Below are 70,415 nucleotides of genomic sequence, written 5' to 3' on the forward strand. Positions count from 1 at the left end.
AGCCCTGAGCAGGGGGTTGTTACGTCCCCTCCCTTCGGGTCCTCAGCCCTGGCCTGAGCTTCCTGCCCCACAAGCCAGCCTCCACCTGCCCCGCCCTACAAAACGAGGCTCAACCGTGCCCAGAGCCCAGAGACGCTGGTTCTCCCTTTCTTCCCCAAGGCCGGCCTTCTGGGGATTCTTGCCGTGCAAGAACCCAGGTCCTGCTGCTTGCCCAGGGCCCGTCTCTGGCCCGTCTCTGTCCAGGCTGAGGCAGTGAATGCCCCTGGGCCTTTTCAGGGTCTGGGGTCTTGGCTGAGCCCCCGGCCAGGCCTCAGCCTCCTGCCTGCCCAGTCTCGGGAAGGAATTTCTTGCGATCCATCTTGCCATGGTCTCCATGAATTTTAAATAATAGCGGCTTTGCTCTTTCTCGCTCGCTCCCTGGGTGCGTCAGACTGCAGCTTTTACAAGATCATATTTCTTCACATTTTCATACAATTATTTTAAATGGACAAGATAATGTTGAAATTCTTATTTAAAATGTATGCAGGTAGAGAATGAGCCTTCCTGCTTTTTATATTTAACACCAGATGGAGCAATAGAAGGGAATTTTAACAACAGAATTGAAGTGGAAGTGTCCTAGGCGTTCAGGATGGATTATGGTTTTAAGCAGCTGGTTTTCTTTGATGAATAAATAATTGCACCCAAAATAGAGAGTTTGGCCGTTATTAATCTCCTTTTAGACTGTGCACATTTTATTGATTCTTAAGTACAAGAATCTTGCAATTTTCACCAAAGAGTGACTTTCTTAATTAAAATGTAAGTTAAAGAAAAAAAAAGTTTCAGCAGCCTTGTCAGAGTTGGGGGGCAGAGGGCCTGATTCCTTCTAGAAAGAATCCTTTCCAGACTAATGACCTCAGAGATACTTCACGCAGCTAGCACATCTCCAGAGGAGCTGATGAGACTAGCAGAGGCCCAGCCGAAATGGGGCAGCAAGACAGCACGGCCCAGAGAGCCTGGGCGCCCAGCACCTCCTATTTGGTTTCTGTCTCTGTGACCCCGGAGAGATGTTTGCCCTCCCCAATTCTCTAGTCCCTCCTCTTGTGTGGGCATCTCTTGCACAAACGTTGAGGCAATTATGTTTTATTTTGTGAAATACTTACTAGGATTTTATAAATAGAGGACATTATAAAGAAGAAAATTCAATAGTCTTATTGAATAGATATTACATATTGAGCTCTTTAAAATAAAGGGGGTAGGTATACTCAGAAAGTTCAGGAAGAAGAGAGAAGTAGCTAATACTTATAGAGCACTCGTGTGGTTCTCAGTATACAAAAATTGTGCTAGGCAGACACGGCCATTATCCCTGCTTGTGGATGAGGAAATGGACACTCAGGGAACGTGAGCATTGTGGCCAAGGTTCCCCGGGTACCGAGGGGCAGCCCTGGGTTTTGAAGACAACAGCCCATCTCTAGCGCCCTTTAGTGTAACGTTATGTTCTACTGCCTCTTAAATGAAAAGGTATTAAAAAGAGAGCAAAAGCTACCGCTCCCCCAGCCCCTCCCACAAAAGGAATCACTGTCAACAGTTTCTAGTAATTTCTTCCAGAAAAAAATTAAATGTTTGCAATTGCACCATATTCTGCTTAAAAATGTCGGAAATGTGAAGCCGCAGGCACATTTTCTCGTTGGTAAAATGGTGGGTTTGTGTGAACCGCACCACCCCCCAGCTTCCGGGGGCAGCTCCCCTCCTGTCTGTTTCATCTGCTGTGGGTCTGTGTTTGCCTTTATGAGACGGAGCCTCATGGCTGAGGGAAGCAGCACGGTGATCATGTGCGAGGGCCCTTCCAGCTCCAAAGCTCACCTTCCAAGAACATACGCCACCCCAGTACGGACAGGTCCCTAGCCTTCCCCTGGAGGAGATGGGGGTGTCCTGTGGTCACTGGGGTGTGGGGGGGCTGTAGACAGAGGCTGGATTTGGATTGTGCCTCCGAATTAGTGGGAGAGCCAGCAGCCCTTCCAGGCAGAGGAGCGAAGGCAGAAATCCAAAATGAGTGTGGTGTCAAGTGACAAAATCACTCTGGAAAGTTCTTTATTTTTTTTTTCTTTTAAAAACTACTTTTATTTTATTATTATTTTTAACATCTTTATTGGAGTATAATTGCTTTACAATGGTGTGTTAGTTTCTGCTGTATAACAAAGTGAATCAGCTATATGCATACATATATCCCAATATCCCCTCCCTCTTGCGTCTCCCTCCCACCCTCCCTATCCCACCCCTCTAGGTGGTCGCAAAGCACCGAGCTGATCTCCCCGTGCAATGTAGCTGCTTCCCACTAGCTATCTGTTTTACATTTGGTAGTGTATATATGTCCATGCTACTCTCTCACTTCATCCCAGTTTACCTTTTCCCCTCCCCATGTCCTCAAGTCCATTCTTTACCTCTGTGTCTTTACTCCTGTCCTGCTCCTAGGTTGGAAAGTTCTTTAAATCAGCCTTAAGTGTAGTATCCATGCCATGTTATCTGCCACTTGGGAGACTGACATGTCATCTCCCAGCAAGCCCAGCTTGGGCACAAGGGTCTTCCTGGGGCTTGGGGCAGAGCGCCATCATGAAACAGTAGGTTGGCATTGGGGGGGCCGGGGGTATAAAGAAGACAAAACTTGAAATCCTAGAGTCACACTCGACTTTGCTCTGATTGTCACTTGGAGAGGAGAATAGCAACAAGACTTTGGAAGCAAGAACAGGGTCAGGTCTTGGATCCCACACTCCGCCCCGGCACGAGCTCAGGCAGAATCAATCTCTCTCACTCTCCAGTTATTGGGGAATATACTTAGATTGCATATATATACATGATGCAATTCACAGGTCAATTGGGAAGCCAGTCAGCCCTCCTCGGGGTCATCTACCCGGAACAATTCAACTATTAAAAATTCTTATGGGTCCCGGATTTACCCTTACAATAAATGGTGACAATTCTTCGGTTTTCCAAATGTCAAATTTATTTCACCTAACTTATTTCCTATACTGAAAGCCAATGATAAAAGGGGCACATATTCCAAATTTTACTTGACAGATTACCTACCTAGAAGGGGTCAGGGGGTTTTCTTAGTTCTATAGCCATTTCTACTTAAGGTGCTGTCTCCAATGTCTGAGATTTACAACTAATTCTGATAAAATTTCAGTGGAATCGGGATGGTTATGGCTGTTTTTCTTTGATGGAGAATCAAACATGTGACTTGAGTGAATACTTGCCTTTTATTACCCATCCCTGTCTGTAAAATATCTGGTTTGTGTGCCAGGAAAAGTATAAACATATGGCACAGTATCGGTTTTTCAGTAACTTGGTTTAAGCCAGAGGGGGAAAAAAAATCCCATCCTGACACTATTTATGAAACAATTAATGTTGTCAACAGCCTTCCCACCTGCTGAGTTACGCACAGCCATCTAGACTATGATGACTCCAAGAAGTGTCAACAATTCTAATATGAACTATTGAAGCAAATCCATTTGAAAGGACTTATTTCTACAACTTATAAAATGTGATGATAGATTGCTCTCCAACTGTAGGGTACAAAAGATACCTTATTCTCCAGTAAAAGCCCTCATCATAAAGCTAATGTCAAGATTACAAGCAACCATGATGTGCCAGGAATTTCCACAAATAGTATCTCACTGAATCCTAACAACTAGGTGAGGTGGATATTATTACTGTTAGCCATGTTATAGCTGAAGAAGCTAATTCTCATTGAGGTAAAGTAACTTGTTCAAGGTCACATTTAGAGGCTGAATGAGGATTTTTGTTGTAGTCAGATTGGGCTGCTTTAACAAAAGCCCATGCACTGAGTGGCTGAAACAACAGAAATTTATTTCTCACACTTCTGAAGGCTTGAAGTCCCAGATCAAGGTGAGGGCATGGTTGGGTTCCGGTGAGAGCCCCCTTCCTGGCTTGTAGACAGCTGCCTTCTCAGCCATATCTCCACATGTGGGAGAAGGAGAGAGAGAAAGAAGAGGGTTCTGGTCTCCTCCTCTCCATACAAGGGCACTAATCCCATCACTGGGATGGGATTTGAACTTACCCAAACCTGATTATCTCCCAAAGGCCCCACCCCTTAATACCACCACATTGAAGGTTAGGGCTTCAACATACGGATTTAACGGGGAACACAAACATTCAGTCCATAGCAGATTTCAAACCTGATCTTTGGGATCTAAGGGACTATGTGTCTCACAGCAGGTCACCCTGAGGGGCATAAGTTGAACCTCATCTAAATAAATCAGGTATTTCAAAATTACCTTGTTTAAAAATCAGAGTTTCAAAACCAGTTTTTAAAAAGGCAAAATACCATGGAACACTTCTAAAAACTGTTTGGCACTTCCATATAAACTTAAACATAATCCTACCCTGTGGACCCAGCAACTCCACTCCTGAGCACTTACTCAAGAAAAATGAACACATATGTCCACACAGACTTACACAAAAATATTCATAGTGGCCCTAACCTGGGAGCAACCCAAATATGAATCAACAGGTGAATAGATAAAGAGTGGGGTACTAGTCAGCAAGAAAAACAAATGAGCTACTGATACCGGCAACAATTTGAATCAACGTCCAAAACATTCTGCTGAGCCAAAGAAGCCAGACACAAAAGAATAGATAACGCATGAGTCCATTTATATGAAATCCTAGAACGGGCAAACTAATCCATAGTGACAGAAAGAAGGTCAGTGGTGGCCTGAGGCTGGGGCAGGGAGGGCAATTGCAGAGAAGCAGCAGGGAGCTCTCTGGGCAAATGGAAATGCTCTCTCTTGACATGGTGGGGCTTACACGGGTGTATGCATTTGACAGAAGTTATCGAACTGTACGCTTTGCTACATTTTGATGGTATGCAAATTGTACCTCAATAATGTTGACTTTTCAAAAGGCAAGATAGAATGGTACATTGAAGAGAACGTAGTTCTCCAGGTGGGAGGACCTGACTTCATCAGCCCTGGGATTTCATGGCATCCGAATGTGTTGCTTCATCCCTCCGTGCCCCAGCTTCCCATCCATCAAACAGAGAGGAAGATGGTAAGGCTGTGCTGGGGAGGATTTGGCTGCACAGAAAGAAACCTTATGCAGATTTCCTGACATGCTTACGACACTTCTGCCTAGACCTGTTTGGCTAAAATCCGATTGCATGGAAACTCCTAGCTGCAAGGAAGTCCTTTAGTCCAGGCAGCAAAGTGCCCTCTAAAAACTGGGGTCTGTTACCAGGAGGAGGGGAGAAGATGCTGGGAGAGGCCTCCAGCAGCCTCTGCCCCAAATACAATCTGAGGATCTTCCTGAACAACCTGAGGATCCAAAGACATCCAGGCAAGCTGTTCTGTGGAGCTCAGAGCACATGGTTACCAATATTGGTTACTGATGAGATCTTTATTGAGCAGATATTGTTGATTATTCCTCCTTCTGAATGGAATGTTTTCTATGCAAAAGCTGTCACTTTAGAATTCCACTAAATAGCACTACTGCCTTTGCACAAAACTTGCATTACTCTCCCAGGAGTCAGAGTTCCTGGGAGGTTCATCAGTTGGTCAAGTCTAGGTCTCATGTTTAATAATTATTAAAATAATAATAAATAGGGAATTCCCCAGTGGTCCAGTGGTTAGGACTCGGCACTTTCCCTGCTGGTGCCCAGGTTCAATCCCTAGTCGGGAAACTAAGATCCCACGGCCAAAAACAACAACAACAATAATAATAAATATTATAATAATGATCATAGCACACATTAATGAGCCCATACTGTGTTCCAGGCTTTGTGCCAAGGTCTTCATACTCATTTTCTCAGTTAATCCTCTCCACACCACCTCAAGGTTGTGTAGTGGACGTTTGCTGTGTCTTGGCCACAGAGCGTGGGAACACCAGCCTCATACAGGGAACTCCCACCATTGCACAGATCTTGGAGGTGGAGACAGAAGCTCGCTTCTGCTCAGAAGCTACCGAGGTGGGGCAAACCTATCTCCCCACCCCTGGCAGCACGAACGTGGCTTGTGACCTGGGCTTGACCAATCTGATGCTCCTGCCAGGACTGTGCATCTTGGGAGGAAGCAGGACAGTTAACTGGGTGTTCCCAGCAGAGGCTGGTGGCCATGCTGGTGAGGTCTTATGCTGGTTGCTTCGGCAGCAGCCAGCTCCAGCTAGAAAGTTCTGGCAGGACTTTGTGTTTGCCATGTCTAGACTCCTTTGGCTGCTGCTCTTTTCTGAGTCAGATCTCCAGCCTTCCCAACTCTTCTTGAATAGCCCCATGTCCTTGCAAAGAAGTTCTTTCTGCCAAATCCCACCACCACATGTATTGGGGTCCACCCTGAGCCAGTGCTTGGGGGTGCTGGCTGTCCCCTCTGTGATGAGGCACAAGACTGGCTTCCCTCCCCGTGCCTGAGCCCAGGGTCTCTCAAATTCTCTGTGAAAACAGCTGCCTCACTTTATGTTCCCAGTCTCTCTCCTTATCAGGGCCCCAAATCAGTCACCAGACAAATGTCTCTTGTCTCATCGTTCTTTCAAGGTAAGTAAAACGGAATTCTTGCTCATCCTTCTGCCAAAAAACAAAAAAACCAAAAAAATTCCAACTCCATCTACATAAACTTAGTAAAAGAGAGACCACCGGGGTCACTAGTTTTAAAATGAGCCAAATCCTAAATCCCATTGTACATTTATCTGGGAGCTACCATGCTACGAAAATAGTAAATACTCTGCACACAGATGAACCCGCTCAGGTGAGTCTGAGCCTCAGACAGACTCTGCAGGGGGTAGACTCACGCACTGCTGGACTAAGCTGGCTGGTCTTGTCAGAGCACAGCCAGTTAATTTATTCTCAGCCATCAGCTTCACCATTCAGTGAATTTCCAATCTACTATTATTTGTTCAAATAAACTTACTTGAATTTACTTGACAGTCATTTTGTCCTTAGATTTCAAAGCAAATTGATGCGTAATAGAAACCCACACTAACTCTTTTGTGTTCATTTTGTGATTTGTTCCAAATAGCATAAATACTTTATGCTCAGAATACTTTCCTTTAAATGTTTCATTTCACATGCACTTTGCTGTCTAAAAAAAAATTTTTTTCTGATTGCAAAAATTATATTTGCTTAATGTAGAGAATTTGAAAATTATGCAAAAGTACAAAGTCTAAAATAAAATTACCCTTTATCTCATCATTAAAAAAAGAACTGTGAAAGTTTTATTATATTTTTAGTTTCTTTTCCTACACACACACACACACACACACACACACACACACACACACACACAGTGTTTTTTGAAAATTGTGTCCATATTGTGCTTTGTAACATAATATTTTTGATTAAGATTATATCATAAGAACTTTTCCTTGTCATTAAGTAGACTTCAAAAACACTATTTTTTTTCTTTCTTTTTTGGGGGGCCGTGCTGCGCAGCTTGTGGGATCTTAGTTCCCCGACTAGGGATCGAACCCAGGCCCTCGGCAGCAAAAGCGCAGAGTCCTAACCACTGGACCTCCAGGGAATTCCCCCAAAACACCATTTTTGATGGCTTATGTGACATTCCATCACATATAGGTATGTTTGCCTGTACCCAACTTATTTAAGCATTTGCTTTTTTAGATCATATTGTATTACAAATAACAGTAGAATGTATATCTCTGTGTGTGTGTGTGTGTGTGTGTGTGTGTTTAAGCTTATAATGATTTCTTTAGGATAAATTCTAAAGGGAACCTATTGGCACAAGTTCAAACTTTTTAAAAGATCTTAATCATACTGACAAATTATTTTCTGGAAAACTTATACTGATTTATGTCCCAACTGTGATATGTAAGAATAATTCTCTTCATCCTCGCCAGCACTAAATATTCTCTTCCTCTTAGTTTTGTTAATTTAATAATAATAAAGTATTTCATTGCTGTTTTAATTTACATTTATTTGTTTGATAGAGAGTGTAACCCCTAATCAGTTCATTATGTCTGAGACTTGTTGATTACATTCTTTGCCTAGATCTCTGTACTGGTTAAATATTTTTGTAATGATGCATAAATACTTTTTACACATTAAGAATATTAACTATCATATTTACAGCAAAGAATTTTTCTGATTGCTTTTTTGTATTCATAGGCATCTTTTAGTTGCATAATGAGGCCATATATCTTTTGAAAAGGCCTAAACTTCTCATCTGATAACAAAAATAAATGCAAAATAAAATAAATATAAATGACTTGATATACAGACATCCCATTTACAGAATCTGTCTCTTTCATGAAGCATGTAGAGGCTTAACTGTACAGGTACAGAACTAACTTCTAAACTACAGGCCATCTTTACGAAAGGCACGTAACTCAGCTAGATGTCCACAGTGGCCTTTTTTCAGAACTTTCCCTGTGCTTCCTTGTGGTTCCAGTTTCCTTCCTCTCCACGCCTTTCTGATGGCCTTTGATCCACATAAACTCCTTCCTCCCTCACCTTTCCCCTGCATTCAGGAAAACTTTCTGCTTCTCACCTGTTAAGTAACTTCTGACAGACAGGAAAGAGAGGACACTTGGTCAGGTTGACCGGGGTTCAAATCCTGGATTTGCTGCGTATCTGCTGTGTGACCTTTGGCCAGGTCTCCAAGCCTCAGTCTCCTTGCCTGTAAAGCAGGGTTACTTTGAGGGTTAGGATCAAGGTCAGGTTCAGCCTGGCACCCAGGAGCTCAGTAAGCAGCCCCTACTATGATTCTGGCTTCCTGAGCTACATGTCCATCTCTTTTCAAGATCAGGGAAAAGAGGTTTCCCTCTTTTCGTTTCTCATTCTACTTCCCTGGTTCCCCTGCCCCATACCTATTATTAATTAGCGGGTAACTCAACAGAAGAGTTACTGGTACGATTCTTCTACTATGTTATTAGAAGTGAAGTTTTCTTGTATTATTTAATAATGATACTTTTTTGCTATTTTTAAATAATGGAAAATGTGTGAACTGTGCCTCTCCTTACTGCCAGGTGCTCCATAACTGTAAATTGTAAAATAACATTTTAGTGAGTAATATTCCTTCTTCAGACCATACATCAAATATATGTCATCTTCATTGTTTAATCGACACTTTATTCCCCCTATTAAGATACAAGCAGAAATAAATTTCACTTCCTCCCCTGTAGATGCAATTTCATTTCAATCACACGTGTCAGTGGGAGCAATAAAGCATCAATTAAGCAATGAATTCCTGACAAATACATGGCATTTGATGCGTAATTGCCCCCCTCCAATCTCATTTTCCCCAAGGCCAAGGCTTCCTGGACCATTTATGTTCCAAGTTTCACCCTCTAAGATCCAGCAGGAGCTTCCCGCCCCTCTCCCCCCAGGATGGGCATCTTGGATACAGTTCACCCAGAGGCAGCTGGGCTGGTGGGGCTCTTGTAATCGCGAATTAATGGCCTTGTTATTCAAATCAGGAAACCAGGTCTCAGGGAGGCAATAGCCTTGCATGACCCCTTCAGGGTCTCCCCCTCACCTCTGGGAAACCGAGCTGAGCCTGGAACTCAGGTCAGCTCGCTTTCCACCATACTAATTCTTGACTGTAGAGGCAGGGTGATTCCCTATGCAGAGGGAAGGAAGAAAGGAAGGAAGGGACGGAGGGAGGAAGCAAGGAAGGAAGGAGGAAAGGAAGGAACTAGAGAAAGCCCGGGATGCCTGGTGTTGTATCTCAGAGAAGGGGGACTCCCTGGGAGATCCAGGGGTGGTGGGCACCTGGCTGAGAAGACTGTGCAGAGAGACACCCCTCTCTACGCCAAGTCCCCTGAGTCTGGGTGACATTCTGCAAACACATTTGAGGGTCCCCTAGGTGCCAGGCTCCATACAGGCCCTGGAGACTGGATGACCCAGGGGAGTTCCAGCTCTCAGGCATCCTGGGGACAGCCGTGGGCCCTTGCTCAGTGCCAAAAGATAAATAAACCCAGTGTGTTGAGAGCCTGGGGGTGTCAGGGAGGGAGGGACCGACACAATAACACACAGTGGACACTCAATAAACAGAGTTAAACGAATTTTTAAAATTTGAAGCAGTGATTGCTTCACCACCAGAAGAGCTCGCCGACTGCCTTGTCTGGAAAACTGCCGCGGTGAAACTGCTACCTGGCCCTTGGGCTGGGTGGGCGGGCGACAGGCTGGATGGCCACTGCTGATGATCCCAAGAATGTTAAATGTTTGGGGGCCTCTGCCATGTCCTGGAACCTGACGGTGGCTCCTTTTTCAGGAAAGGCCGTCACAAGCGGACTGCGGTGTCTGGTGCTGAGGGTGGGAGCGGGGTGAATGGGCCATGCCTGAAGTGTCATTTAAGGGGATGTTTAACTTCCACTCCCTGTTTCTGAAGAGCAATTTTCTGCAGAGACATGAAGAATAATAGGACAAACTTGGCTCATTTGGCTCAGATTGCTCCAATTTTCCCACAATCTCGGCCCCCCTGTATCACCTGCCCCTACCTGCCTGTTTGGGCCACTTAATGCTCTGCCTTCGGACCTAATAGAGGCTGTTTGTTTGGCCTGGGCCCAAAGGCTAGACTTGTTTTCAGGACAGAAGCTGGAAGAAAAACCAATCTGGACATCTAAATCACAGCCAGGACTCATTACATAAATGATATATTTACACAATTGATCCCTTTTCTACTGGGTAATTAATTTGGCATTGAAACTCTTAACGACTTAATTGTCATACGTTTAAACTGAAATGGTTGCTACAAATTTCCCAAGACAAAAAGCAGATTGAGGAGAGGGCCTTCTTTTGTCCTCCAAGTGGGGATGGCCTCCCTTGTTTCAGCGTTCCCACCAAAGCAGGGCAGCAGCTGATAGCCCCGCTAGGGCACACGTGGGAGGAACGTGTCTATCTGGATTAGGTCCTTTAAGGGATGGAGGGGCCTGGTGAGGAGTGAACTTAAATCCAGAGCCATAGATTGGGATCCTGCTTTCACGCACTGAGTAGGATGGTGCTGGTACTCCAGCCGGACCCCCAGATCCTGCACACACACAGCCCGCCTTGCGCCGCCCCTGCACTGCTTTGGGTGCTTCTGCTTCCAACTGCAAGCACGTGACTCTTTTTCAGAGGACTGCATTGAGGCTCCCGGAGCCACTTTACCCAAATGGCCAGATTTCTGGAAAAGCCTAGGAGTTTGTGTCCCCTGCATGGCGGCCTTGGCCAGATTGCCTGGAGGTGCAGGAACATGACAGGCTCAGCAAGCATCCTTGCCGCTGACAAGGACACTCTGAGGCATAACTGTCACTTGGGAGTTGCCCCCACTAGGGATCGGAACTTGGCCTGGCATTGCACCTGGCTAGGCTTCCTTCCCTTCCGCTTCTGCTTTCTCTTCCCAGGTCCCCTGGGAACACCGCTTTACTCAAGAAATCCTTACCTGAGGGTCCGCTTTGGGGGAACCCATCCAAGGATAACTGCTGTCTAGCTGAGTGACCTTGGCAAGCCTCTTGACTTCTCTGGCCCCAGAGCCATCACCTACAAAGTAGACAAAATAGTAGCAGCGATCCCAATTGTCGCCAGCTGCTGGCGTTTATGGAGTGAGTGTCTGGAAACTCCTGTGCAGGCACTTTCCACACACTGTCTCGTTTGATCCTCTCAGCAGCTCTAGGAGGAAGATACTCATATTATCCCCATTTTACAGATGGGGATATTAAAGCACAGAGCCGTTAAGCACTTTGTCCACATTCACATGGCTGGTAAGTGGCAGGGACAGGATTCAAACCCAGGCAATCTGGTGGCAGAGCACGCCACCTTCGCCCCTCCCTCATGCACTGGACAGCCCATCCAGCAGAGCTATGGTGCAGATGAAGGAGAAGGTTATGAAGCAGTGGGTGAAGCAGAGGGCCTGGGGTCATCTCAAGACAAAGGATGCTCGCCCTAGCATTTTGTGTCACCTTAGTCCCCAGGGAAGAGAGGGGAGATCGTCCAGGTCATGGGCGCTGCCACATTGCTCCTACCTCTGTGCAGACCTCACGGTCTTGCAGGGAGATGCAGCGGGACGCCTGCTCCAGCCAAATCCTGCAGCTTCTCCCACCTCAAGAGGCTCCTGCGTGGCTGGTGAACACCCCTCGCCAACACACACATAGCTTCCTGGAGTAGTCATGCTGGCCTGCTCCCTTTGTAGATTAAAAACACCTGTGCATTAAGGGCATAGCGGCTACATCTTAATGCCACAACCAAGATTTGCTGAGAGAGAAAACAGTCATGAGGTATCTGTACAACCTCAGGCCTCTCAGCTGGGTTAACAGAGAAGGCGATGGTGGGGATTTGATGGGCCAGGGAGCTCTTTGCTGGTTCCATCTGCGCAGATTCTCCCTGAGCCTCCAAACCCAGGCTACCTATGAGGTATGACATCCCAAGCTTATAGCTTTATACTTCTAAGTATCCTCTATCAGCGACATGGTATAGTAAAAATTTAAGGGCGTGGGCTGAAAGCCAGGTAAAGCACATGAAACATAGCATCGTGACTGGCTCCTAGTCTTTCAATACACATGCTACAAATATTTTAGTGAGTTCTTTTTTGAATGCACTTCAGAAAGAATCAGTCAAACTCTTTCCAAATTGACAGATAAGTGAGAATGAGTTTTCAAGCTAGCCTAAGCAGAGAAGGGAAATTTAGTATAAGGATACACAGAGCCCAAGACAGAAATGCAGCCAGGCCTCAGGAGGTGAGTGTGACTAGGGATAAGAAAGTCACCAGGGGTCAGGCCATCTCCTCTCTACTGGGCTTCTCTTTCTCCAGACCTACTTCCTCCACTTCATCGTGCATGTGGCTAGTAAAACATGTCCAAACACTTCCAATCAGTGGGCATTGTCATGTGCTACAAACATGGCTCCTGGGAATGGAGGATGGGGAGGGAGAGGGAGAGGGAAGGACAATTCCCAGCAAGTAGGTATCTCAATAAATTGAGGTCCATTTCCTGCTCGGAGTGAGAGCATAAGGCTGTGGGCATAAGGGAAGGCAGCAGTGGCTTATGAAAAGAAGGCTCTACAGTCGTCCCTCAGTATCCATGGGGGATTGGTTCCAGGACCCCCCTCGGATACCAAAATTTAAGGATGCTCAAGTCCTTTATATAAAATGGCATAGTATTTGCATATAACTTATGCACATTCTCTGTATACTTTAAATCATCTCTAGATTACTTATAACACATAGTACAATGTAAATGCTATATAAATAGCCGTAAATACAACGTAAATGTTATGTAAATAGTTACAGGAGAACGGCAACTTCAAACTTTGCTTTTTGGAACTTTCTGGAAATTTTTTTTCTGAATATTTTCTATCCAAGATTGGTTGAGCTGCAGAAACCCACAGATGCAGAGGGCTGACTGTACTCAGAGGTCGTATCTCAGAGTCTCACCCCTTCTGGCTTTGGGTCCTTGGGCAGGTTGGTCAACCTCTGCTTTCTCAAGTGTGGTGTTGCAGAAATGTAAGAAGATTCATTCAACACATGCCTAGTACAGCACCTGCCGTAGAGTAGGCACCCAGGACATTTTAATGAAAGGATGACGAGAAAAATGTCAGTCTTTCAATAAAGGCTTGCCCTGATCACTAGGCTTAATCTCTAGGTTTGGTAATCTGGGAATTAAACCTACAGTTGAAGTGTATAGTCACCCACTTCAAGCTGAGTGTCGAGCAGGACTTGGCTTCGCATCAGGGGTTGGGCCCAGGTCTGTTTAGTCTGGGCCCCAAGATGAAAGGACAGCAGTTACCCCAGGGGAATTCTCTCCATCTCTATGGTATAAAAGGGCTAGGTCCACTGTACGAGCGCATTTCAAGCCTCTACTTGCAATATGCCTGCTACCATCCCACTGGCCTAGGCAAATCAGATAGCCAAGCCTGACAAGGGACGGCCAAGTACAATCATCAGCCTAAGGCCAAAAGCAAGTCTGGGGACAAGCTCCATATCAGTGGGGTAGGAAGTGAAATCTGCGCATGGATGGCTGACTTATTTTGAACAGCAATTTAATCTGTTACATCCTCAAACCAGGTTTTCCTCTTATGTTCTCCCAATTATTGTATTTCCTCGATCTAAGGTATGTATGCTTTTATATTTAACTTCTCTGAAATTGGGATATGAATGACAATTAGTTTGTACGTTTAATGTAGTGATTTCTTACTTTTTTTTTTTTTGCCTAAAAACTGTTATTAAATTGATGGTGCATTTCAAGATTGATACTGTCTTAGAATGGTGGAAATTCAGCAATATATGATCATCTGCCAGGATATTGGAATCTCAAGCATGTTCAACTCTTCTCTCTCCCTGACTCCTGCGTCGAATTAGTTACCAGGTCCTGTGGCTCTGCCTTCTCAGTGAATCTCAAATCCAGCCCCTCTCTTCCATTCTCATGGCCATTTTCCTGGTTCAGACCTCATAACCTCTCCCCTAAACTGTAGCCATAACCTCCTGCCTGGTCTCCCAGGCACCAGACTCTCCCTGCTCCCATCCTGCCTCACTCAGATGGCAGATTTATCTTCATGAACTGCAGCTCTGATCCTACAGTGCTTTTGCTCCAAAACCTTCTCTGGCTTCCCACTGCCACAAGAATATCCCAACTCCCTAGCCTGACATTAGGAGTCTCATGACTTGGACCCAACCCACCTTTACAGCTAACTCTCACTCCCACTGCCCCCCTCCTCACACACAAACTATGCTCCATGCACAGCAAATGCGTCAGCCCCATCCTGCACGTGCAAGTCTCTGGGTCTTCGCACATGCTGTTCCCTCTACCTGGAATGCCTTCTCCTCCCCTCCCATCTGTGCTTGTTGAAATCATCTCCATCTTAAAGACCTGGATTCAATGTCACCTGCCTCTCCTCCCCCAACCATGAGACTTTCCAAGACAGCTGCTCCCCTTCCCCCCCATGCCCTCTCTTCAGAATTCACCTCCACTTTCTCAGATCTCACCTGGTGCTTTCTATCTCTGTGCTAGCACTCATCCTGTTCCAACTTGACTTTAAGCTATTTGTGGCCTTTGTCTGACTCCTGCCCTAGCCAGTAAAGTTCCCAAGGAGAGAGACCACATCTCAATCAAGCTTGTGCCCCTTTATGGGGGGTTTGACACATGGTAGTTGCTCCATACATGTTTGCCAAATTGAATTCAGCTGTTCAGCATTTTAGTCACCCCATGTTGCAGAAAAACAGCATACACACAGGGAGTGTCAGCGTGCAAACCACACAGATCACAGGGTCCTGCATACTTCAGGTAATCAGTTTATCTGATCAATCATTATAGCCCTTTCAGAGTTTTAGAAAATGCTTACATCTTTCAGAGAGAAATCTTCAGAGATATCGTTGCTTTTGGACCGCCTATTTAGGAAGAAAACTGGGGCACTCATGTCCTGGGATGACTTCCTTCTGGCTGGCGTTCCTGAGAGAACCAGCCTCATGGAAGGTCATTTATGAACTGCAAGTGTGAGAATGCGCCCCTCTTTCAATTCTATCTAATCTATAGGAGTTTTTCAGGGAGGTGAGAAAAGGGCACGACAAAATCACAGCACTTTTGAGCTAGATCTGTCTAGCGCAACCCTTCACTTTATGGATGAGGAAACAAGGACAATTGAGCTCTAGAGAGGTGACATGACTCAGACAAGCCACAAAGGTGCCAGTGACAGCCAGGATTGACTCAAATCCAGGCTTCAAGCACTTTTCCTGGGTTATGGAGTGAATGTTTGTGTCCCCCCTCCACTCAAACTTCATATGTCAAAGCCCTAACCCCAGATGTGATGGAACTAGGAAGTGGGGCCCTTGGGAGGTGAGTAGGTCATGATGGTGGAGCCCTCCTGAATGGAAGTAGTGCCCTTATAAGAGACACAGATAGTTTCTCCTTCTGCCAAGTGAGGATAGAGTGAGAAGGTGGCCATCATAAAGCAGGAAGAGGGTCTTGCTAGAACCCTGATCTCAGACTTCCAGCCTCCGGAAATGTGAGCTATTAAGGCAGCAGACTATGGTATTTTTGTTAGGATAGCCTGAACTAAGACACCCTGTCACCTCCCTCCTGCCCTCTGTCCGCCCCGTAACCTCTGATCAGCTACCACTTACTGAGCGTGGACTAGGCAGATATACCATGCTGAGCACTCCTCACACAGGACCTCATCTCGGCCTCACAACTGCCCTGAGAAGTGGGCAGGATCATCACTGTGGTTCAGATGAGGAGACCAAGACTTAGGGGTAAATACTTGCCAGAATTCACACAGCCCACGAGCAGCCAATTTGGGATCTAAAGCAAGGTCTGTCTGATTCTAAACCTATTATTCTATGCTTCAACTGAATTCCCATTCCCTCTCAAGCCCATTATAACCTACAACAAGAGGAGAGAGTTTTCTTTCATGACCTCTCAGAAGAAATCTGAGCCCTGTGTAAAGACCTCAACTCAATCTAGCCCGACTCAGCATTTGAGGGCCTCGTACTAATTTCTAATAAATGGATTTGAGCCGAGTTTTCAGGGAAGGTAAAGACTTGGCAGACTGGATGAGGAAGAGGAAGGCAAGTTGCTCAATTTTTTTGAGACTTCATATTTTTGTTTATTTTCTGAAAAGGAATAATAAATATTCCTTTTTTTTAAAAAAAGATTTTTCTGATGTGGACCATTTTTAAAGTCTTTATTGAATTTGTTACAATATTGCTTCTCTTTTATGCTTTGGTTTTTTTTGGCCGTGAGGCATGTGGGATCTTAGCTCCTCCACAAGAGATCAAACCCGTACCCCCTGCATTGGAAGGCGAAGTCGTAACTACTGGATCGCCAGGGAAGTCCCTAAATATTCCTGATCATAGCCTCATTAGGAAGGTGTGGGAGGGTAGGTGTGAAAGTGCTTTCCAAAGTGCAGCACATATTTAAGGCCTGGTTGGGATGACCTGGGCAGTTCTGGGTGCACAGGATCTCCTGTGGGACCCTCAGCTCTGACCCTATCCGGATCCTCACTTCCTTATTGCTATGGACTGAATTGTGTCCTCCTGACCCCACCAAATTCATATGTTGAAGCCCAATTCCCAAAGCAATCGTATTTCAAGATGGGGCTTTGGGGAGGTACTTAGGTCCTGAGAGTGGAGCCCGCAAGAAGGGATTAGTGCCCTTATAAGACGAGACATGAGACCTCTCTCTGCCACATGAGGATACATACAGCAAGGAGGCGACTGTCTGCAAACCAGGAAGAGGGCCCTCATCAGACACCAAATCTGCCAGTACCTTGATATTGGACTTTCCAGCTTTCTATCCCTCCCTTCTCTGACAAATCCTTCAACTTATTCAAGTGACCTTTCCAGAAATTAAATCTGATCAGATCCTCTTGCTTCCTGTTGAAAATCCTTCCACTGATTTCGATGGTAATGACTGTGCCACCTTCATGTGGCAGAAGAGAATTGATGGTTCAGGGAGAATGGGTCATTCCTCAGGCACTGAAACAAGGAGCACAGACTCAAAGAACATCGGAGCTCGAAGGGAGGCATCCAGGGCAACAACCCTATGTGGACCACGGGGATGGTCAAGGGGCTCAGCTCAGATGACTCCACTGAGGGCCGAGAGGGAAAAGCTCCCCCCTCTGGTGTGGAGAGAGAGTTGCTCACACACAGGAGACTGAGCCTGTGGTTCCTGTGTCCCTCGCTCCCTGCCTTCACCAGCAGAAACAGGAACTGAGTGGGAAGAGGTGAGGCAGCCCCAAGTGGGTCACTGGGCCAGCTCCATGGGGCTCACAAGACAAGAGGCTTTGGAAAGACTGTACCTGTACCTGGTTGCTGGGAGGTGGATTTTTAAATAACAACTTGATTGAGATACCATTTATGGATCACACAATCTACCCATTTAAACCATACACTTCAACGGGATTTAGTATAGTCACAGAATTGGGCAACCATCATCACAATCAATTTTAGGCCATTTTCATCATGCCCCAAAGAGACCTGGTACCCACTAGTGGTCACTCCCCATTCGCCCTCAATCCCCCAGCCCTAGGCAACCACTTTTTCACTTGTTGTCTCTATGAAGTTGCCTATTGTGGCAAAATTTCATATAAATGTAACCATACGATATGTGTTCCTTTTATGTCTGGCTTCTTTCACTTAGCATAATGCTTTCAAAGGTTCACCCATATTGTAGCATATATCACTATTTCGTTTCATTGTGGAGTAATATTCCATTGTATGGATATACCTCCATTTTCTCTATTCATTCCTGGGATGTGGATTTTTCAGGATAAGAATCCCTCTGGAACTTGACAAATCCAAAAATGATTGGATTTTCCTCTCAGGGTAGGGCTAGACATGCAGCCACTCTAAGGACATTGTATACCATTTAATATGATTGAGGACAGCATGGCTATGGCCCATCTCCGAGGGCTGTGCATTTTCTCAGGGTCACAGTCATTGGCCTAAGGGAAGGGTCTTTGGCGGAATTCCTGGCAGCACTGGAACCAGATGGGAGAGAACTTTCCAGGAAAGAGGGCCAGAGCACATGCAGCCTGGGGCAGTTTCCTCAGGACCACAACTGCAGGCTTTTGTCCCTTCTGCCTACAGGACCCGTAGGTCAGGAGAGCTGTCACCCTCAGGACCAATGCAAACCCTGGCTATGTTAATTGTGGGGAGCCTCCATGCCTGGGGGCTTTGTAGTCTTGGCTAGAAGCCTAAACAGTCCTTCCCATTCCACAGATAAGCAGGTGGACTAGCCCAGGAAGCTGTTTGAAGAAGAAGGACCCTATGGAAGGAAGCAGAAGTTTTTAGAGAATATGGAAATACACCCTCCCCAGGAGCTCATACTTGCTGACATGTATGTGTGCATGTGTATACATGTGCTGTGCATGTGTGGTGGGGATGAGAAGGCAGGTGCCATCCTAAGCACCCTTTGTCAGACCTCATTCTTTTGGGTAAAAGTCGGGTGTTAGTCACTAGCGTCTCCAGGCCCCCTCTGCCCTCTTAGCTGCTTGTTCTCTCTGCACAGTGCTGCAGAGGCCCTGCTCTGCCCAGCCCACCTGCCTTGGAGCAGCCTGCGAGGGGGCCCTCCAGGGGTCCTGCTGCTGGGGCTCCTTTAGGTTTTGTAAAATGCGTCACCAAAGACCTCAAGTTCTCATTAAACCTTTTAAAAACTGCTTTTGGGTATGAACAGGCTATCTGAAGGACCCTAATCAGCTAGGCAAATCCTCTGCAATGGAAACTGAGTCCGTTCATTCATTCACTCCTTCATTCACTCAGGCATTAACAAGCGGTTACTGAGCACCAGTGGTTGGCCAACTGTGCTCTGAGTCCTGGGAAGAGGAATGAGACAGGCCCACCGCCCTTCCAGCAGCTCACATCTAGCCTGCAGTCAGGGTGGGAACCTAAGGGATCAGTTACAAGCGGGAACATAAAATGTACCCTAAAACAGGGTCAGGAAAGGAGGGAGGGAGGGTGAGAGACAGGACCATTTCCTACGGTGGCCAGGTAAAGATCAGCAGAGATCTGCAGGTGTTTCACTCTGTTTCTCCCGGAATCCAGAGAAAACGTGCTTTTGTTCTCAAGCCAACGCCGGGAAGGGTAAGACCGCCGGGGTTTTAAATGCTTTGTGCCTGGACGGTGGTTTCTCCCGCGCAGCCAACAGGTTTGGTTTAGAGGATGTCCCATAGAGGGCGCTGTTTGCCTGACTTTGAAAGCAGTTGCGGGCGCAAGTAAACCGAGGCAACACCACTCGCCAGAGGGCGAGTGAAGGGCTGTGTTCGCGCCTGGGGCCTTATGTCCACGAGCTTTCTGGAAGTGGGAGGGGAAAAAAGATTTAATCTGCGTTTCTGGCTGTTCAAACCCAGCATCCCTGAAGCTTAGGGGACGGGCTGGGGGTGCTGATACCTGAGCATCTCCTCTCTCCCTGGTCAAAACGCACACACAAAAGCCAGCGTACCTGTGCGCCCTGGGAGGGAAGACACCGGGAGAACTTGGGTCAAGAGAGAGTGAGGCTCCGGTAGCGGCGCCGCAGGTGCAGGGACTACTGTCCCAGAGGACTCTTCTCCCGCTAGCCTGCACCCCTCCCCATCTGGGTCTAGTCCCCAGTTGCAATCAGCCAAGAGACCACTTCCTCAGTCAGAACTTTTCGGCGACGTCTGCTGAACGCTTCTTTTTCCTGGGAGGCCAGCAGCTTTTCCGCTTGTTTCAGCTTAAAGGCAGCTCCATGCGTCAGAACTTTGGCCAAGTTTGCACGCCTCTGCCTCGAACGGGAGAGCTCCCAAAACGCAAGCGCGCACACACAGACACGCAGGGGCCTCTTCGTCACACCCTCTGCCGCTTGGCCGGAGGGTGTGGGCGCTGCCCACCGAACGGGTTTGGACATAGGCCCCTCGAGCTATTTCTGCAGTTGGAGAGAAAATGACTTCTGGGTGTCCAGCACCCAGTGTTGGGTGACCTTGGCCTGGTCTCCTCCTCTCTGGGAGCCTGTTTCTATCTATAAAACCTGAGTGTGAGATCCACCCTGTTCGAATCTCAGGGCTGTAACTGGCTCCAATCAGATTTTTGGATGGAATAGCATTTTATATTCCAGTAAAGCCCTGGACAAACTCAAGGGAGTAATGAGAATGAAAATAATAATTGTTTATGGAAGTACCATTTACAATGCTTCCAGGTTCCCAAAGCAAATCAATATAGGGCTCACTACTGTAGGTGAATGTTTGGTGAAAGAAGCGTTAAATGTGCCCTTCGAGATTTGGTGGGGGAGGGTCTGAAGTCCCAGATCGGAAAATAAAACATACCCACTTCTCAACTGGGTAACCAAAGCGGTCGCGCCTGCCAATGCAGGGCAGCTTTGAGTTAGCTGAGGGCTTGATCTAACAAAAAAAGGCGATGGTAAAGGAAGGGGCCACAAAAAGACCTCGGGTGTATGGAAGCTCACAACGGGTGGAGGGGAGTGACGGCCACTTTTCCACCTTTCTCTGACCAGGGAGCTGTCTCTTGGGAAGGGACCCCACAAGTAATTCTGGTTTATTTGATGCTTAAGCTTAGAGTCTTAGATGCCTGTCTTCCGGCTTTCTTGTGCAATTTGGAGAGTCGTTTTTAAAGTCCATGGAGTAGAGTAACCGTCCGCGCAGCTCACAGGTCCAGCAGGGTTCTCTAGGGACTTGACGGCAGGCGGGACGTGCTGCGGTGTCGCTGCCAAAGCCGCCACAGAGGAAGGTACGCCATTGTGCCTTCGGTTCGCACTGCTCCTCTTAAAGCTTTAGGCAGCTCCAAAGGCTGACGAGAGAGACTTCCCGGGAGAAAGTGCAGTCTTCGGGGCAGCAGGCTCAGAGTTGATCGTCAAGGTTTGGGTCCCGTCGACCAGAGGAAAAGAATGCCCTGCAGAGCGTAGCCGTCGGTGCCGAGATGCCGCTGCCCCACCGCCCCACCAAGTGACGCGCGGGCGTCAGCCTGTTCTGCGCGCACACCTGGGTGCGCAGAGACGCACAACCACTCCCGCTCTCCGGGGAAGGCTCACCCTTCGGTTTCCCAAGGCCAAAGGCCAAGGCCACGCGGATTTCTGAGACGGCTGACGCAGTGCAAGGACTTACACCCCGATTCCCTTCCTATCGACTAGATGGTGGGTGGGGAACCCAAATCCCCCTCTTCCTGGCCGCGCCTTTAGCAAGCTTTAGGGGAAATGCTGAGGTCGCTGGACCCCCAAAGGGTAGGAAAGTGCTGAGTTCACCGCGGGCCGGAGGCCGAGTCCTGCCTCCTGGGCCGGCGCTGCGTGGCTCTCCAGCTGAGTGGGGGCGGAGGGCCGCTGCCAAACCCCTGGGGGCGGGGAAGAGGCAGCTGCGAGCGCGGATAACCCCGAGGTGACCCGGGCGGGCCTGGACCGCCCCTTCCCCCTCCCGCAGGCCAGGCGGCTGGAAGCGGGTCCCCGAGCTGCAGGGGGGAGAGGGAGGCGCGGGCTCCAGGAGCCGCGGCTGTCAGTGCGCTCCGGCCGGGGGCGCCGCCGGCTCAGCGTCCCTAGTTCGCCTCCTGCGCTCGCCGGAGCGCTCCGAGTGCCTCTTTAGCAGGAGCCAATATCCTTTTGTGCTAATAGGCTTGTCCTCATTTGCTGCCTAATTGGACTATATAAAGCCAATAATAGGCGGGCTCTTATAGCCCGAAGCCAAAGCGCCAAAATCCGAGGGAAGGCGAGGAGGGGGCAGTGGCGGAGGCGGCTGCGGGACCCGGGCTCGGCTGCGCCTTCGCCTGCCTAATCCCATTTGCCATTGTACGCGCCCAATCGCCGTATACTCCCCGCATTTAACTTGGATGACATTTTGATTTCATCATTAGCATCCGGCGCCGGATTGACGCAGCCCCAAGCCGGGGACTGCTCTAGCCGCCTCCTCCCCGGGAGCTGCAGCCGCCGCCTAGCCGCCTCGCTCCCTCGGTGCCGCTACGGGGCCGCTCCCCGCCCCTCAGCACCCCTCCCCCATGCGAGCCAGCCCCGGCCGGGTCCTCACCCCGCCCTCCTGCCGTTGGATTTGCGCCCGGGGCGGCCCCCGACTTTGCGCCCCGTAGTTGAGTTCCGTTTATGGTCTGATTTCCGGCGCCCGTCTGCTCGCCCGGCCGCCTGCCTGTCCCGTTCCCTCCCTCCCGGGGACCCGGAGGAGAGGGGACAATGCCGGAGCCCGGGCCGGACGCCCCCGGCACCGCTAGCGCGCAGCCCCCGCCGCCGCCGCCCCCGCCTCCCGCGCCCAAGGAGTCCCCATTCTCCATCAAGAACCTGCTCAACGGAGACCACCACCGGCAGCCCCCTAAGCCGCAGCCGCCCCCACGGACGCTCTTCGCTCCGGCCTCGGCCGCCGCCGCCGCCGCCGCCGCCGCCGCCGCTGCGGCCAAGGGGGCCCTGGAGGGCGCCGCGGGCTTCGCGCTCTCGCAGGTGGGCGACCTGGCTTTCCCCCGCTTTGAGATCCCGGCGCAGAGGTTTGCCCTGCCCGCGCACTACCTGGAGCGCTCCCCGGCCTGGTGGTACCCCTACACCCTGACCCCCGCTGGCGGCCACCTCCCACGACCTGAAGGTACCGACCTCTCTTTGAACTTTCGTTGTCCTCCCTGCGCGCCTGTCCCAGCCCGGTCCGCGCTGCCTTGCACCGCAGCCCTGGGACCCCCGCACCCTCAAACGCGCCGTTTGGCCGGCTTCCTCCGTCCCCTGGCTTGCAACTCCTGCCCGCGCGCTCTGTTGCGCTGCTAGGGAATCCAATCCCACTTGGTGAGAAAACAAATGGAGTTGGAGTCCGGGGCGCGGCGCTTCCCGGGAAGGTGGCCTCGGGCATGAATGGGGAGGCTTTAGGTGGCTGGGACTGGGGACCTGGCCTGGATGGAGGGAGTGACCCCGGCGGGCCCAAGCTGGAGGCAAATCTCCGCGGGCCCCCGGCGAGGGAACTGAGGGAAAGAAAGGAACCGGCCGTGCTGCCCACTCCGGGTCTCCCTAGCCTCTCCTCGGAAGAAGGTTGGATGCCAGGATGTGGCGCCCCTCTTCTGGCCCAGCCGGGAAGGAGGAGGCCCGCGGGAATGGTGAGGCCTCGCGGCCTGGGGCCCAGAGGCCGGCGCGGGTTGAGCCTGCCGCTCCCAGGCGCCAGGCCTCGCTGAAGGCTGTGTCCGTGTGCGTGTGTGTGCGTCCGTCTGTCTGTCTCTCTCCAGCCTCGGAGAAGGCCCTGCTACGAGACTCCTCCCCCGCATCGGGCACCGACCGCGACTCCCCGGAGCCGCTGCTTAAAGCCGACCCGGACCACAAGGAGCTGGACTCCAAGAGCCCGGACGAGATCATTCTGGAGGAGAGCGACTCGGAGGAAGGCAAGAAGGAGGGCGAGGCAGCGTCGGGCGCGGCCGGGGCGAGCGTGGGAGCGGCGGCGGCGACGCCGGGCGCCGAGGACTGGAAGAAGGGCGCAGAGAGCCCGGAGAAGAAGCCCGCGTGCCGCAAGAAGAAGACGCGCACGGTCTTCTCGCGCAGCCAGGTCTTCCAGCTCGAGTCCACCTTCGACATGAAGCGCTACCTGAGCAGCTCGGAGCGCGCCGGCCTGGCCGCGTCGCTGCACCTCACCGAGACGCAGGTCAAGATCTGGTTCCAGAACCGCCGCAACAAGTGGAAGCGGCAGCTGGCAGCCGAGCTGGAGGCGGCCAACCTGAGCCACGCCGCGGCGCAGCGCATCGTACGGGTGCCCATCCTCTATCACGAGAACTCGGCGGCCGAGGGCGCGGCGGCCGCGGCCGCGGGGGCCCCGGTGCCAGTCAGCCAGCCGCTGCTCACCTTCCCGCACCCCGTGTATTACTCTCACCCAGTGGTCTCGTCCGTGCCGCTGCTCCGGCCCGTCTGAGGCCCGAGAGGGGAGGATGAGGGAGCGCCCGGCCCCCTTCCCAGACCCCAGAGGAGACTGGGCCGGGCCGGGGGCACAGAGACCTCCAGCGGCCTTCGGGAACCGGGGCTTCGGCGCGCGGCTCCGGCCTCCCCTCCCCTAATCGGTAGCGTTTTGTAAGTATTTGCAATGCATTTTCGTGCAATTCACCCCTAATGGATTTGAGGCGCTTCCCCTCTTACTTTTGGTTTTGGTTTATATTAAGAGAAAGCAGGAAAAAGACAAAATTCCCAGGTCAAATATTTCGGCTGAAAGCTTTTGCAAGATGTGCCACCCTCCCCCACCCCCGCCCCCGCCCCCAGTTTGCATTGCGCTGTGGCTTTTTGGTTTTATTTTTATGGAAGGAAAGTAAGCGCAAATCCTGAACCCCTCTGATTGATTCATCTTCTATAGAACTATTTTCAGAAGTCGAGAGAGAGAGAGAGAGAAAGAGAGAGAGAAATTCACGTTGTAGTACTTTTATTTCTGGATTTCTGGGTGTGGTTCTTCCTCTCCACTCCCAATCAGATATTCCCCAGTTTTCAGAACCTGAGCAGCCTCTCATAAGAACCCCGACTCAGGCCACTTTTCTCTCCCCTGCAGAGGTCTGTCACAATTGACCTCTTCATCTGTCCTTTTTGGGACCGATGAATTCTCTAAGTGTTTAAAGGGAAAAGACGAGGCAGCCCCAAATCAGACTTCTGATTATTGAAACAACTACACATCTGGCCTGGTGTGGATGGTCTTATTTATTAGCAGCCTATATTGGGGGAATTTCATTTGTTGGTAAATTATTATTAATATTACCATTATTACTTTGTTCCCTATTTTGAGAGAATATTTCAATATTAAAAAAAAACCTTATCTTTTATCCTCTCCACCTCCCGTTTTGTTCTGCAGTAACTGTTGTACTTTTGACCTGTGCAATACTGAACAAAATTTCCTGAGATCCTGCTTCTTCCTCCACGGAGAGAAGCAGACGTCTTCAATGTATAATCCCGGTCATTCGTTTATGAGGAAGAAATTAAGAAGGGGAAAGGGGGAAGGAAGGAAACAAGGATAGGTAGCGATTCTCAAAGGAGTAAGATAGGCATACTGGAGCGCTTTAAGTGAAGGACAATCAATTTAGGAGAATTTTAACTTATTTGATAAATGTACAGATTTCTTGTAAAGTTCACCCTCAACTCCTCAGGGCTCCTTGCTCTGCCACCCAATCTGTTTTCTTTCTGTCGGCTACACCTGTTGTTCTGCGATAGTTTGTCCCTCCCACCCATCTCCCTCACCTCTGCCCGGATTCAGTCGCTTTTTAAGAAAAAAGAGGGAAAAAAAATCACAAAATATTGTTACACTTAATGTTGTCGTGAAATGGAATTAATTAAAAAGAAAAGAAAAGCGAGGCATTTCCTGTTGCCAGAGTGTGTAACTTTGGACGATTTTCCCCAGAGCAGGTGTCTGCGAACTCTCTTCCGCCTCGCTCTCTGGCTGCCTCTGCAATGGCCGAGTCCGACCTGGACGCACATCCCTATAATCCAGGAGGCGGCGGAGACAGAGGCGGCTTTGTTCGCGACCAGATCCGCTCTCTCCCCAGTACCGTACGCCTCCTGAAACGCCCTGTGAGCAAGGGAAGAATGCGGGGCGGAACGGGTGAGGACCCGGGCTTATCTAGTTCGCGGAATTGAGCGCAGCGACAGCCGCGAGCTCAGAGACCGCTGGTATTTCCGATCGCAGGGCAGCAGCCTCGCATTCCGTTCCCAGACCGTGGGGTCCTTTGGGAGCTGCGGGCTTTTGGGCAGAACATCCCTGAGCACTCACTGGGCCTGAGCGGGGTCGGCTCCGGCTGCCTCCAGGGTGGGGGGAGGGAAGAAGGGAGTGAACTTGGAGTTTAGCTGCGGCCGAGGCAGATCGCGATGTCCAGCTGGGAGAGGCCAGGCTGCGAGCGGGCGACCCCAGGGAGGCCAACCAGCCCTAGGGACGGCGGCTCCCAGCTCCGGGACAGGGAGGCCTCCGTAAGCCTGGAGCAACTGTGGCTCCCGGGGCGGCTCGGGTGTGGGTGCGGTCATGGTGTGTCCAGTGCCGGGGAGCAGAGAACACCCGACTGCGGTGGCGACAACCGAGAGGACTTTGCCTCCTCCCGGCCAGATCCTTTTCTGTGCACCGCGCCCAAAGCCTCACGGGCGCAGGGTTTCTCTGGGCCCTGTACCCCGATCCCGGCAGACGCCGGGAAGTGCAGCGCTAGCGGTTCCCAAGCTCCTGCCGGGCGCCCGGCCTCCGCGCACCGGGTGGGCGGCCTGCCGAGCGCGGCGCTCCCGGAGCTGCTCGCGAGCGCGGGCCCGGAGGGCGGAGCAGGTGCTTGGGCGCCCCTTGCCAACGCGGCGCGACTGCCTGCCCTAGGGCGTGGGGTCTGCACGCCCAGCTCCTGGCAGGGCGCGTTTGAAGCTGGGGAGCCGAGAAAGGGGAGACGGTGAAGATCCCTGTGATCACACCGCGGGCGCGTCCGCTGGGGAGCGCCTGCACGCGCTCCCATTCCCTCTCCCCGAGCTTTACAGTTGCAGTTGCTCAAACCCAATCCACACGATTGATTCTTCTGCGGCTGAAACGTCAAGTATCGTTACCTATGGATGGGAAACTGCCTCCAAATAAACTGGCATGTGTAGTTATGGCAAAATTTTAGCCTGGACCTCAGTGAAGATGGATCTCCTTTTATTTTCCTCTGGTTTGGGATAAAAACGAGGGCATGTGTCACAAATGAAAAATAAACAGAAATTCGGGGTCCAAATATGTTGTTCCTTGTGTTACCTGCAAACACAGTGATGCCTTTTACTGTTGGCAATACTAACTGCAGGACAGGCCAATAACAGCTCATTAAAAATAATGTTGCAATAGCAAACACGTTCTTAGATTTTACAGCCAGAACACGATGTTATCAAACGCCAAGAAAATACTTCTTTATTTGTGTTTGGATTCTAGAAAATGGTTCTTGACTGACCTGGTCTTTACAAAGTCGAGAAATAACTGGTTCTCCACACGCACAGTTTGTTCTTTGTCCTGCTCCTGCAGCCTCCCTTTCCCTCCCTTTGAGGACCCCGTTGCCCTAGGCCGGTGAGTGCCTCCCAGGAGCCAAGGTGAAGCCCTGGGGGAGGAATGTGGTTCGGCCGTTGCCTGGGACTGGCGGTGACATGAACCTAGAAGCCTGCCCAGGCGGGAAACTTCTGCTTCGCTCCCGTCGGCGGGGGGTCGTGGTATTTCTCACAATGCAAGAGACAGGGAGCACGGAAGCTTCTCCCCGAGCACGAAGCATCCTAGGCTCTACTGCAAGCGTTCGTGTCAGGAGAGGCCAAGACAGCACTTTGATGGAACTGTCACATCCCGAGAGCTAGCCTGGGGCCGTCTTCCCCCCACACAGAATGCTTCTCTAGGCGATGCCTCTGCAGGGATTGCCAGGAGCTTCTGGAACTGCTCAGCAGAAGGGGCTATGTGGCGGAGTGAGCGTACCTCCACTCAACTCCTCCAAGAAATCCCTAGGACACTGAGCCAACATCCCCGGTTTTATCCTTTCATCTTCCCTCCCTTCAGATTGTGGAACCCAGCCTTCTCTCCTAGCCTAACTTCAGATCCTTCCCTATTGGCACCCCCAATTAATCAAGCCAGTGCAATGGCAGCGGCTTCCTGGCTTAATCCTCTCCGCATCATCCAGACACACATGCAAACAACATACAGGATACGCTCACCCTCAAGGATGATATGAAACGCTCACTGGCCCCCCCCCCCACACTTCTGTTAGACCTCCTAACAGACACCATATCCAGGGGCTCCCAGGGCCCAACCTGTATATGTGTTTAGCATCACATATACATAGTGATCACATAGCAGCACAGACACAGAGAGGCACACTTTGTTCTGGGTGACCCTGGGCAGCTGGTTTTCTCTGATGGTCCCAGGCTAAGGCAAGCTGGGAAGAACCTTGTGGAAAGGATTGGGCAGGGAGCGAGGTGGTGCTCCTACTTCTGGGGCATGAAGCTTGAAATCCTCTGGGCAGAGATGCCTCATGTTCCCTCGTCACAAGCCACCTGGGACAAACTATGGGAGCCGCCATCATCCCACTTCAGACCCCCATATACCTATGGGCCAGGACCTCACTCGGAGCCGGGGTCCTCCCAGGGCTGGGCTTTGCGGCTCTGAGTGCCCGGGAGCGTCTCCGGGCCCTGGGAGACCAGAGAGCCAGCTCTCGAGCTGTTTCTGCTGGCAACACAGATGTATTTCTTTTATTTGGTGGTAAATAGAGCGGGTGTGTGTACTTCAAACTAGAGCAAGACAGATATAAACTGCCCCACCCCCGCCACTGGGCCCTCATTCTGAGCCAGGACGTCCCCTGGCACGCCAGAGCCCCAGAGTGCGCGCTGGAGGGTGGAGCGGGGAGAAGGAGGAGGAGGCACGAAGGTCGGTGGGATTCGCTTTCTCATCTGCAAGAGCACGCTGGGTCCGCTGCAGCCCGGGCGATGGGAGCTGGGGTCTGAGCAGTGGGGGCCTAGAGGGCTGCACAGCCTTCAACCTTCGGGAGCTTTGGCGAGGGCTGCCTGGGCCCGGGCCAAGCACTCCAGCTTCTACTCCTCTGCGCGCGCGGGGCACCTGAACTTCCCTGGAAAGGCCCCGCGGGGACCGGAGACGTTGCAGAGCACCGCCCTGCCCGCCTCCAAGGCTCCATTTTGCCCCACCCCTCGCGCTTGTCCACGCCCCGAGTCCTGTGACCCATCCAGGAGGCTTCTTCCCCTCAGCGATCCAAACTTAGAACGCAAAGCGGCTAGGAAAAGACCACTCTACTGGGTCACCGCGACGGGGTCAGGGTGCAAAAACCATGAGCCCCATAGAAATCCTCACTCGGGGTCCAGAGCACAGCCGGGGAAGCCCCTGGGACGTCGCCCGCCCAGGCACTTACACCGGGCCAGGCAGAGGGGCTCCTCCACTCCTCCTCGCGGCTTCCCGCCCACTCTCTGCCCACCCCCTCCCGCCCAGTCTCTGCCTTCCGGGTGCGAGCGATCCGCGCGTCTGGGCGTACGCATATCGCGGTGTGCACGCCTTTGTGTGCACATGCGCCTGTCTGGGTGTGCAGGGCGAATGTTGACCCTTTGGCTTCACAAATAGTCGGGGAGGGGTGCTGTGGGTGGATGGCGGAAGAGAGAAAAGGGCTGTAAAGATAAGTGGGCCTGCTATACTTCGGAGCCCTGCCTAGTGACTCGGACCCGGATCTTGAGTTGAGATTTCGGACGCGCCAGTTCCCGAGCTTGCTTCTGCGGAAGTACCCTGGAGGCTTATCGGGTGGGGAGCCACAGCTTCTGGGGAATCCGGTCTCAGACAGCAGCGCAGTTGGGGCCAGTTATCCGCCAGGGCTTTCTCCCCACCATTCTGCCTCCAGGATCCCGTAGCACTTCAACCGTGTGTCCGGGCAATTCCCGAGACAAGAGACAAGAGATCGCTGGAAGCAGCGTGCATCCTCGGACAGTTCCCAGGAGATGCGCCCTTGTACTCGCCCAGGTCCCTTCCTTGGCTGCTGCTTCAGGCGATGCGTCTTCGCGGCGAAACTGCCCCAAATCTCTGTCGCCCGGTTTCCAAAAGGATCCCTTCTGGTTGCAGTGGACGGAGAGGAAAAAGAGTTGGGGGAGAGGTGTAGAGCGAGCGAGCGAGCGAGAGCGACTCGCAACAGCGAGTTGCGCCCATCATTTAGTCAGGAGCGACGAGGTGGAGTCACCTGGTGTGCCTCACCGGAGGGCTAAAGTCTTAAAGAAATAGAAAGAATTCCCTTCTCTCGTGAGCTCCTTCGCCGCCCTCGCCCCCCTTGGTGATGGAGTGCACGCATCAGATTTTCATCAAAGTTCTATTAAGTGAAACATAGGTTGCAGGGCACCCTTTGATTGAAACAGTTTAAATTTTAATTGTGTTTTTAATTTGACATATAGTTGCAGAAAGGAATGACACTGCGTCGCCAAGGGGCGGTCGATTTTCTTAATTTCTCCCAGAGGAATTGATGAGTCTATCAGGCCACTAGATTGGAAACCCATTAAAGCTCTCTGGTTAGGCTGTTAATTGGAACTTGATGGATGTGGGGAGGGGGGTGTTGGGACTCGGCTATGCTGATCCAATCTTCACGACTTTCTGTTTTCCAATAAATTACACAATTCATTTTCCAGCCGCAGATTACATAAATTGTACACCTCTGGGGCTCTCTTTTTCAAATAGGGAGCCCTTTTCCCCAAAAGCCTATTGCGAGATGTCATTTGCACCAAAGAACGAACAGCAGAGGCCCTTGAATGAAAATCGAAACATAATCAACGTTTATACTTAGAAAATTTATTGAGATCATTTTCTCTGGTATTTCCTTATTTTAAAGTTTGGACGTGCCATATATCATAATCCACTCACGTAAAGGGGGGGGTCAGACTGTGTTTAATATTTATCGAAGCTTGATTCCAAGATCAAACTTGTTTATGACTTCATCTGTCATTTCAGAGGGAGCCTTCTTCTACTATTACCCGGCTCAGCCAGCCTATTTCCCAACTGCCGCAGAGAAGAGAGGATCAATTTTTATTAGGCTCCTCGGCAAGTTTGCTCTGGGCCGCTTTAATGTTGAGCAGTGGCATAATCTCGGGACCTAAACTTTAAGCGTCCTTTCAGTCTCGGAAAGTTTATCACATTCCTTGGAACCCGTTTATGCCTAATTCCTAGGAAGGGTGGGGGGCATCCCGAAGATGATGAGGGGCCTTCCTCCTGGGTAGGGGCTGTTAATCTGACTGGAGTAGGGCGGGGCGCAGCTAGCCGGAGGCTTGGAGGGTGGGGTGGGAGGTGAGACTGAGTTGAAGAATTGCCACACTTGAGGGCAGAGAGATGGGGTGTCTGTGGGTGGTGGTTCCTGAAGCTTCAGGTTCCTGGGAGTGTGTTTGGCAGCTGCGTTGAGCCCAGGAGAGGGCGTGTGGGCCTCTGCACTCGCCGTGAAGTCTTGGGGACCGCCCCCCCAAATGCCCTAAAGGGATGGCGGGAAGATCGTGTCTTGGCCCTCTGGCCCCTGCCGTGGGACTGCTGTCTGCCCGAGGTGGGGGAGTCCCTGCAGGTGCCCAGTTGAAGAGACTGGAGGAGAGGGGAGTCTCCGCCACAGCCTCCCTGCCTCCGTCCTGCGCCACCAGCACCACTTCCCCGACTCAGTTCAGAGTGTGTCAGTGTGAGGCACACACTAGTCGGGGCTCAGTGAACGTTTGCTGACTGTGTGACTGCGAAAGCCTTTATGCAAGCACGTGCGTGAGGCTTCAGGCGTTCGCGTCTGAAGGTGCACAGAGCGTCAGGGTGGAGGAGGAGGGCGCACAGCACTTGGTTGTAGCGCGACGCTGTGTAGACGAGACCGTCAGAGGGAGAGGGAGTAGCGAGCAGGCGGAGAACGAGGCCAGATGGTTCCTTTTGACTTCCCTCCCAAACTAGCCCGCAGAGGCGGGTGGTGGCCTTTGTGGGGTAGCGAGGCCGCATGGTTTCTTATAGTCCTCAAGCCAGGCTGCACAGGTCAGCTCCCCAGTCCCTCGGCGTTCCCCGGTCTGAGAGCTGCTTCTCCGAGGCCCACCCCGGAGGCCCAGCTGCTGCCTCACTTGGTCACTGCTCTGGCTGAGGCCAACCCTGTGGGCCCTTGACTCCACCCAAACATTTGCCCCCGCGGTCCCGAGATGGCGGGGGTCCTCACAGTCTACCCCGCAGCCACTCCCAAGCTCAAGGCCAATGCATGCCCCGCCCCTCGCCCCTTCCAAAGAGTCAGGTATTGGCAGTGGAACAACCTTGGGCTTCAATCTTGCTTACTCTGCTTGGGCTGTTTTTTTGTTTTTCCTGAGCCTCAGTTTCTCTGCCTGTACATTGGGGGTGGGGGTGGGGTACAGATCTGCACCACAGGTTTGCTGTGAGGATTAAAGTGAAGAATGGTAGGATGCTCTCAGAATATTCCAGGTTGCCAGCACCAAGTATTTGCTAGCTCAGAAGTGTTCAACCAATGCCCTCCCTCTACCCCAAATCCTCTTTCGTCCCCAGTGGAGGGCAGGCTCAGCTCCTCCGGTCCGCCAATTTCCCGCCGGGTGGCTTCAGCCCGGGCCGGGAGACAGCACCCACTCAGGGTGCTTGCGGGAGGCGGAGAGGTCGCAGGCGGGTGAGAGTCGGGTGTTTGTTTTCAGGATGCGCCCTTCTACCCCCCAACCGTGCGGGAGCGCGCGGGACGGGCTGTGATGTGGCCCGGGAGCCTGCGCCGCGGCCCCGCACAGGGGGACGCACAAATTGTATTTCAGCACCGGGTCCTTCCGGGTTAATGAGCTGACACCATGATTAAAGCTGACCATTTGTAATGTGTCTCGACCCCGCCGCCGAGCCCTGAAGAGGTTAATGCGGTGACGGAGGCCGGCACCTGCCCCTCGCGGGCCTCCCGGGCCGTGGCGCACAGCCTCTGCCCACCCCCCGCCCCCTTGCCTGCCTCTGCCCCGGTTGCGCCGCCGACTCCTAATCAATTAGCCCATTAACGAGCCCTTGGAGGAGTTAAGTAGGGAGAGGTTCTGCCACGGGTAAGGCTGCAGTCGGTAACTCACCGCGGCTAATGATATTATAAGCGCTTTGCTCAATAACCCGGGCGCGGCGCGGGCGAGGAGGGAACTGCACCGTCATGGTGCAGCGTCTGGACATTTGTAGGGACTGATTCCAGAGTCTCCTCTCACCCTTGGCTGCATTTGGGGGGCACCCTAGGGTCAGGGCTCCCGGGATCATTTGGTCGAGCGGTCTCGAGGCCTCAGACCCAGGGGGTGGGGTTGTCTGAGCGCCTCGGAGCCTTGCTTCCACCTTCGGTTCCTCGACGCTTGTATAGACAGCTGTGCCCCCGAAACATTTTGCCTGCGCCGGACTGGTTCCACATCCTGTACCAGCTGATCTGGGAATTAAAAGAACAAGAGTCAGGGCTTTGAGGGGGCCGTGAGGATGAGGTAGGGAAATATGGTTAATTGAGCGCCCACCGCAAGCTGTGCTCAGAGTTAGGCGCTTTGACCTCATACAGCTTCTGCGAGGTAATCGTTGCTTCTCCCCCCAATTTTAGGAATGAGGAAACCGAGGCTCAGAAGGTTTACGTATCCTGTCCAAGGTCACCCAGCCATTTGAATACACTTTCTCTAATTCTAAAACCACGTCGCTCCCCTCACCTCCTTCTCTCCTTTCCTGGAGCGAAGCGCTTCTCTTTTTGCAGCAATTCCCTCACCTCCAATATTTGCCTAAAAGTGAGAGTCACTTATGGAACAGGAGGCCGAGCTCTGGGCTGTTTACAAAGGTTTACAGAGGACCTACTATGAGCTCCTAGTGATTCTAGGCTTTCCGGTGCTTTTTCATTCCTACCTAAGGCCATCCTCGAAACAGGTGAAGGGGAGATATTAACGAGAAGTTCATATCACCTATGAGGGCAGTGAGGCTCCGACTGGGACTTCACTTGTCCAAGTTCACGCAGCATGGAAATGAGGGTGCTGGGACTTGAACCCGGATCTCTTGAAACAAGATCTAGGGCTTCCCTCCCCCACCCCCAACGATATTGCAGCCCCGTTGGGCCTGTGACAGGGGTGGGGTCTGTAGGTGGGGAAGGGCACAAGTTGTCTGCTCCCAGGCCTCCCCGTTAAGCTCCCGGAAAGAGCATCAGTTCCTATGCGCACGCTCCTAAATCCCACGCCCCCCCCCGCCCCGCCTCCCGCGCCGGGCGCAGCGGTCTGCGGGGTGCCAGCCCTGCTTGCCTGCCCAGGCGAGAAGGAGTGAGTTTGGGGAGGGTCGTGGAACAGCCTGTGAGCCCCTCTGAGGGTGCGAGGACCCGTCGCCTATGGGAGGCGTCGGGTCACTCCAGCTGAGCCCCGAACTGCCCCTACCTCTCGAGAGGGCAGGGGTCCGAGCGATCAGTGTCGCCACACAGGGTAGGAACTTGGGCTGGAATCTATGTTGCTTTCGGTCCAGGCTGGTTGGACACAGCAAATGCCCGCCCGGCTCTTTGCGCGCTCCGGGGAGCACAGGCGCTGCGTGCGGGGCCTGGGCTTTTTTGAAATTTTCCGGGGCCGCTCGGCGGCGCTGCGATTGGCCGCGTCTGAGTAACCTCTATGCAAATGAGGCCGCGCCACCTCTGCGCCGCCGGGGACCCGGCGAGCTGGCGGGCAAGGAAGGGGCATTCGCGCCGGGGCTGGGCGGCCGCACCTAAAGCCGGGCGGGCACGGACCCCAGCGCAGCCGTCCGGTGCCCGCGTGTCCCCCGCGCGGAGGGGACGCCTCGCCAGCTTCGCCGCCCCCTCCCCCTAGCTCCCCTCCCCCCTCCCCCCCCCCCTCCGCCTGCCTGCTTGCCTGCCTGCACCACCTTCCACCCAGATCATCTCTAAAGGGAGTTCTTGGTTTCCTCCGATTTCTTATGAACCCAGGATGGGAAGCAAGGAAGATGCGGGCAAGGGGTGTCCGGCGGCCGGCGGCGTCTCCAGCTTCACCATTCAGTCCATCCTGGGCGGGGGCCCCTCGGAGGCGCCACGGGAGCCTGCCGGCTGGCCGACCAGGAAGCGCAGCCTGTCCGTGTCCTCGGAGGAGGAGGAGCCGGACGACGGCTGGAAGGCACCCGCCTGCTTCTGCCCAGACCCGCACGGCCCCAAGGAGCCCGGCCCCAAGCACCATCCCCCCATCCCCTTTCCTTGCCTGGGTAAGGATCGCACGCCCCCGGGTCAGCAGCGAGCAAGCTCTAGGGGAGGGAAGCTGTGCGGGGGCTCTCGCGTCGGCCCCCCCTCCCCTGGCCAGAGCCGCGGCCGCGCGGGGTCCAGCGCCGAGGGGAGGAGACGCGCGCTCGGTGCTGACTCCTCCGCCCGGCGGGCGCTCGGGAAGAAACCGGGAACACAGATGTCGCGCGGCGCGGTTTTGGGGAAGGTTGGGCTGGATGGAGAGTGTACCATAGTGGGTTGGGCACAGGGCCTGCCGCACGCATGGCTGTGCCCTCAATATCCCCTTTGCACATCTTATACTTTCTGCACACGAGGTCTGGAAGTCGGATCTGAGCGGTCGGTCCGTCTCTACCGCAATCTCTTTCAGCGTCTTTTTCTTCTCTCTCTCTTCCGCTCTCTCGACCTCTGCCTCTCTCTCTCTCTCTCCTTCTCCTCGGAATGATTAGCACTCAAAGATGATTGACAATGGTGCCTTTCGTAGATGGTTCCTCTTTACAACATCTGACCAAGGGGAGCCCCGCGTTAGTCCTTAGCGTGATTTCAGAACAAACGGCCTGTGAAATGATGCCACACTATAAAGCTCAGGGAACTCTTCCAGTTCAGTTATTACAAGGCAAAATCATCTTTTAAAATGATGCTAATGTCCCCCCTCCAGATCTCCTCCCCCTGTTGCCACACGTCCTTTCACGAAGCTGGGAGCACAGAGACCCCAGACTCGAAGTAGCTGGATCCCTGTCCTGTTGCTTTTCAAAAGCCGGGTGCCGGGCTTTGGGTTTCAGCGAGAGGGAGAGAAGAGGATGGGGGTGGGACCACGGAAGATGGGACCAAGGCTGCAGGCGCCTGCCAACCCCCTGGTTCCGGCGAGAGCTGGGGGTCTTTGAGGCTTCCCAACTCCATGGCCTTCCTCTTTGTTCTCACTCCCCAGGCACCCCCAAGGGCAGCGGAGGCGCGGGGCCGGCGAGCTCGGAGCGCACGCCTTTCCTTTCTTCTTCGCACCCAGACTTTAAGGAAGAGAAAGAGAGGCTCTTGCCCGCGGGCTCGCCGTCGCCGGGGCCCGAGCGGCCGCGGGACGGCGGCGGCGCCGAGAGGCAGGCGGGCGCGGCCAAGAAGAAGACGCGCACGGTCTTCTCGCGCAGCCAGGTGTACCAGCTCGAGTCCACCTTCGACATGAAGCGCTACCTGAGCAGCTCGGAGCGCGCCTGCCTTGCCTCCAGCCTGCAGCTCACCGAGACCCAGGTCAAGACTTGGTTCCAGAACCGCCGCAACAAGTGGAAGCGGCAGCTCTCCGCGGAGCTGGAGGCGGCCAACATGGCGCACGCGTCGGCGCAGACTCTGGTGGGAATGCCGCTGGTGTTCCGGGACAGCTCGCTGCTGCGCGTGCCGGTGCCGCGCTCGCTCGCCTTCCCCGCTCCGCTCTACTACCCGGGCAGCAACCTCTCGGCTTTACCGCTCTACAACCTCTACAGCAAGCTCGACTACTGAGCGGCCCGCCGGCCCCGCGCCGCCCGCCCGCTCCCCGCCAGCCTGGCGCGGGCTGCCCCCGCTCCGGAGCAGGGCGGCGCGTTTCCAGAAATATTACGAGATACACCATGTGTATTCGTTACCTCTTATTTATGGCCTCTGCCCTACTTTTTGTTTTGATTGTTTCTGGTATTTATCGGCATTCCTCCAGCCAGATCATCTGCTTTCTACCCCAAACAAACCAATACGTTTTGAAAACGATGTTCGAGGGGATGTTCTACGGTGGTGGTGGGAAAGGGAGTTTAGGCCAGATCGACATTGATCGGTAGGAAAAAAAATCAGAAAAACACCAGACCAGGTACATTCTTCTCCCCATATATACACCTGTATATATGCACACGCACACACGGCTGGCCGAGCCAGCCCTTGGGGGCTTTGAACAATGATCTCGACTCCTCTTTTCGTTTCCCTTGTCCCGAGGATGGGTAGGGGCGAAAGGGGGGGGGGGAGATTTCAGATCTGTAAATATTTTTAAAAAGAAAAAAATAAAACATTTTAAGCATCGTTGCTAACTTCGGTGGAATTGATTGTCCGGTGTGCTAACGCGCAGGTTTTCTCGCTTTTCCGTGGAAGAGCTTGCAGGCGGGCGTCAGAAGAGGTCGGGCTCGCCCCACGTGGAAGGTGGGGCGGGGGGTCAGAGGTTAAAGGTTGGGACCTTGGCCCCGCCGAGGCGGCACGTGGGCTGGAGGCGCACCCCTTTCCACTAGCTGGTGCCCGTAGTCTCCGCGCGGCGGAGGCTCACCTCGGCGGGAATCCAGCTCCGGAGCCCGCGCGGAGAGGTACAGATGGGGGGCGGCAGGCTTCACTGCCGAAGCGGTTGCCTCCTGGAACGAGCTTCTTTCCAGCCCTGGAAGCGCCTCGGGGTTGGCGGCAGCAGGGCGTCGTACGACGTGGTCCAACCTGTGACAGGAGCCTCCTCTCCGAGGGCACAGGGCAGGTGGGGCGGCGCTGCCTGGATCAGGTATAGAGCCCGGTTTGCTCGTCCCCCAGCCTGGCGCGACAGGCTTCCAGCCGCTCACGGTTCCCGAGCCGCGCGGTGCGGGAACAGGGCGCGGAAAGGCAGCACTTCGGCTGAGGAGGGATGAGGCCCGAGACTAGGCAAAGAAAGCGCGGGAGGCAAAGGCTCCTCCCCACACTGTTTTGTTGTTGTTGTTTATAGTTTGCATTGTGCGTGGCTAAGGGGTCGGGTCGCGGGCAAGCACGTGGCAGCGGGCACTGAATGGAACCCTGGCGCGCGGTTTGCGCGCCCACGGACCTCGGCGCCCCAGCACCTGCTGCCTCACCTTGTCTGGGCGGGCGCGGCACCGAGAGGACAGACGCGCGCGAGTGTCATGCAAATCGCAGTCTCGCAGTGTTAGATCGCAGCCACCTGTTCCTTGTAAAACGTCAGAAAAAAAAAAATTGCCTGAGCTTTGAGGATGCTGATGGTTCGGTGTCACGTGGGGCGAGCTCCCGGGTCCTCCTGCCTCCAGCCCCGGGCTACTCCTTAGCCGCTGCAAAGGTGCCGGGAGTCGGCAGCGCGGAGCCCGGATCCCATCCTCTCGTAGGGGAATATTTGCGTGACAGACCTGTCTCTCTGAGCCGAGAGGCATCGAAATTATCTGCATTTTATGAAAGTATGTAGGATATCTGTTACCCGTCTATGTGACCCGCAGTGTCATGTCTGAAATGCCTGGTGTCTTGTCCATTTGTGAGGTCATATTTTTTTATGTTAGATTTCATAAAATTCAAGAACACATGTGCCAATGCTGTTAGGTCAATTGCATTTATTTCATTTCAGCTGAGTTCAGTTCAATAAATATTTACTGAGCCCTAGTACTTGCTGAAAACTATGCCAGATATTGGCTAGTCAGAGAGAAAACAGAACTGACACTGGATCTGTTTTTTTCTGATTTATTTGGTACACATATTTCAATGAAGTTTTCTCTTTCCAGATAACCTGCTTTAAATTTTTCTTTCCTCTCAAGTTGCTATTTGAATATTCCATGCAGAAATAACCAAACTGCCTTCAAGGAACTACTTGTATAGGAATATTTCACCCATATCATTTTTGTCTGCACTTCAATAGATTACGTTTTTTAAGAAGAGATGATGGTTTTAACAGTATTGGGTCACTATATCCTTCTTGGGCTTACTTCTTTCATAGGAAGTTGTTTCCTGTAGGCAGTTAATGGCAGAGTGGTTTTTGCCCTTAAGATTTTAGGGATGATCCTTTTCCAGTTTGTCATATAGCGGGTACTTCACTTTTTTTACTAATCCAGAAATTAGTAGTCAAAGGTGATCCAACAGTGTGATTAGTTTTTAGGAATTCCTCTTTCTTATAGGTAACTAAGTATACACACACACACACACACACACACACACACACACACACACACACACACACACGGTTTTGCATTTGGATTTGAAATGTTCAAGACTCCATTGTGGCCAGATTTCCTATCTCAAGACTATCAATTCATTTGAATAAGCAGCAAAATCATCAGCCTCCTTTCAGGCTCTAAACTGGATTTAAAAGATTGACGTTTCTTAAAACTCAAATCGAGTCCGGCTGCAACTGCCTGCCCAGAGGGACCTGAATCATACACACACTGGATAATGAAATACGCTTAGATTTTATCAGTGGATAATTCATGCTCAGAATCTCGAAACACTAGTAGAATTAAATAAACAACTGGGAGAGGGAACCAAATAAAATTATTTGGAGATAAAATTATTTAGCCAAAATTAGAATGGAGGCAAGGCACTGCACTTTAAAATTCTTAACCTAGCCATTAAGTTGTTGAAAGAGGAGAGAGAACCAAGTATGAGGACTGGTGAGGAGACAGGGCAAGAATCTGTTCTTTTGACAGGAATATCATCAATACACCGGGCAGAAGGGTGGTTGTTGTGTGTTTACTGTGTCACCATTCATAAAAAAGTGCACCTGAGTCAGCGTATATGAATGCATAAGGACCAACAACACTTTTTCTCTATCAAGGTACCTTAGAAATTAAACACTTTAACCTCAGCAGTTTCCTCCCACTTCATACAAGATCATTTAATAACATAAGATTTTTTTTTTTTTACAAAAGCCTGTGAAAAAGAGATTATAGCATGGATTAAATTGAAAATTTTCAGTGCACCTTTGATATTCAAGAGTAACTGAGTCACAGCATTCTAGTTATAAATTAAGTATTGCTTTTCTTTCATGGAGACCAAATTATTTCTCATTACAGGAGCAATGTTCTTGATTCTCCTATTTCTGGAGGATTCTAGAAACAGAAAATCCAGCAAACTGAGCCTGCAAGTCTGGCAAGTTCTTGGGGTGGGAGAAGCTTGTAGCTGTTTAGGGCCCTACTTGAACATATGTCTCAAAGAGGCTTTTGAGCTTTAACACACTGCAGAGTAATCATCATTTGTTTCTCAGTCTGTCCAACCTTCTGGACAAAGAGTTCCTCAAGAGCAAGAATTGGTCTGATTAATGCATCTTCCTGGTTTTCTCACCAGGCCTGGGTGTGCTGGGTGCTCAATAAATGTTTGCAGGAAAATGGAATGAAGAGATAAAGCAGAGTATAAATAAGGATGAATATCTCTAAGGTCAGTAGATCTTCGACAGTGGGAAATGTGAGAGCCCGGTGCATAGGTGGAAAGTCCAGGAAAATGAGAAAAAAGTAGGGCAAAATATACACTTCATTAGAGCAAATATTTTTTTCTCCACTCCAGTTTTGGTCAACTTCATGGGCATATGCATGTGCAGTGGAAGGGAGACTAATTTAGCTCTATAAAAGTACTGACCAAAATAAGGTTCTTGTGTCTGAGAGATTAACTGAGATGGGGAGGGCCCCAAGAGTCAACTGGAAAGAGCATCTTTCCCGCCTACTATTCAGAGGACAGGCCGGGCGTCGGCCCCAGGGAGACTACATTTCCCAGCGTGCCGCACAAGGACGGGCGAGGGCGTGAGCGTAGCCTTGGCGCGATGCTCTTTGGGAGTTGTAGTTTTCACTCGTCCGGCACCGCCGCTGGCGCCGCAGCCTGGTGGTGAAAAGAGGCCACGTGATCGGAAAAGCCTCTGTGCCGGAACAGGTTGCCTGGGTTGACCGACGCCCGGCCTCCGGGGCGGACCAATCGGCTGCCTAGAGCGAGACGTTGGCGTTTGAAATCAGCCAATGGCAGGCATTGGCTGGAACTTCCTCTCCGCCCCCTTCGCCCGGCCCGCGAGAGCTTCGAGGGAAGCTAGGCGGTGGCGAGTAGCGGCGAAGTTGCTTCTGAGGGAGGCTAAGGTAACGGGGAGAGGCGGCCGGGCGCAGTAGCGAACTCTGTGGGGACCCCTCCACTCCCACCTCGGGCCCGGAGCTGACGGAGCCGTCCTCTGGGAACCGGTTCCTCTTCCAAAGGTTTTCTTTTATTTCAGGAGCACGCGGGGCGGCAGGCCCAGCGGGGGAGGCCGGGGTGCAGGAGCCCGCGGCGGGCCACGCTGGAGGCTGGAGTTAGGGGTGCGGTGGCGGTGGCGGCGGCCTGGCCGGCTGGGGCGCTTAGGAGGGGCGGCGGGCGGGGTGGGGGAGATAAGGCCGGACCGCGGCGGGCGCGGCGGTTCCGCGCAGGCGCGGCGGTTCCGCGCAGGCGCAGAGGCCGTGTCGGCGCAGAGGCCGTGTCGGCGGCCTTCCCTAGGCCCCGCCCCGGTGGGGCCCCTTCGCTGCCCCGCCGTCGGCGAGTCCAGCCCCCGGACCCTTGGGGACTCTCACTGGGCGCTTGTTCCGTAGATGACCGGTTCTAACGAGTTCAAGCTGAACCAGCCACCCGAGGACGGCATCTCCTCGGTGAAGTTCAGCCCGAACACCTCCCAGTTCCTGTTGGTCTCCTCCTGGGACACGTCCGTGCGCCTCTACGATGTGCCGGCCAATTCCATGCGGCTCAAGTACCAGCACACCGGCGCCGTCCTGGACTGCGCTTTCTACGTAGGTGTCCTCCGCTTCCGCTCCTGCCCCCCTTTAATATCCTTGGTGTGGTGTTCCTGGTCAACAGTGTCCGTTTTCCGTTGTTGGGCAGAGGCTTTTGTCAGTGGGGTCATTTGGACAGCTCCCCTCCCTTCCCCCAACACTTACCTTGCGCCCCAGGTACTGTTTTTTGGTTTGTTTGGTTTTGTTTTTGTGTGTGGGTTTTTTTTGGCGCTGGGGACTTGCAGACGTCAGGAACTCCGTCTCCCCTTGGATTCTAATGGCGTAACTCTGCAGACCTTTTGCACGTAATGTGTTTGAAACTCACAACAAGACAGTAACATTTGGCTGCCTTGTTAAAAGGAAGGTCTGTTTGCGAGTCCATGGGAATGCCTGTTGGCTGTCAGCCAGTGTGGTGAACAGTTCTTCCTTAATTTTCTGGCGTAGTAGTTTTCTCAGCTCCGTGATTTGCTTTATTTTTTGTACTGTTTTTTTGTTTGTTTACAATGAGTAGCTGAGCCCAGTGTACCTCTCGTCTTGAGCATAAACTGGATAGTTGGCTGTGGAAACAGGAATTTTTAAATTCTTTTTAAAGCTCTGTAAGTTTTAAATGACTTGCAACTTTGTTTTGTAGGATCCAACACATGCCTGGAGTGGGGGATTAGACCATCAATTGAAAATGCATGATTTGAACACTGATCAAGGTAACATAGTCACGTTTTTACCAGTTTAGTATTTTCTTAGTTAGTGCTTACTTGTAAATGTTTATTCATGAAGAGTAGTTCCTGAATTGCTTAGTTCCTAAGTTGCTTAGATACAAGTAAAAATGGCTTAAATTCAGGACTTTTTCGTTTAAAGGATAACCATTAAATTACAATCACAAAATATTATGCATGGATTTTATCAGTGAAACTCATGGTCTCCATCCACAGTGTTTACGTGAAGTGGCACTTAAGTATTTGACCTTTCCCTTGCCCTCAGAAGGGGACTGGGTCCCGCAGTGGACTACCTTTCAGTAGGATTTTTCCAGGACAGTGCTGATGTTTCAGCGTTCTCTTTTCAGAAGCTAATTTAGTTTAGACTGAAGGAAGATAGGTTTTAAAAAATTTAACATTATAAAATAGCCAACCCTGTCCGGATACCATGTTAAGCCTGCTTGTATAATTGTTTAGCATAGAATATGCTTCAGTTGCATTTATTGAGTGAAGGACAAGATGGCACGTTTTCTTTTAGTTAATTTCTAAGAGATACGAAATAACTTACCCACATTTTTATGGTGACTTTGGAGCAGAGTAGAGATTGGAATGGAACCCGAATACACAGAGCTCTCTAGTGGAGGGTTTTTTTTTTTTTTTGGTATATGCGTGAGTTAGACATAGATGTACTTGAAGGACATGGCAAGGCACAGCGATATGACTAACGAGGATGAGTTGGACAGTGGGAGGACGGATAGAGGATGGGCATGATATCTTATCAAAAAAAAAAAAAAAAAAGAAGGATCCAATCAGAAGAGGCTTTTGCATGAAAGCCGTTTTGTCATGTAACTTACAGCTGCAGATGTTTGGTTTTGTTTGCTAGCAGCTTATTCTAGATGGGAAGTTAGCTTGCAGGTTTAGGTTCTATTTGTTTGAAAGCTCAGGAGAAAAAAAGCACTGAAAAGCAAACAAAGGTTTTTGATGTTAGAGACCATAATTAAGGGAATTAGCTGTTTATTCTCAGAAGGTCATTGCTGAACTTCACGAGATACCATTTAAACGAGAAACAAAAGTATGTTTTTAAACAGGTAGTTTTCCTCTTTGAGGATCAGGGCCACATATTGTTTGTTCTTTGTTGTATCCTTAGCATGTGGTATAGATTCTGGCACATAGTAGACATTCAGTAGATGTTAGTTGAATGAATGAATCAGATAGGGTGAAGAGTTGAAATTGAGAGGAAAGAAATTGTGTATTAGAAATTTGACCCACCATGAAAACCAAGTGGGTTAATCATAAGACTCCCTGCCTTCCTCATCCCCAGCTCTCAGATAATCCTGTTACCACTTAAATAAGTTTCTTTGAAACATCAGCTTAATGCGATAAGTTTTATCCAGATCCATTCGACCAGAGTTCTCCACTCATTGGTTCATTTCATTTCTTGAGCACCTACCATGTATCAGAACCTGTACTAGATAGTCAGAACTATAGAGTTAAACAAGGTTCCTGATTTGAAGGAATCTAGAATCAAGTGAGGAAAATAACAAATATGCCACCATTTTAATGTAATCTGAAACTGAAGTCAGCTTTTGGTATTACCATGCCAGTGAATCAAGCTATGCGCTGTCAGGTGAACAGAGGTGAAAGGATGACTTCTCGTAGTCATGGAGAAATTTTTCTGTGTGTAGTACTTCCATTGAGTGGGTGGAAGCGGATTCGTTACAGTGCAATGAATGTTTCCTTCTATTGTTCACTTGAGGAATCTTTGTTTAGTAAAGCTAGGTGTGGTTTATTGGTTTGTTTTTTCCTACAGAAAATCTTGTTGGAACCCATGATGCCCCTATCAGATGTGTTGAATACTGTCCAGAAGTGAATGTGATGGTTACTGGGAGTTGGGATCAGACAGTTAAATTGTGGGATCCCAGAACCCCTTGTAATGCTGGGACCTTCTCTCAGCCTGAAAAGGTAGGCTCTTTATATTTGTAACAGGAATTATGGTCCTTGGGATGGTTTGACTTGATAAATGATGAATATGATGTTGAATTTAGAGGTTAAGAGTTGATGAGTCTATTTTACAAACTCAGCTAAATATGTGAAGGAAAACTAATTTTGGTAGTTTGGTCTACATTTTCTGTCAGTTGTCATATTTGTACTGGATAGCACTAGTCCTAAACCCACTTGCGTGTATTAACGCTTTCAGTCCTGGGGCTGAGAAGCAACTTTGCAGAGAAGTCATTTAGCAAAGACTGAACTTTGCAGAGAAGTCATTTAGCAAAGACTGAACTTTGCAGAGAAGTCATTTAGCAAAGACTGTTCCATTGCCTTCAGTTGGGTTTGACGGCCCCAAACCAGGAAGTGGGACGGAGCATCACTCCTTTTCACTTATGATCTGAGGTTTCTCTTGAGTTGACTAAGAGGGTGAAGTGGGTTATCATTTGAAGTTTAGTGAAAAAGATGGCCTATATTCCCTGGTTTTTACCATTTATTTATTTTTAATACTGACAGATGTAGTTTGAAGGCTGTAGTGAAGGAAGCTTTTTAAAACTGAAACTTTGTGTATTATTGTAACCTTTTGATTTGTACAGTGGAAGTGTAATTGAGCATTCTTGCTGTATCCTTTATCAGACTTTATCAGGTGGTAGTTAATTTTAAAGATTGATTGTTTTAGCAATTTAAAGGTATCCTTCACTTGAGTCTATTTCCTCAGTGTAAATATACTATTCAGTTCCTGTTAGCTGTCATTATATACTGTAGTGCATCCAAAGAGCCATTATTTTTGTCACATCACATTCGAATCTACTCCTGGCAAGACCTTTGTTCAGAATAAAATAATTGCATTGTTTCTAGTTTTGATTTATGGTTGTATGTAGCATGTTAAGAGCTGTGATAAATTGCTGACAGAATATCATATAATGGACAGCCACACTGAATCAAGCTGCTTATTGGTTCAGCAAGGTTCATTATGTCACTTTTTTTAATACTGTCTTTGATAAATGTATATACCTAGTCAGTAGCATGACAGTGTTTTTACTTGATTTATGATCCGTGGGGATAGAAAGCACTTTTAGAAGCTTGTGTGTCACCTGTATAGTAAAGATTTAAGATAAAATTCCCATTCTGATTGTACTGTTATAAATTGATCTCTTTCTGTGTTTTTTTTAATTTGGTGTTTCATATGTCTTAAGTTAATTTCTGTTTTTCTGCAAACATGTTTTCTGAATAAACAGCGGTAAATCTTAACATGTCTTACTGAAATACGCTTGTGTTAAATCTACTGTTTTGAATCTTTAAAATTTCTTCTTTTTCCCTTGGTCAAATTAGCTGTTGAATTTAAAGGCCAGATTGTAGAGACTATCAGGTCGTTACATTGTGAAACCCAATTTGTTTTTTTCCTCTGGGCTGGTGGTATGTGGTTAACATATTAGTGATTACTAACCATAAGGTTTAATTACTGAATGTTAAAGAGATGTCTTACCATGTCATGAGGCCTCTTCATTTTTTATAGTGATTTTTCAGGTTTTAAAATATTAGATTAGAGTTGCTTATTAATTGAAAGTAATGATCAGGGCATAGTTATATACCTGAAGTCTAGACTTTAAAAAAATGATTTAATATGATCGGAACATACGTTTTGCCACCATTCTCATGAATTTGCTATCTCTATTTAGTCCCCAGATAACATATTTGAAAATAAGTAACTTTAAATGCTTATTTGCAGGAAATTTTGTGATTTGTTTTAAAGGAATATTTTGTGGAAGTTGTTTTGATATTGAAGAAAAGGAATTTTGAGGGGAAAAAAATAGATGCTTTTAGGGAATAAAATTCTTTTTAAATTTTCCCTAAGGATAACTCTGTCTTGAGTGTTCAGTATGACGTCAGGGTATAAGAATTTGCCTTGTCATATGCCAGACCACTATCCTTGTCTTTTAATTTTGAGTTCCTATGCCACCAAAAGCAACTAAGAAGCTAATTAATGATAGCTCTCTCACTCTTCCTGGGAAGGCCTATTTATTCAGTGTGACAACTGGGAGAGTCAAGATTTTTAGAGTTACAACATGAAATATCCTTCCAAAAGGTGGTCATAGAAAAATAACTTTGAAAATGATTGTTTTATGAAAAGCCAGAAGCCCATTGAAAGGTATCTTGAATTGTTTTTATGGCTTTATTATCTCCTTTTTGAGTATTTTCTACAATTTTATATTGTCACTGAATGAAACAAGAGGACTGTAAAAATTGTTTAATAATTTAACTTGTTTTAGTAACGAAGAGAATTGTTTCAAAGATGCTTTCGGAGAGTTAACTAGAATGTGCATTATGTGATACTTGGTTAAGTATTAAGAATATCTTGTGTTTATTATTTTGTGTCAATTGGTTTGTGTAACTGTAGCACTTAAAATTTTGTACCTGTGTTTGTGAACCTGATCAGCTAACTTTTTTATGGTTTTATGATTAGTGGACTTTATCTTGGTGCGAAATGCCATTTGCAGGCAAGCAGATGATTTTCAGCAACTTTTGGTCTTTCTTGAAAGGTGTACACCCTCTCAGTGTCCGGAGACCGGCTGATTGTGGGCACCGCAGGCCGCAGAGTGTTGGTGTGGGACTTACGGAACATGGGCTACGTGCAGCAGCGCCGGGAGTCCAGCCTCAAGTACCAGACTCGCTGCATACGAGCATTTCCAAACAAGCAGGTACTGACCTCTCCTCCCTGTGCCTGGGGAATTTGAAAATAAGAGGATCTTATATGATAATGATTTGGTCACTGCCTTTTAAAGCTTTGCTTTTTTTTTTGAGTAGTGATTTAGAATTTGTTAGATTTAGATTTAGCATTTGTTGTTGTAAATTTTTGATAGCCTTTTGTTAAAAGGTGGTATGTTAACTCAATTTTAGAGAAAGCTTTGATGTTCAGAGAGGATAAGTAATCTGCCAGGGGTTTGAGTAGAGGTTTTCAGATTCCTTGGTGATCCTAGTGCAGGATGCTTGACAGGTGTACAGTAATCAGAGCTTTGCAGGTATGTTAATTTACAGACCAGCAAATTCAAATTTAAACCTGGAAATTTAGGATTATGGAATTTGCTGTTTTCTCTCTCTCTTTTTCTTTTTTTTTTGCGCCTCTTTGTACCCTAATGCTAATAGAGTTTAGTCAGTCTGCTAGCAGAACTTGGATTTTTCTTTTTTCAAAGAATGCCATTGAGGGTAGAGAGGCGTTGTCCCTCATATAATGACGAACAGGGTAGGTCACCCTTCCATCATCATTACTAGATGAGGTGACACTTCATTAATCTGCCCTTTCCTCCCCAAATCCTTAAAGTTCGAAGGGAAGTTGGTGGTGGGGTCAGCTGCTGTAGGAATTTTACAAGAGGAAAAGTCATTAAAAACAGTGGATATCTTTGGAATCTAATGGCTATCCTTTAGTGCTTGTCAGAAGGCTAGTACCTCAAATGGTGATCACAATTCTTCTTCTCAGGATATTGTGAATTTCCATTGAAGATAAGGAATTGCAGTTATGTGAAACTTTAGAGATTTAAGTGCATGATTAAAATATGCTTGCATTTATGAATGTTATTATGTCTTCTATCTAAAATTTTCCGTCGGAGTTTATTTCCAGTTTATGATGGAAGTTTAAAAGTAACATTTTACTGATTTTTTTTTTCTCCATAAGTAGTTTTTTAGGAGCAAATCTTTTTCATACCTTGAAGAATTAAAAAAAATATATATAGATTTCATATTTATCTTCATCTCTTACTTTCTTTGACATACTATTTCGAGGCAAAGTGAGGAAAGGTTTGAAATTATAAGCCACTTTTGAACATCGCTGAAAATCTCTGTGGTTTGTGTGTACACTTGACTTGCTGTAGTTAAATGCGAGAGGCAGGATGACCAAGATGGAAGGCTGGTTTTCCACTTGGTTTGGATTATTGGTACCCTCAGTGAAGGAGACACAATTCTCTTCGAGTTGTTAGAGGTGAGGAGGCGTAGAGCAAAGAAAAATATATTCCAGCTGATGGAATGAATTCGAGTCCCCTTCTGGACAGGACAACAAATAAATGATATTGAAACACTTTAAAATTCTTGTTGAGGTTTGACAGAATAACTCAACATTTTTGATTGCAGTGTGCAGGGTACTGGTAGAATGAAGAAGGCAAATGATAGTGGCCTTTTATTTATTTACTTGTAATAAAACAGGTATAAGTGTTCTTAAATTTTTGGAGTGATCTTAACTATGTTAGTACAGTTTAAACATGTGGTTAAAACCTGGCTGTATTCTCTTTTCATTTTAAAAATAATCATCTTTCTTTACTGTGGGCTGAATTTGGGAATTGGGTTGAATTTGAGAATCCAGGCCTTGCTTTGGAAGCGGGATTCACCATTTTTGTCCTCTGATTTCCTTTCAGGGTTATGTATTAAGCTCTATTGAAGGCCGAGTGGCAGTTGAGTACTTGGACCCAAGCCCTGAGGTACAGAAGAAGAAGTATGCCTTCAAGTGTCACAGACTAAAAGAAAATAATATTGAGCAAATTTACCCAGTCAACGCCATTTCGTTTCACAACATCCACAATACCTTTGCCACAGGTACGCTAACCTGTATCTAGTTGTTAAGATAACATCATTTTGCTATTAATTGAACACTGCACGTTTATACTTGGGCAGAGTTTTAAAAAATTTTGCTTGCTTTTTATGATATTTAAAGGGAAGAAAATCTGATATAGTACTCCCTGGGGAAATTGTAACTTCTGTGACCTTAAAAATGGTTAAGATAATGGTTATTTTTGTATCTGCTTTTAAGAACTGTTGTAACTCTTTTGAAATTACTTGCAGGTGGTTCTGATGGATTTGTAAATATTTGGGATCCATTTAACAAAAAGCGATTGTGCCAGTTCCATCGGTACCCCACCAGCATTGCGTCACTCGCCTTCAGTAATGATGGGACTACACTTGCAATAGCATCATCGTATATGTATGAAATGGATGACACGGAACATCCCGAAGATGGTATCTTCATTCGCCAAGTGACAGATGCAGAAACAAAACCCAAGTGAGTATGCTTCACCTGTATTTGAGCCTTTTCTTGCATTCACCCCAGGATTTATTAATTTTTCTAAATTCATGAATAGCATTGTTGATGCCTGCTCGATATTACAGCTGACTCTAGGGTTGGAGTTGATTTTATCTTGTTCTCCCAAGCTTTCAATATCCGTAGGTTGATAGACGTCTGATGGATAAAATTGTGCCTAGTTGTTTTGTAGAGAAGAATGTCAAACTCTCATTCTTCTTGAATAGGCACTATTATTTGAATCTCTGGAGTTATTACTAACTCATTGCTTCAAAATTAAGTTGAAGAATTCAAGAATAATTTATTTTAGCAAATTCTATTTAAGATATTTAAGAATTTGAACTGCCAAAAATCTTCCCTCTCCACAGAGGTTGTTTCTTTAATATTTACACAAAATGAATGACCTTCAGGTCTTACTGGAAATTCAGAGTAATATGGCCTTGCCTGCAATAGCAGATTTCCTTAGTTTTGAAATTTTCATAGATGTCTTTGGCTCTTGGTTGTAACTGCTGACAGAGAGGAACCATTTCTATTTTTTGGTACCTAGGGCAAAGCTTTTTACTTAATTACCTGCACCAGGCTTCCAGGCTTAAGGGAAACCTGATACTTAGGCACTTGTTTAACCATAAAATACCAACCCCCAAGAGTCTTTGTCCTGTTCCTTGTCCCTGTCTACTCAGGCCCTGGAAGGAAGTCCTCAGTAAATATTTATGGACTAACTGACTGTTTTCAGGATTTCTGTACCTCTCTGAGTTAGAATGGTATAGAGTCCCCTTGCTAAATTGGTTGAGTCCCTGAGAGGGGGCAGAGTATTAAATACTCAATATCATGTGTGCTTTTACAGGTTTGACTTTAGAACAGACTTAGCATGTGAAGCCTGTTGGATAAAGGGCTGTGTTTGCATTTAATCTCTCACTTTTGTATCTCTTGTCCTGGCTGGCCATTTTGATCTCATGCTGTTCTTTTTTCTTTTGAACTTGTAGGTCACCATGTACTTGACAAGATTTCATTTACTTAAGTGCCATGTTGATGATAATAAAACAATTCATACTCCCCAATGGTGGATTTATTACTTTTAACAAAGAAACCAGGGAAAAATTTTAATTTTAATATTATAAGAACCTGAAAATATTGGAAAAGAGGTTTTTATTGCCTTTTTTTTTAAAACAAACACTTTCTTTAGTGCATGAGATGGTTTGCTGCATTTAAAGGTATTTGGACAAACAGAATTGGAGGGCAGCGACAGCACTTTTGAGAATCAGTTTTGACCTTGATGGTTTTTGTTTCCATTGTGGAAATAAATGTTTGTGAATAAATGTAGGTAGTAAAACCCCCTTTGCCTTCTTTGTGGACCTTAAATGGTGGAGAAAAAGGCTCTTGAGCCATTTGTTTCCCTTGCTGGTTATAGTTGCTAATTCTAAAGCTGCTTCAGACTGCCTCATGAGGAGGTTAATCTACAATTAAACAATATTTCCTCTCGGCCGTCCATTATTTTCTGAAGCAGATGGGTCATCATTTCCTGGGCTGTGAAACAAAGCGAGGTTAAGGTTAGACTCTGGGGAATCAGCTCGTTTTCAATCTTATTAGGGTGCAGAAGGAAAACTAATAAGAAAACCTCCTAACATCATTTTGTGACTGTAAACAATTATTTATTAGCAAACAATTGATCCCAGAAGGGCAAATTGTTTGAGTCAGTAATGAGCTGAGAAAAGACAGAGCATATCTGTGTATTTGGAAAAATAATTGTAACGTAATTGCAGTACATTTAGACAGGCATCTATTTGGACCTGTTTCTATCTCTAAATGAATTTTTGGAAACATTAATGAGGTTTACATATTTCTCTGACATTTATATAGTTCTCATGTCCATTTCAGTTACCCAGCCACTGGTGATTAAGGTTAAAAAGAAAAAAATTATAGCGAGAATGAGATTCATTTCAATATAATGCCCTGAAGCAGAACATGAACTTAGCTTGGCCTATTCTAGGTAGTTCCAAATAGTATTTTTGTTGCCACGCTTTTTGTTTTTTATTCATATTATTTGCAAATGTATGTTTCTGAATGGTATTTGGACCTTTACTGAAATTTATTTTATCCATGATATATTAAAAAAAAATTCTTCTGATACAGAGAAAGGTCTTATTTTTATTTGTAAGTATTTCAGTGAAAACTTAGTGTAGTCTGAACCCATCTTTTGAAATGTATTTTCTTCATTGCAGGTCCACCTAATCATCTCGTGAAAATGGTTTCTCTATGGAAAGCTTTGTTTTGCTTCCTACAAATACATGCTTATCCCCTAAGGGGTGCGTTATAGTCATTGTGAACGCGTTATTTAGTATGTGGATTTCTCTGTTTTCTGTCTTGCAAAAAACTTGTCTGTGTGCCCTTTCATACTGACTGTGTGTGGGATGAGGAGTCTTTGTGTCCTTTTGCAGTAGTCTGAAGAATTGTTTTTTCCCCCAGCAAGCCCAGTTGCTGTGGATGAGCGGCTTGAGCTCTTTTTGTAAAATAACCTAAACCTGTTAATTCCATGCTGTCTAATAAATCAGAGATTCAGAACCCTTAAATGTTGGATGTTTTTAAATGTTGGTAATTAATGTAATTTACTTCATAAAAAGGTTTCTGTAAAGCAAAACTCCCTTCATCAAGGGCCTGGTGGGGATGACATTGTACCTTTAGGTCCACACTGCCTCATTTAATTATGTCTATTCTGATGTACTTTGGGGATTCAGTCTTGGATAAAGTGATCTGTTGGAGTTCTGCCATTTCCCTTGTGCCCTCTCGCTGGATCAGCAGGGCCCTCGAGCCAACTGTACAGCTTCACGGGACGGGCACAGACTGCGTGGCAGCTGCCGGGCGCCTCTTGGCACATGACTCTCTGCCGGTGGTGCTGGTGCAGCCGGGCTCCTGCAGCTCGCCGAGCCCGGTGCTGATGCGGTCAGCGGGCGCACTTGCAGCCAAGTGACAGACCCGTCTGTACTTATCCATCAAATGCTAAATCAAAGTGAAGCCCTTGGGATGGTAAATAATGTAATAGCCAGAGACTAACTGATGGTATTGGTTCTTTAGTGTGATTATGTGCTTTTTAAAGTCATAACCACTTGGTTGAGGACAGAGCATAAATTTAAAACATTGTTTAGCTGAAAGAGAATTAATATAGTATTGTAAAAGGTGACTAAATTAAAGCAATGTGGGGGACCTGGTTTTGAGGGCATGGTGTGGCAGAGCTTTTTTTGTCTTTCTATCGCAATGTCTTCTTGTCTCTTGAAACCAATGTATCTCACCTTAAAGGTGTCTACTGCCTCTTCTGTGGACCTCTTCACCAGCTCTTCTTCACAGTTGGCCTGTTTATGATTATGCCACCTTTCCCCTCAAATGACCCAGGTGTAACACCTTAGCATTTTTGTTGGTTTCCCTTACCCAGATTCTCTTCTTTGTTTTTAAGTGTCTCTTCTGTTAATCTTTTTCTTCTTGCTGCTACTATCCCACCACCTTAAAGGGTCCCCTCTGCCCATCTAGGGGAATGCAGCAGCCTCCAGTCTGGGCCCTAAATCCTCTGTCTTCTAGAGCAGTGACTTTCAAACCTTTCGGTTGTGACCCAAGTAAGAAATACATTTGAACCACGGTCCAGAACACACAGAGGTCAGTACAGTATATACAATGGTGACAGTTGTGTAAAGCATCACTTGCCCTTTGTACATGTGATACATCAGTTCCCTTCCTTCCTTTTTTTTTCTTTTTTTTTTTTAGGAAATTCTGGTTATGGCCCCCTGAATGGATTTTATAACAAATGCCTTACCACCTCTAATTTGAAAAACAGCTCTATACCACACGAAACTTTTAAAACTCTTGCTCTTTTTTATCATGCTGTGCTTGAGACCCTCCAGTGCCCCCGTTCCCCTTCATTCACTTTGTAAGACTATATGCTGCTTCTAAGGCCTGCAGATCACCAGGAAGGGACTGCTGACTGTCAAGGTACTCTTAAAAGAATGTGGGGGGAGCTGACCTTCACTGGGAATTCTGACAGGTAGATGGGAATGTTCTGGTGGCTGCAATGTCTGGTTCTGAGTTCCACCGTGTAAGAACTTAAAGGTATGTTAGTTGTGGGGGGAACTCCTTTGTTCTGGGGGAAATTCATATGAGACAGCCTGAATCTTGGAGTTTAGCCTTTGAACCTGGCTTTGAATCCCAACTTTGCTGTTTAATTCATTGCATCACTGGCCAAGTTAATTTCTGAGTAACAGTTTCCTCATCTGTGAAATGAAAGTAATACCTAACTCATGGAGTTATAAATGAATATATAAAATGTTGATTAGGTCATGCCTGACACAGTCATCACTTTCTTAGGATGAAAAAGTATTCAATCCATTGCTCTCAGTTATTAGCTGACTTTTCAGGTTCTTTTCCATAAATTAATGTTCTTAGATATCTGTGGGATTCCAAGTTCTTAAATTTGTCAGTATATTCATCTTTTTAAAAACATTTATCAACTGTTTCAAACATTCAGAAAAACTCAAGAGAATCACATCTATAAACCCACCATCCAGATTTTAAAATGTTAATATTTTGTCATATTTACTTTCCTTTGTTTTAAAATAAAACATTGCACATATTTGAAGCCTCATTTGTACCCCTGTCTCACCACATTTCCATTTTCCATTCTTAAGTATTGTACTCACTTATGCCTTTATGCTTGTGAAGTATCCATATACAGGCAGACCTCGGAGGTATTGTTGGTTTGGTACAGACCACCGCGATAAAGTGAGTATAGCAATAAAGGACTGACACAAGTTGTCTGGTTTTGCAGTGCATATAAAAGTTATGTTTAGACTGTAGTCTGTTAAGTGTGCAATAGCATTATGTCTAAAAATACGATGTACATACCTTAGTTACTTTATTGCTAAAAAATGCTAGCCATCATTTGAGCCTTCAGTGAGCTGTAATCTTTTTGCAAGAGTATTATCAAAGATCACTGATTATAGATCACCATAACATAATAATGAAAAAGTTTGGAATATTGTGAGAATTACCAAAATGTGACACAGACATGAAGTAAGCAACTGCTGTTGGAAAAATGGCACAGATAGGGTTGCCACAAATCTTCAAATTGTAAAAGAAAATAACTGCAACATCTGCCAAGTACAGTAAAGTGAAGCGTGATAAAACGAGGTCTGCCTATATATGTTTTTAAAAATTTGCATAAATGGTATACTGTTTTCTATTCTGGAATGAACCGACCCCTATTTGACATCAGGTGTTGTTAATAAGATGTAGAAGGAAAGGGGTTTTTTTTTAGGCTATGCTGTGGGCTGCATGCAGGGTCATAGTTCCTTGAGCAGGGATCACACCCGTGCCCCCTACAGTGGAAGTGTGGAGTCTTAGCCCCTGGACTGTCAGGAAAGTCCCTCTGAGTGCCCCCCTTTCTTGAACTATGAGATCAGTCACTATGACAAAAGGAATACCAGTTCTCTGATGTGTTGGGTCTTCAAGGGTGAAAACTGCATAATCTAACAGTGGTGGTTCTTTCCCCAAGAAAATAGTTGAGTGTGTTAATAGTATCCAGTAGATTAGGTGTATTAAAACATCCTTGTTGCCATCCAGGAAGGAAACCATAGCTCTAGTTTCATGGTTCTTCTCTCCTGTGACTTACCCTCCTCAGTCTTTGAAATGTCTCTGGGTAGCCCATCTTTCACTTGGGAAAATACTGATTTAAGCTATTAGGACTAGTTGCAGCAGTTTTCCTTTCAAAGTGGCACCTGGCTACGTTGCTTTGGGACTAGCGCTAAGAGAAATGAGAGCTGCGGAGCCTGGTGGCCACAAATACCGATTGGACCATTATGTAGAAAGGCACTTTTCCCTTGATCAGTGGTGTGTTGCAACAGTGCTTTCATTTTTGACGGATACCCACAGAACTTGTCATGGAGTTGTCGTAGGGCATTGGCTTCTTAGTTGGGAATTATTTTGTGTCCTGATGTAAAGAAATCTGAACGTAAAAACTGGAGTCTACTGTGGTTTATAGAGAGCTATAATTGGGGGAACACGCACGAGTTAGCCTGCTTGTTTAGTATAACTCAGGATTTGGCAACCAGCTCTCAGAACTTACTTTAAATTAAAAGCAATTGGTGTTATTTTGTTTTGCTTTGTTTGAATACACCACTGGTGGGATGACTTTTCCAGTCACCTGACTTGAATAGAGAAATGGAAAAAGAAATGCTTTGCTTTACTGAGCAAGGTGTCAGACTGAAGTAATTGAAGGCTCATTTCCAGTGGTTTATTTCATTAACTAATTTCCCAAGAAATATTCTTTCACCTCTGACCATCCTAGCTAACTTTGTGCAGTTAACACAAACCTGAGGAAGCCATACAAATTATACCTACTGGTCTCAGAAGCACCTAAGTTTGCTTTTCCAATGTGGTAACGAAGTACCTTTCATCCCTTTATAGGACTCTGTTATAGACTATTGCAGTAATTTAAAACCTATGTACCTAGACTCCTGACCTTGTTATAACATCATTTCATAATTCTCAAAATACTTGGCTCTTGAAGATTTTCTTAGCATCAGCCATGTATTCTTAAAGAGCCCAGATGATTTGTCTTTAGTGTTACATTACCCATATGTCCTCAGCCGGTAAGCCCTAACATTCTTACTGAATTGCCAGACAGAAATCCTTCAGTTTTTTTCATTAGTTCACAGCTTAACATGGCAGTCAGTTATTAGCATTCTCCATTTAAAGAAATGCCCTTGTTGGGAACAATGGCAACGTTTGCCTTCAAGCTTTGGATGTAGAAGCGGCCCTCCGGCTGGGTTCACTGTTAGTTCAAGATCGCTGGTGATACTGTGGAGAAGCACAGCTTTCCGTATGTGACTAACGTGAAGGTGGTCGTGGAACGGGGGGCAAGGATGTTACCCATTAGGCTGTGACCGTGATCGTTGCCCTTAGTTGCTGCTGTTCATCAGGTGAACATGGACCTCAGTTACCAGCACAAGTTAGAATGGGCGCTGTTTATTCAGAGCTTGGTATTTCCTTGCTTACTTTACTTATATTAACGGAATGTGCTCTGTTAAATGTTGGGCTTCACCTGTGCTTTGCAATAAGACCTACCATTTGTGCCATTTCAAAACATCCTGTGCTTGTGCCTGCCAGGCGTTATCCAGAGTTTCGTTCTGGACTCAAATCTGAAGCTATTGAAGAGAAAGAGAAATCTCATTTATTTGGACTTCACTATCAGAATTTGTGATTAATTGACTTGTCTTAGGAGGAAAAGCAAATGAGATCAGAGGGAACATGTTTAGTTCTTGAAGGAAGACTCCTTTATGGAAATTAGCATATAATAGTAGTAATATTGCTAATAATAGTAGTAATATTTGGTCTGTACTTTGAACAGGACTTCTGCCTGGAAGCAGTAGAATAACCATCCGCATTACCAGGGTTGGGCACATTAAATATTTATAAAGACACTTTTTGGCTGAAAATAGTGAAAACAGTTTGAGGACAAGCCTGTGAAAACAGAAAAACTAGCCTCTTGGGATTACTTGGGAAATAGTAAGACTAAGCGGAAATTTAAATTGGGCTATCAAGGCAAAATTTTAATTTGACTAGAGTCCAAATTTCAGAAAAGGTTTTCTTATTCATTATCGATCCAAAATGAATAGAGCTTGGAAGAGGGGATTATTCCTGTTTCCTCTTTTGGCCGGTGTTTAGACCTGTTTTGCCAACCTTCCTGATTGATTTCATCTTTTTAATCTGGACTGGTTTCTCCCTGATTAGAGCTTCTTGTGGAGTGGATGAGAAGAAAAATAAGATTAGGGAAAGTTATTTTTAATACTTGTTGCCTTGAGCAGCTAATTGTAGATTTGCAATTAAAGGGACAAAAATGCCTGTGAAAGGTTCTGCTTTTTTGGCAACTCCGGAGAAGAACCTGGCAGGAGAGGGAAGTGGACATGTTGCAGGGAGTGACAGCTGTGCCAGAGGCTAAGCCTATAATATATGTGGGTGGAGTTGTCATTACTTTTGGGAGAAGGGGATTCATCTTTGTTTTTATTGGCTCTCCAGAAATATAGTTAAAGGTCAGGAACTGGAAACTGAAGAAACCAGTTTGAAACAAGCCTTGTCTGACATGTGTGGGAACTTACTGAATGATGGGTATCCCAACTCCTTGGGCACCTGGAGAACTGAGATCTGAAAAGCTTCATAATGTTGAGGGCCTCACAGAAAACATGGCATCATGGCTGTTCTTCTAATGTAATCGTCCATCACTGCCAATTTCTTGCTGGAAAAAATATCAGGGATCTCTCACAACAGCGTCATAACCCTCGGGGATCTGAAGCCTGTGCCAGGCGGAAGGTTACCATGGCACACCCTTCAGGGTCTTCTGTTGGCCACTGCTTATAGCTAATCATGCAGATTTGTAATTCAGACCATATAGTCCACTTTTTTTTGTTGTTCCCTTGTTCCTCTCTCACTTCCTTCTTCCTCTTTCCCTCTCTCCTTTCCTTCAATCAATAGGCAGATAAAGCCATTTGTGCAAAAGTTGACTTAGGAAAATAAGGCCATTGGTGGGTTTTTGAAATAGATGCTTGGGACGCCATTGTGCCATTGGTCCAGGCGATGGGGGTGGCAATGGATAAATCAGCCCGTCGCATGCCTGAAGACCAAGCATTGGCTCTGACGTGGCCTGCGTTATGCCATAATAATTGGGCCTTTTGAGGGCACAGTGAGATAGCACATTTTACTTCCAGTAATTAAAACAAAAACACATGCACTGTGCCAGGCAGTAGCTTAGGAGATGCCCTTGTCCTCACTTTGGGCCCAGCTCACATTTAAGCAGAACATACCTCTGGAGATTCAGAAGACAGTAGGTGTTTGTGGGCACCACTGGATTGTAAAAAACGCATCTTAGTAAGCTGATTATTTGGATGGTGTATAGATTTTTCAAGTCTAGTAACTTCGAAGAGGAACATGTTGGGAAAATATTGAAGCAAAATTTCTACCCTGAAATACAACTTCTTGGGAAAACGTGGAGTAGGGTTAACAGCTTTGGGCTAGACGTCAGGAAACCGAGGTCTGGCCCAGTTAGCTGGGTGTCCTGGGGTGCGTGAGGGACTTGAGGCTCCAGGTCTTTCTGAAAGGCTCTCTGAGGCTCATCCCCGTGCTGATGTGGCCTGACCTGATGTCTCTTTCCTTTCGAAAGGCAAAGGTTCTCAGCCTCTGCAAGTATGGACTTGTTATATTTAAGTATTTCAGTGGATGAAGTTTTGAAATAAGAAAAATTGAAATGTTTTACCTCTTCCTGCTTAGAATCCTTAAATGACTCGATAATCATCGCTTCTAAAGGACACTATTTTTTCCATAGTTTTTTTCCACTATTTCCTTCAATAGTGTTCCCTCTCACAACAAACAAATGAGAGTGATGTTATTTTACAGTGAGGAAACCACCTGTAGCATAATAAATGTATGTATGCTACATGAATGACAGCCAGAGGTGGGGGGAGTGTAGTTTGTGGATACAAGAGTTTGTTTGACCCATCTAAGAGTTTCCAGTTTCCTTCACAGGATGTGAGTTCATTAAACCTAGGATGTAACTCTTGATAGAAGTGTTTCTCACTGAGTTTGAGGATATAACGATGGAAGCCATGGGCACTGACTTTGCTGTAGGTTGAGGGAGAAGCACGGAGAATATTTTAAGTTGATCCATTGGGAAGTCATGCCTAATTTATCCCCAACAAGTTCCTCAATTTATCTTCAACTGTACTCTTCCCTCCTCCGTGCTTATCTCCTTTCTTTCTCTCTCACGCACACGCACATGTACAAAATCCACACACAAAATCCTTCTTTTGAAGGATTACTCTTCAAGGCCTGTTCCCACCTCCTGCAAGACACCTTCCTACATTCCCTATATCACATTAATCTCACCTCTTCCTATGTTCCCCAAAGCATACTTTCTTGTATTTCAGCTACAGCACTTATCAAAGCCCCATCTATTTCTATTTTCAGAGTAAATTTTGTGCATGAGTAGTTTCTTACACTGGTTTATGAGCCCCTAGAGGTCAGGAACCCCTTTGTTCACAGCTCCCTAGCACCAGACAGTGCTTTGTATGAAGTGAATGCAGTAAATGTGGAACTAGATTGAAATTTGTCCTGAGATTTTTCCCCAAGTGCCTATGTCCTTGTATTAGGTGCTGTGAGGGCCTTTAGAAGTAACATAGCATAGTCCCTAACCTCAGGGGTTTGAAAAAATGAAGATATGTTCAAAATGAATGAGTGAGATGAATGCCATTGTCTTAGCAGTGGCCAGAGAAGAAAGGATATTGATTTCATAAACTGGCTAAAATATTTTTTGCCAGATTGTAACTTGAGGTGGATATATTCTTTAGGTTTTCACCCCATATTTAAAAGCCATATAAATTTTTTTTCTTTTGGGGTGTTTCCATTTCAATGCACTTTTAAAAATACCTGATTGTGACATGTTTCTTGGGAGATCATGCTTGAAGACCTTGAGTTACCTTCTGACCATATTTCAGTCAAGGCTTTAATCACATCCTCAGCCATTTGAATTATTTAGCATCTTTTTGAGATTGCATTTTTTATTCCTAATTATATGACAAAGATATATACCATGAAATATTTATCATGTAATTATGATTAAAATGTACAGTCTCCCCAAAGATGTGAGTAATAACGTTAAGTATTCTATATTTAATTAAAGGAGTCTGGTGGACTGTGCTGTGTTGCCTAGGTTAAGCTGAGAACTACGTTTCCCAGCATCCCCTCGCCTGCCTGTTTCCAGGTTAGAGTTGGCCCAAAGAGGAACATACACAGACTGGGATGGCCATTACTCTCCGAGCTTTGTTGGATGTCAGGTGCAGTGATGGATGGCAGCAGAGGTGTCTGATGGGTTCCTTGCTTTCTTCTGACCTGCATCTAGCATTTCTTTCTGACTCTTGGCCCTGAGGCCCACCACCAGATGGGTGGCTGCAGACTGACAGGACCGCAACTGCACAGAGGCCTCTTCCCAGCTTCCCTTTGCAGTCCTTTTGGTGTCTGGATGCCTGCGCTCTCTGATAGACTGCTTGGTGAGTGCTGATCTCCAGCACCCCTTCCAGACCTTTCCGCCCCTCCCTCAGCTTTTCCCACAACTACATACGGTCAGATTCCTATAATAAAGCCCTACTCCATGACCTCGTGGTGTCTCTGCTCCCCTGACCGAACCTAACTGACACAAGTAGGAGAATTAGAAGCAAGTGTGAAGTCTTTTTTCAAAAGGCATTTCATTCTTTCAGAGCCTTTTGCTTTTAAGGTTGTTATAAAGGGCAAATATTTAGAGGTGAACAAAGGTTCTAAAACATTTCTGACTTGCTTCCTTGGTCTCTAGAGCATAATGAGATGTCTTTCATGAGAAGATGACCCTTCTGACCCACTAGCATTTGTGAGGGTGGGTTTGTGCTGATCCAGACAAACTCAGATTTGTGAAAGCTCCTAAAAGAGAATTAACACCGTGTGTTTATTTCTGTCCTTCATCCCTTCCCCCCTCTCTCTCTCTCTCTCACACACACACACAGACACACACACACACACACACAGAGACACAGACACACACACACCATACACGACCCTTAACGCTTTTAGGACCAGTGGTGGGGATTTTTTATTAGGGGTCCAAGTTTTACCTAGACTAGGAATATAACAAATCCATGCCCTTAACCTTACTCAGGAACATGCCTTAATGCCACTAAGCTCACTGGCCACCAAAGTATTCCCTTTGTGGGTCACTTTTTGTTTTCCTAACATTTTCATTCATCCACCATCCACCCACTCATCCATCAATCCATTCCTCCCTTCCTCCATCTACCCATTTACCCATCCATCCATCCATTCACCCATCTATCCATCTGTCCTTCCATCCATCTGTCCATCCATCCATCCATCCATCCATCCACCTACACTTCTAAATGACCTGACTTGGACACAGCATTGGGTTCAGGAAGGTGGGATCTGTAGCAGACCTGTTGGGTTTGAGTGCAGTTGCTGTTACTAGCTAACTATGGAATTTGGGGTTGTTACTTAATTTCTGAGCCTCATGTCCTTGGTCTTTTATGTGGTGATAATAATGTGGTGCCTATTTCATAGGGTGGTTATAAGGATTAGATGAGATAATGGGTATAAAGTGATTAACACCAGTATATGGTCTGTTACCATTACAAAATGTTAATTGGTGGTGTTATTATTGTCCCCAACTTTATTGAGATATAATTGACATATGATTGTTGTTGTAATTAATCAAAGATGAATTTTTGCTTTTGTCTTCAAGAAGCTTACAGTTTACTGGGTCGGGCAGGCACATAAGCCAGCAAAGTGGCCTGAGGCTGAGAGGAAGGAGACAAGAATTAGATATTTTTCTCTTAAGCCTAGAGATATTGGAGGTGTAGTGAATGAACATTATGTGGATACATACCAAATGCAAATATATTACATAATCATGATAATAATCATTGTTAAAAAGAAAAAAGTCTCTCAAATTACCACCCCCAACATATCTTCTGCACGATTGCACTTTCAGTCCTGGACCAAGGCCCCATGGGATGGACACAAAGCCACAGGACTGTGTATATAACCTCAGCTCACCCCTCTCCAGCACATTTAAACAGACTTAAGATAATACTTGACTCAAGGGCAGCTGACTTTCTGGTTGGACCTGGGGTAGTGACCTTGGACTTTTGTTGTCTTGCTGAAGAAAGATGAGTTGGATCAAATGGAATTCCCTCCTAGGGCACTAAAGAGACTGAGGCAATGGTGGAGGGTTCCACAACTGAATGGTAGGTCCTACATATTTAGGGGCTGGGGAAGCCACTTCTGGTCCACGTGCAAACAGGTAAGTTAAGGAGAAGGGAACAGAGGTGTGCACCGAGGAGCAGAGACCTTGGGGCCCCTGAGAAATGGAGATCTTGCTTCCACGGACATAATTGGTCTGGGGCTATTTTTTGCAATGGTATGTAGGCTGTGTCTTCTTTTGTATTTCTTGCCTTACTTGCATTTCTTGGAGTCTCTGGGATGCAGTTCTATAGGTCCATTTATTCTTTCTTGTACGGACCTTGTCCAGTTGTATCAAGTTTATGTTCACCTTATAAAATAAATTGTGTAGCTTCCTTAATTTTTCTAGTCTCTGAAATGATTTAAAACAATGATTATAAATTCCTTGAAACTTTGGTAAAAGCTGCGTAGAAAATCATCTGGACCTTGTAGGCTTTAAGTGTTAGGGGTGGTAGAGACTCTTCATTAGCAATTCAATTTGATTTATTTAGGCAAATTCTTTTGAGTCGATTTTAGTAATTTGAACATATATATTTTAAAAACCTATTTATTTCATGTAAATTTTCAAACTTATTGTTCATAGTATTCTCTTGATTTAAAAAATCTTTACTGTTTACTTTACTATTCCTGATATTGATTATTTGTGACTTCTATAGATCAGTCTGGCTCTTTGGTTCTCTTTCATGCTTCTTTACTGGAACACAAAACTCACTAGTTCGCAGTCTTTCTTATTTTAAAATAAATGTATATAAAGCTATATATTTACTTTTAAGTACATTCTTCATTGTATCTCACCAGTTTTGATACGAGTTATTTCATAGTTGTTTGGTTCCACATACTTAATAATTTCCACTGAGTTTTCCTCTTTTACCCATGAATTATTGAGATGTACATTTAAAATTCCAAACGTGGGCTATTTTTTAATTGATTTATAGCTTAATGACAGTGTAGTCAGAAAGAGTGGTCCGAATGATACCAATTTTTGTGATATAAGTTTTCCATTGTGACACAGGTAGGTTTTTATACATCTACAAAGATTTTTTTTCTCTACTTGTCAGGTGCATGGTTCAGTTTTTATATTTATTAGATTGCTGATTTTGTTGTTCAGATCTGTTATGTTCTTATTTATTTATTTATTTTTAAATAGACCCAATCTTTAAATTGCTTTTAGTTTGTTTAATAAATTTATTTATTTATTTTTGGCTGCATTGGGTCTTTGTTGCTGCGCGTGGGTTTTCTCTAGTTGCGGCGAGCGGGGGCTACTCTTTGTTGCGGTGCACGGGCTTCTCATAGCGGTGGCTTCTCTTGTTGCAGAGCACGGGCTCTAGGCACGCAGGCTTCAATAGTTGTGACACACAGGCTCAGTAGTTGTGGTATACAGGCTTAGTTGCTTCGTGGCATGTGGGATCTTCCTGGACCAGGGCTCGAACCCGTGTCCCCTGCATTGGCAGGAGGATTCTTAGCCACTGCACCACCAGGGAAGTCCTATTATGTTCTTATTAATTTTGAACTATATCATCTGTCAGTTTTCTGATATGTTAAGCTCTCCCACTATGTTGATTTGTCAGGTTCTGCTTGTAATTCTGATTTTTCTGTGTGTATTTTTTTGCCTTTTGCTTTATTTATGTTTATATATTTTATGAATTACAATATTTTGAGGCTATGTTATCAGATATATACAAGTTTATGATTATTATATCTTCTAGGTGGATTTTTTTCCTTTAATTATTACAAAGTATGCCTCTTCATCCCTATGAATACCTTTTGCTTTAAGTATTATCTGATGTAATATTACCCTGTGAGCTTTATTTTGGTTAACATTTGCATGTCATGTATATTTATATATATGTATATTTTCAGCCTTGGGGATTTCACGTATGTCTATTTTAAGTATCTCATACCTGGATTAAAAATGCAAAAGAAATCTAATAATATCAGTCTTTTAATTGATGAATTTAATCCATTTAGATTTTTTTTGTGTGTGTGATCACTGAACATATGAGTTTATTTCTACAGTTTCTACTATCTTATTTATTTGCACATTTTTGTTTACTATGCTTTTGTTTTCTCTTTCCTCTTTCTCTGCTCTCTGTTGGATTGATAGAGTTTTTCATATTCCTCCCTATTCTCCCACCTCACTTCTGGTTTGGAAACTATAAGTTGGTAGTTACCCTTAAAATTTTAACACTCATAATTAACTATAAAATTTTCTGTCATACTCTATAATTATTCAGTAATTCTAGCCTCTTCCCATCAACCACAGTGGTCTCTCATATGTTACCCACTCACTGAACACTCTATTCCACTATCCTTTAATTGATGTTTATAGTTTAATTTTACCCAATTTTAAATTATCAAAGTTTTTTTTTTGTATAATCTAGCAGTTAATTAAATGTATTAACATATATATTTTTTATCTTTGCCCATAGTTGTTTGTTCCCTTGGGTTAATTTTTCTTCTTGCTGAAATATATCCTTTAGTAGTTTTTTTTTTTCCTAGTAAGAATCTGAGTATATGTCTGTATTCCAGATAATGCCTTTATTTTGTCCTCACTCTTGAAAGATAGTTTAGCTGGATATAAAATTCTAAGTTGAAAGTTACTTTCTCCTCAGCATCCTTTTTTTTTTTTTTTTTTTTTTAAATCATCTGTATTTCCTGTTGACAGGTCTGTTGTGAGACTATTGTTCCTTTACAGAACATCTATCTTTTTTCCCCCTCTGTGTATTAGTCAGGATTCTCCAGAGAAACAGAACCGATAAGGGGTGTGTGTGTGTGTTTGTGTGTGGATACTTGTTTTAAGGAATTGGCTCATGCAATTTTGGTGGCTTGGTGAGTCCAAAATCTGATAGAATAGGCTGCAGGCTGGAGACTGAGGAAAGAGTTGCAGTTCATATCCAAAGGCAGCTTGCTGGTGAACTAGAATGAGCCAATGTTGCACATGAAATCTGAAGGCAGTCTGTGGCAGAACCTCTCCTGCTTGGGGGAGGTCAACCTTTTGTTCTATTCAGGCCTTCCGTTGATTGGGTGAGGCCCAGCCACATTATGGAGGGCAATCTGCTTTACTCAAAGTCTACTGATTTAAGTATAAATGTCATCCTAAACACCCTCACAGAAACATCCAGAATAATGTTTGACCAAGTATCTGGGCATAATGGCTCAGCCGAGTTGCACATAAAATTAACCATCACACTCTGCAAACTATTGTCTTTGTATCCTTTATATTCTGTAGTTTCACTGTGATGTTTCTAGGTGTGGATTTATTTATATCCCTGCTTGATACTCAAAATATAGTACAAGTCTTCAATTCTGGAAGATTTTCAGCATTTATATCTCTGAATATTGCTTGTCCGTATTCCCTGTATTCTCTTATTCTGGCTCCTGCTTGATGAATGTTGGAATCTTATAATTCTTCCTCCATGTCTCTTAATTGCTCTTTCATATTTTAATTTTATTTTCTGTCCGTGCTGTGTTCTGGGTGAGTTCCTCAGAACGCTCTTCCAATTTACTAATTCTCTCTTTGTATCTAGTCCAGAATTTATTGCACCTAGTAAGTTTTTTTCATTTCTAGGGTTTCGATTTTTTTCATATCTACCTCTTCTTGCTTTACACTTGCCTATTTTTGATATACAGTTGACCGTTGAACAATGTGGGGGTTAGGGGCACTGACCCCTTTGCAGTTGAAAATCTGTGTATAACTTTATAGTCAGCCCTCTGTATCCACTGTTCCACCTCTGTGGCTTCAACCAACAGTGGCTTGTGTGGTACTGTAGTACGTATTTATTGAAAAAAAAAATCCACGTATAAGTGGACCCACACAGTTCAAACCTATGTTGTCCAAGGGTCAATTGTATAATTCCTTGAATTGCTTTAAATGAATTTATGCCTTCATTTACCTCTTTGAATATTTTGAACATAAATAAAGTCTTTGGTTGATGGAACTGTAAAATCAGTTTCATCTGGAGTTTAATACATGTTTCAATTTTGATTTTGGTGGCTGACTTGTAATTTTGTTGTTTTAGGCCTTTTTCCCCCTACCCTCCAGCTTTACTGAGGTTAATTGACAAATAAAATTATAAGATATTTAAAACATACAGTGTGATGATTTGATATACGTATACATTGTGACAGGATTCCCCCACTGAGTTTTGAGTAGAGGTTTTAAATTTTGGTCCTTCGTTGTTGGTGTTGATTTTTCTCTTTTCATACTTCCCTCTTCCTGTCTAGTAGTCCCCTTCTACCCAGCAGAAATCAAACTCCCTGCTGCTGCTTCCTGCTTCCAGTGCCAGAGATCAGCTACTCAAGTCCATAGGAATGTTTATTTCTCGTTTTGGAGTCTGAATCTGTCTTTTTTTGTTTTCCCTTACAATTTAGCTGTCATTGCTGTGGTGTCTGGAGCAGAGGGGTGATCAAAATGTGAGCTTAGTGTGTTGTCTTGACTAGCTAGCCCATGTGATTTAAACTTTTTTGCTTTACAAATGGCATAAGATGGATGATCTGACTGGAAAGAGTTAGAAAACAAAAGTAGTGGTTCAAATATTTAGAGTCTCCTGGTATTGCCTACATTGAAAATAAATTTTGGTTGATGAAATGAACCAAGGGGTTGTTTTTGCAAATCTTAGGCCAGGTGGATCCTCTCTCAGATTTTATTCTACTACCACTACTGTTAATGACCACGAGGTCAGGAGGAAGTGCCACTTGTCTTGGTTGGCTAATGGCAGGATGATTTTGTCCAGATCATTTCATGTTTTGGTGTAAAATGGAGATTGTGCCATCCTGATTTACATCATTGGAAATAACAGCTGTGAAAACACTTTGAAAAACATTTTGAAGAGCTAGGCCACAGTGAGTGGTATTGTTATTAATACTCCTTGTTAATTCTCATTGGAGAGAGTAGTGTTGTGTGGTCCGGGGAAACGGTTTTGGAAGCAGGTGGATCTACATTCTTATTAGTTGTGTGATCTTAGTGGGTAGATCAGTTAACCTGACTCATCTTCTTTAGAAGAGATAGACAGTAGCTGTCACTCCTCAGTCCTTCTACTTTGTTCTGTTAGCTTAGGATCAGAGGTCAACTTCCCTTTGTCTCATCTGGAAACTTCAGTAGGGCCAAGTTCCATCTCAGAGTTAAATAGGGGACTTGAGAAGCCCAGGCACTTTGCCCTTTATCAACCCCCAAAGTGGTTTCTCTTTCCAGAGCTTTATCTATATGAAGCCATTCTCATCCCTGAGAAAACTAACCAATTGCATTTCATTGTTGTTTGATTCCTTGGCTACAGGGCGCTAGGACTTGGAAGAGGTTCGGAGGGACATGTCCAAGGGGCCCAGGGAGGCAGATCAGGCTCAGGGTGCTGGTTTCCTACCCAGCACCCTGTCCTCCTTGCCCACCACCTCCACGCTTCCTGAGGACAGGTGCTTGTGATGAGCACACCCACGGTGCGGGCTCTCTGTCCTTTTCTCTTCTTACTGTCATTCATGAGGGCCGCACCAGGAAGGAATGCATGTGGACCATGGAACCTCCAAAAGGACAGAGGATTCAGACGTGCTGTGTAAGTAGGAACATCATTCCTGCCCTGCTGAGAGGTGACCGTGATTTATATGTAAGAATCTGGACTTGGCCACAAGGAACCTGAGCGGGGAGCTCTGCGGCCTTGGGCTGGTTTGGGCTTCCTCACTGCTAACATGGGGGGGTTGCAGTTGTGGATGGCTCAAAGTCCACAGCACAGGGAATGGCACTTTTTATTGCTCTGGTTATGCCTGTCCTGGGGAAGGGGGCTGGTCCTCACTGCAGGGCAGCTCCTTGAGGGGTCCTGAGGCAGGGTCCTCAGGATGATTCTGCAGTACCCCTGACTCTGGTGTCTTTTTTTTTTTTCTTAATTATTTATTTATTTATGGCTGTGTTGGGTCTTCGTTTCTGTGCGAGGGCCTTCTCCAGTTGCGGCGAGCGGGGGCCACTCTTCATCGCGGTGCGCGGGCCTTTCACTGTCGCGGCCTCTCCCATTGCGGAGCACAGGCTCCAGACTCGCAGGCTCAGTAATTGTGGCTCACGGGCCTAGTTGCTCCGCGGCAAGTGGGATCTTCCCAGACCAGGGCTCGAACCTGTGTCCCCTGCATTGGCAGGCAGATTCTCAACCACTGCGCCACCAGGGAAGCCCTGGTGTCTTCTTTAAAGTGGCCTCTTCAGTTTCTTCTTTGGCCATTTTGTAAGAATCTGGCCAATACCAGTTCCTTTCTGAATTTAACTTGCTCTAAAGCCAAATCAACTCAGATGAAGCAACCAGGATCGGTGCACTTTCTTCTCTTGGTTCCCCGTGTGAATGAAGGTTATCGTTGCAAGAAGGTGGGACGGTCATATTATATTCACTGCTTTGATGCTGAATCTTGACAAGTATTAAAAGTGAAGAGTATAGCGGGAGCGGATCCCAACCCAAGCCAGGAAGCTTTTGAGTGGCTAGAAAAATCATTGCATTAAGCCATAATAAACATCAATCTGTAGGTATGTTATAGTTTTATGTTTTTTAGAGAACATTGACTACCTGTAACTGCTTTTGTATTGGAGCAGGAAAGCTGGACCCAAATCTGAAAATCTTTCATCTGTTAGCCCTAATACATACTCACAAGTACATCGCAGTCTTGGGGAAGTACAATTAAAAGGGGTAATCCTTTTTTCAAGTCTTCAGGTTTAATTTTCATGATTACGGTAGATTATGAGGCATTCTGCGTCTCGGTCTCCAAGAGAGACAGCGCCTTCTCTTCAGTCCCTTTCAACAGTTGTTTATGGCAGTTTCAGCCTCTTTCTGCCTCTCGGAGGCTCTTTATTTTTAAAGCAAGGCAGACAAGGCCTAAAATTATTCCATTAAAGAGGGGCAATTTTTGTAATGGGACTTAGAGTGCTTTGCAGAAGTGCAGGCAAGTTTCTTCAATATCCTGAGCATTATTCGCTCATTTAGTTAAATGATGTTTCTAATTCCCTGGTAATTACGTGTAATGAGGCACTTTTTCTCTTCTTGATGAGACTTTAGCCTAATATGAGATGGCGTATTTTTTTCTTTTTTTTTTTTTCCATGGGGATAATTACCCCTTCCCAGGAAAAGCAGGGTTTGTTGCACAGAATATAGCAAATTATTTTATTTCCTGCCATCTTGACTGCCAGTAAATTATAAAATTAAGTTTCAGTGGTGCATTAGCACCATTTTGGAAAAAGCTCCAGACTATTTTTCTTTTTCTTTTCTTTCTTTCTTTCTTTCTTTTTTTCTTTTCTTTTCTTTTTTTTAAATTCATGTACTGCTGTCCTCTGGGACTGTAGAGGCTATTATTCATAGAATAGATGTTTTTCTGCCAATTCCTAGTATTCAGATGTATTGAAGCAGCAACATAGGTTTAATTTTTCTGGCTGATATCCAACGTAGAATGTTCTTGTAAGCGTCTTTGTGTTCGGATAATTATCATCACAAAGTTAAGTAATATGTCCCCTCTTTCTCTGCTCTCCCCTCACTCCTCCTTTGGATGTCAAATTACCTTTTTTTTGTGCAGTGCTTCAATTAGATGCAAAGCAACTAAATTTGAATCACATGAAAGTGGTGACACCAACTATTAAAAGGCAAGAAATTCAGAGTTAATATAGTCACTCTACCTAATTCTTCCTGTTGTTAAAAAGCAAATTTGAAGAGAGAAAAATATGAAGAGAACATCATTAATTAAGGACAATGTCATGTCATATTTTTACTGATTTTAGAATAGTACGTGTGTGTGCATGTGTGTCCATGCGTGTGTGTGTGTGTCTGTCTGTCTGTCTGTCTGTCTGCTTCTGCTTTTTTGGTCTTTGTTTCCGAAGAAGAAACATTTCTTAGGTAGCAGAATGGGATGGAAAGAGAAAAAGAGAGCCGAGAACTGGGAGTTAGAGGCTAGAGTTTTAGGGTAGGCTCTGCCCCACCTGGCTGTGTGGTTTGGACGTGACGACCTCTTCGAGCCTCAGTTCCCTCCTCTAGAAAATGCACGGGTTCCAGCAGATAAGCTGTAAGGGTTTAGGAACCTGAAAGGTCTCCATTTTAATTAGTGAAAGGATCATGTATTGGGGTCATTCCAAAGCAGCCTAGATTTGAGGTTTGTGTGTTGCGTTCCTTTAGTGGAACATATACCTGTGGCTTCTAATCGATGTCCCAGTATTTTCTTTTTCTTGAGGATGACTGAAGACTCTTTCTGTCCTTTCCGTATAAATGGAAAACACCTGTTTGATGTGGGCTGATTTCTCCATGTTTGGGGAACGGGGAACGTTCACTGAAATGATGAGTCTTTCTCACTCACATGTGTCATCAACCTGCAATGAAAACCTCCCATCTGGAGTTTTTATTTTAAGAAACTGCTGTTTTAGGGTATTTGTGTTGCTTACTTCATTTTTCCCCTTGGGATCACCGAGGTTCGCGTGCTGCTTCCTGATGGAATGTGTTTGTCT

General features: G+C 46.7%; 3 protein-coding genes across 5 annotated transcripts; all 3 read left to right on the plus strand.

The window, feature by feature from the left end:
* Positions 1 to 22,542: 22,542 nt before the first annotated feature.
* On the plus strand, positions 22,543 to 26,272 carry HMX3 (H6 family homeobox 3; the record flags this gene model as incomplete). The annotated part of the gene is made up of 2 exons (XM_082406814.1): positions 22,543 to 22,942; positions 23,565 to 26,272. 2 exons carry the CDS (start codon positions 22,543 to 22,545, stop codon positions 24,236 to 24,238), a joined length of 1,074 nt encoding a protein of 357 aa, XP_082262940.1. The 3' UTR covers positions 24,239 to 26,272.
* A 2,349-nt stretch (positions 26,273 to 28,621) lies between these two features.
* HMX2 (H6 family homeobox 2) lies at positions 28,622 to 37,371 on the plus strand. 2 transcript variants are annotated; one of them, XM_082408038.1, is made up of 3 exons: positions 28,622 to 28,693; positions 34,695 to 34,963; positions 35,905 to 37,371. In XM_082408038.1, exons 2-3 carry the CDS (start codon positions 34,696 to 34,698, stop codon positions 36,459 to 36,461), a joined length of 825 nt encoding a protein of 274 aa, XP_082264164.1. In that variant the 5' UTR covers positions 28,622 to 28,693; position 34,695; the 3' UTR covers positions 36,462 to 37,371. The 2 variants fall into 2 exon arrangements, with proteins under 2 accessions (XP_082264164.1, XP_082264165.1); XM_082408039.1 differs by lacking the exon at positions 28,622 to 28,693 and adding an exon at positions 34,021 to 34,203.
* Positions 37,372 to 40,634: 3,263 nt separating this feature from the next.
* BUB3 (BUB3 mitotic checkpoint protein) lies at positions 40,635 to 51,726 on the plus strand. 2 transcript variants are annotated; one of them, XM_082407021.1, is made up of 8 exons: positions 40,635 to 40,762; positions 41,243 to 41,437; positions 42,051 to 42,120; positions 43,922 to 44,073; positions 46,638 to 46,796; positions 48,501 to 48,678; positions 48,925 to 49,141; positions 50,143 to 51,726. In XM_082407021.1, the coding sequence occupies exons 1-8, from the start codon at positions 40,649 to 40,651 to the stop codon at positions 50,156 to 50,158; spliced, it is 1,101 nt and encodes a 366-aa protein (XP_082263147.1). In that variant the 5' UTR covers positions 40,635 to 40,648; the 3' UTR covers positions 50,159 to 51,726. The 2 variants fall into 2 exon arrangements, with proteins under 2 accessions (XP_082263147.1, XP_082263148.1); XM_082407022.1 differs by having other exon boundaries at positions 51,379 to 51,726.
* The last annotated feature ends 18,689 nt before the right edge of the window (positions 51,727 to 70,415 follow it).

The sequence above is a fragment of the Balaenoptera borealis genome, assembly GCF_965194805.1.
Source record: "Balaenoptera borealis genome assembly, chromosome: 10".
NCBI classification, from domain to species: Eukaryota; Metazoa; Chordata; class Mammalia; order Artiodactyla; family Balaenopteridae; genus Balaenoptera; species Balaenoptera borealis.

Bases quoted from the DNA above. Each gene is read 5' to 3' on its own strand.
- BUB3 (XM_082407021.1), top strand. From the start codon at position 40,649: ATGGCAGGCATTGGCTGGAACTTCCTCTCCGCCCCCTTCGCCCGGCCC. The intron at 42,121-43,921 runs GTAACATAGTCA...TTTTTCCTACAG, and splicing joins TGATTTGAACACTGATCAAG to AAAATCTTGTTGGAACCCAT. The intron at 48,679-48,924 runs GTACGCTAACCT...AATTACTTGCAG, and splicing joins CCACAATACCTTTGCCACAG to GTGGTTCTGATGGATTTGTA.
- HMX2 (XM_082408038.1), top strand. From the start codon at position 34,696: ATGGGAAGCAAGGAAGATGCGGGCAAGGGGTGTCCGGCGGCCGGCGGC. The intron at 34,964-35,904 runs GTAAGGATCGCA...CTCACTCCCCAG, and splicing joins CATCCCCTTTCCTTGCCTGG to GCACCCCCAAGGGCAGCGGA.